At 43.5% G+C, this 72,089-nt stretch overlaps 1 pseudogene across 1 annotated transcript; it reads right to left on the reverse strand.

The window, feature by feature from the left end:
- Positions 1–22,870: 22,870 nt before the first annotated feature.
- LOC144768046 (epidermal differentiation-specific protein pseudogene) lies at positions 22,871–53,339 on the reverse strand (annotated as a pseudogene). The gene is made up of 3 exons (XR_013598431.1): positions 53,319–53,339; positions 50,091–50,137; positions 22,871–25,934 (listed from the first exon to the last, which is right to left on the reverse strand). The product of XR_013598431.1 is annotated as an epidermal differentiation-specific protein pseudogene (transcript).
- Positions 53,340–72,089: the final 18,750 nt, after the last annotated feature.

Consider the following 72,089-nt stretch of genomic DNA (forward strand, 5'->3'; position numbering starts at 1 on the left):
CCTTGAATTGTGGGTTAAACCAGAATACTTTCTTGTTCTACTATGGATCATGGCCTTTTTTTTGTAGCTGTACATTGGGACTTAGAACATTTTCTGATTTTTACTTACTCTATATAACTCTGGCTTTGGGAGTTTTTATAGCATTGAATATGTATTGCTTGTTTTCAAATGTTGTGATTAAAACCCATTAACTTTTAATTTGTCTGGAACTAAGTTATTGAGTGAGAACAATGGTAGATTATCCGCAGGTAGGCAGACGTGGTCTGCCTGTTTTATTATATGCAGACGACGCAGTACTTTAATCTAGGACTGCAAGGGGGTTACAAGCATTGCTCGACTCCCTTTCCTCCTTTATGGCAAATTTGGAATTGACAATAAATTATTCTAAATCAAATGTGATGCAGGTGGGACTTTGCTCTAAAAAGTATTTTCAATTCATGGTTGGATCTGCTGAAGTTCCTCAAACTGACATTTTGTCATACTTGGGAGTCCTAATGGATGATCAAATGAACTGGGGCCCATTAAAACAGAGGAAAAGGGGAGACATAGTGTGTGCAAATACGGATGTTTTAAATTTTGCTCCAAATTTGGCAGGAGACCAATTGCTACACTTTTAAAGATATTCCAGGCCAAGAGGGTCGCTAAAGCCACTTACGGTAGTGAAATATGGGGTTATGTTTCCACAAAATGAGTTACAAGTAGTTGAGAACTCATTCCTGAAGCATTTACTAGGTGTGCCTCACGAAATGTCGAAGGTGGTGGCTCAAGAAAAACTGTGATTTACTGGCCTTATGCCCTTTAACATTTTGGCTAAAGATTAGGCTGAATGAGGGTACAACTTTGAGTTGTTTAATCCTGAAAGAATGTATGTCCCTTGATTATGCCCATTACATTGCCTGGCTCAGATTCATCAAAAGTAGCTTGGAAGTTTGGGAAGAGTGGAACTTTTCACAAACCGAGAATCGGTGATTAAGAGCGATCTGGGTTGGGTCAGGGAGTCCTTTTGCACCCTAAGGAAAATATGGAGGGAAGAGCTGGAACTGTGGAAACCCAGTGTCCATAAATTTTTAATTCTAAGAACAACACACACGATCGAGCCATACCTTCTGGGAGCCTTTATCACTCATGAACATTTTCTATTGGCTAGGTTCCGATTGGACTTATTTCACCTCCTGTTGGGCCTACCAAGGGGGAGTAGTGGAGGCCAGATTTAGGAATCCTGGGGCTGCGACTGTGAATCTACACATATTCTGTAATTATTATATAGCTCCCCGGAAAACTTTTATTATTCCGGTCCTAATGAGGTTGAAATTTAAGCAGGTGCGCCCAGCTTTTATTCATTTACAATTATTGCATAAAGATTCTATTTTTTGTGTTCTTAATTTCTTAAAATCTGCAGTGAAGCTCAGAGCTGGCCTTGATTAAATGTTTGTAGCTATAAGGGCATATGTTTACTATTTGAGCCACTCTGCCAATATATATAGTCTAGAGGAGGCTTCTAGAATCATCCTTTTGACAGTCTTTTTATCTTTCATGATTTATGATATATGCATTATAACAGATTGTATGCATGGTATAAGAATTTCTAGGGTAGTATTGTCTTCAATGTGACGTCTGTAAAAATATTTTATCTTTTTTATCATTTATGGCATTTTGGAATACGTTTATGGTTTGATATGTGAAAACCGAATAAAGTGTGTTTGAGCGATTGATTGAGTGAGCACAAATTATTTTTACATTGAAAGTATTTAATCCAATAGATTTTATTGACTCTGATGCTTTAGCAGCGGTCTTAATGCATGGACATATTGCTTCGTGGATTTGAGTTTTAACAACCTTTATGATCCAGGTGAATGTGGGCGATCGACTTAAGGTACATTTTGGGTTGTTTTGGCTTAGGGGTATAGTGGTTTGCTCTCTCTGCTCTCTCAACTCCCCAATGTTATACTACAGCTTTGCCAGAGTTCAAATGAACATCCATATCGCTAACAATCTGTGTTTATGACAAAAGTGTATCACACAAGAACCCATCTAGAACAAGGCTGTAAAATCTAAAGCATTTCCATTAGGAAAGACCAGTAGTCTGAGGGGGTTATTGTTGTCATGGAAATTCTGGTTAGTCCTCCCACAAGCTACAAATATGACATATTGTTTATGTGTTCTCAAAAATGTTCCTCCTCCTTTTAAGTAAAATATTGTCACATGCATAGTAAAACACCAGCAGCAGTCTTTCAAATAACTCCCTAGTAATGAACTACAGTTTCCCACAGTGTTATCTTGAATAAATAGGGCAGTAACATTCTGTATTTATGACAAAAGTGTGGCATGAACAAGGCTGTGAATAAAGAGTTTAAAAAAAAGTGTGGCATGCCATAAGCCATCTTGTTTGGTTGGCTGATTGGGTGGCTGCATCTGGTGGGTGCTGGCCGTGGGCTGGAAGAAAGTCTCTGAGCAGAGCCCACTGCCCAGTTACAGAAAGAGCATTCTAAATATAAAGAACATACTTTCCTTCAAGAATTGGATCAAGACATGGAGGACCTGAATCTCTGTTGAGGCTGGTGATACCCGCACAAGCCTTCCAATTGCAATGGTGGTGTGCACCTATTATTCTGATTTGATTTGAAATGGAAGCACAATGTGCAATTTATCACCTAAATTAAACTTTATCCCTAAACATGATAACCATAAAACTCATGTTACCCTTGATGATTGTGCCCTTGCCCAATCAAAAAACACTGCCCCTGCAATCTAGCCATAGCTGTCAATGGAGTGGTTTATGAAGAAGGATGTGGCAGGATATTCATGGGTAACACAGTAACTTGTTACCATGACGAAACAAAGTGCCCTCATTTTTCCAGTCTTTTTCCAAGTTGAGTTACCAAAAAAGTATTTTTCCAAGTTGAGTTTCCACTTTACCCAAAGGTTGCACAATAGATTTGTGGTTGCACACTAGATTTGTGGTACTCAGATTTTTGTGCAGCTAGCTAAAGATCCTGCTACCCTGGATAAAATGCACCTACTATCAGAATATTTGATTCTTTCCCTCCTCACAATTCTATGCTATCCTTATCTGAATTTGTGGAATACATTTATCCATCACAAGAAATGTTGTGGTACTCGATGAAGTGGCCAATTTGACTGCACTTGAGCTAATATCTGATTGCTTGATGAATCAATAAACTGTTATCTCCCAGAATGACTCTGTGTTATATTTAAGTTACACAGATCCTGATTATGAGTATAGCTTTGATTTATATCCCCTGATACACAACAATACCTCAGTGTACTGTATTTATTGGGTGCAATACATAAAACCCATACAGAGTTTATGGGGAATAACATGCTGATTTTGGTGTTTAATGCACCAAAATCTGCATGCTACAGTAATTACTGTATGTTTTCCCCTGTAAAATTTCAGCACATTTGGCCTGCTGTATTTAATGTATCTGATAAATATTGGATGTGTTAAATATCTTCAAACTCATAATTCCGGCCAATGTGTAAGCAGGGTTTAATTCATGGTTCGGAAAATTATGAGCAACTCGTAATCAGGCCTTAAGAGTGGAATTTGAGCAACAATTGGGAAAAGTGTTGTACCTGTAATCACCGCTATATCTATAGGGATCCACAAATGGAAGGAAACTATACAGGACTTGCACAAGTTATGCAGGTTTTGAAAGGTGCGACCTCTAGTCATTGGTGAAAAGTGCAACCGTTAGGGTCCAGCCTTTGAGCCAACTACTGCATCAGTTGTTTGGGTAAGCTCCTTTTCCTTTGGCACCTCTAGATGTATTCCTTGTTGTTTTTTTCCTGGGTATTATATTAAATATGTTTCATTATTTTTAGACTTTTCCCACAAACTGGGCTTTGATAGTGGTAAGTGCCTCCTCCTGCGTCACCATTTTTTCAACCTGTGTGTCGTATTTTTCCCTTGTAACATTGGCACTTGTTTTGGTAATTAAAACACATCTATCATGCTCTTGTTTGACATTTTTTCAAGTGAATCTATAAGACGCTTTAGGTCACATGCCCATGTGTTAGGTTGATACCTACTTTTAATGTTGACTACCCGACTACACTCTATGTAAGTGTATCTTGCTGTTCTGATTCCTAGGTTTTTCTCTTCAGCCATTGGCCCTCCTTTCTCTCCATTTATTGATTTATTTAGGTGTTCCATGTACCTCTGACTCCTTCCATATTTTAGTGTTGATGATGATTCCTCATTTCTAGTGGTATTGAAGTGCTGTTGACTATAGGTGCCAATGTCAAAAATAATGATGATTAGCGAACAACCCTGCTCTTTGTGTGTGCCATGCTTACCCTTCTTTCCTAACACACTTTTTTTTCACTGTCACCCCACTGTGTGACCATTAAGGACTGAGCACCTATACCTTATTATATCTTGCTGCCCAATATGGTTTCCGAGCTGGAAGAGGCACGGAGGATCAGTGCCTCAATTTACATCTAATTATAAACAAATACACGTGGCAGCCAAAGGACAATCTTCCTGGGTTTCATGGATTTGTCCACGGCCTTTGACCTAGTTACTAGGTCGAGGCTGTGGACCATACTCCTGGACTTAGGGTTGGACTGTTCACTGGTGTATTTTTTGGCTGAGCTACACAGGGACTTGTATGCCACAATAAGAATGACACATGAGGGGAAATGCACTGCCGGGTTTAAGTCAGGCAGAGGGGTGCGCTAAGGGTGCATCCTGGCCCCTATGCTATTTACCTTATATATTAACTCCCTGGAAGACTCACTGGGAAAGGCATCCCTGATATTCCGCGTATGGGAGGAACTCCCATCCCAGTACTCCTATACGCGGATTATGCCCTTTTATTGGCACGGACACCTCTTGGGCTACAAAGACTATTAAATTCCTTTGGCCAATTTATGAAATCCCTGGATCTAGTTATTAATAACAGAAAATCACATGTTATGTCACTAGGCTCTAGTAAATACAGCACCAAAACCTTCTATTGTAATGATTGTGCGATCTCCAGAGTGAAAGTTTTTACATACCTGGGAGTTGTGTTCGACGACAGAGGTACTTGGATCCCACAACTTACCACCAAAGTTAATGCGGTGAGAAGGTCTTCTGCTGCAATCTTAGGTTTTGCAAAGCGGTTAGGGGGGAAACCGTGTGAAGCAATTTTATCCATCTACAAAGCAAAGTCCATCTTAATTGCAAGATATGGATCGGGCATATGGGGGTACAAACAACCTGAGCCTATCCAGAAGGAGGAAAATAAATTCCTCCGTGCCCTCTTAGCTCTCCCCCAATCAACAGCTACTTTTGCGGTCCATCAAGAGCTAGGGATGGGCTATATTTCAGACATTATAAGCATAGCCCCAATTTTATTATGGATGAAAACATGGTTGAACCCTAAACTCACCCTGAACCATGAGATTATAAGGGACTGCATGAAACTAGAGAAAGCAAAGAAAATCCAATGGCTGTCTTTTATTAAAACAACTACCAGGGATTTGGGACCCCCGGAGATCTTTACAAACCCAGAGGGTCTGTTAAAAGCTGATATAAACTAGGTTAAAACTAATTTTACTAAGCTTAGAGAGCAGGAGCGGGAATATGTTCAACTAAATAAACCTACGGTCAGGGCACATTTCCTACTAATCTCATCCCTATCTATTCAACCATATCTTAGTATCATAATGGTCCCATTTCATCGATGGTTGATAATGAAATTTCGATTTAACCAATTTCATTTGTTTTTATCTGATCCTAAAGGGTGGTGTAAGCTTGAGGACGCGGTCCCCTGTAAATGTGAAGGCCATTCACCCCAAGACACAATGTACTTTATATTCTTGGAGAGAGTTGGGGGAAAACATGGCGGCCGCAGGCTAGCGCGGTACGCACATCTCACCCGGAGCTCCTGCTTCACTGCCCTGCTGCTCTACCGCAGGTGTGAAGGGCCGGTGAAAAGCTCGTTCTGAATTCGGCCGAGTACGGCTGTCTTTGATTACACGACCTAAACTCTTGGATCCCCGGCGCTTTAGGGGAAAAAAAAAAACCAACAAAACTAAATATTAAGACAATCAGGAAGATCAGCGTTTAACGCTTTTACGTCCTCACCGGATCATGATACCTTGTAACAACGAAGCAGCAGTCTCCAGCAGTGCGGAATCGGGATTCGGATTTCAGCGGATTCGGACCCAGGGCTGTGTGGCGGTCATTTCGTGGGTCTCAGGAGTGAGCCGATGTGCTGGGATACGACGGAGAGACTCCACCCCCCTGCTTGCTTGCCGAAGTGGAGACAAGCAGCCGTGGAGCTAAGGAGAGGACGCACTGCGGTGGCTTGCGGGCTCCTGCTGAAAGGTTTAACGGAGGGTGCGGTAGGGGCAAGGAAGGTAACAACGGACTCCCAAGGTAAAGCAGTCCCCACAGTAAGCCCCATGGTACCTGCTATTAACAAAGCGCTGAGCGATACAGGGGGGAGCAGTGAGGTTGAGGGAGAGCTGGAGGAAGGGAGAGAAGGCGCTAAATCCATAAAAAAGCAGCAATTGGGGACACATTTGTAAAAAGTAAAGGCAAAAGACAGGGAAGAAGAAGAGGAAAGGGCGTACAAGCGTAAAAGCAGGTCAAAGTAATATCGAGGTGCTGAATCCCTCTAAGATATCCAGTTCAGCTAAAGATAAGGCTAAGGGTGGGTGCGATTCAGATAACCCTATTGATAAGGGTAAAGGAGCTCAGGTAAATAAGGAGATTGGTAAAAGGAGAAGGGGCAAGGATAAGAGTACATTAAACAGTGCAGTCTGAGTCACCCCATCACGTCGCTCCTTTTGCAAAGTGCTACCTCAGGTCTTGGCTATTAACTCCGAGAAGTCCGGTAGCCCAATCAATCGGGCAGGTATGGCTGAACCCAGTCAGCCTGATCTTTCTGTAGGATCAAAGTCCCTTACCCCAGTACTGCCCTTGCCCTTGTCTTCACAGGCTCTTGTTTTAGGGGCGCCAGTCCCCCAGCTCCCCTCTGCCCTCCCCTCTCACTCTGCTTCTCTTATTTCTACCTCCACCTCTATCCCAGCCTCAAATTATACCTCCACTTTTGCCCCCTCCGGCGCCATTAACGATAACATCGAAGTAACCCATGCCCAGGATAAGGAGGGAATAATCTCTATGCAAGATATTTGTGTGGGGGACGGGGCGTGGGGAGTCTAACAGTTCTATTGAAACTATCCTGACTGCCATGTCTGCTATGAGGGAGGAGATTAGGAGTGATTTTGCAGTCTCAGAGGCAAACCAAACAAAAATAGGAGCTGCCTGTGAAATATTGGAAAGAAAAGTGGATGGACTGTTCGAGAGAACAGAGAGCTTGGAGGGAGAGGTTGGATCTATAAAAGCAAATCTGGAGGCAGCTCAGGATAAGATTCAAATACTGCGGAGGGAAGGAGAAGCTATGAAGGAGAAGGTCAAGTCGCTGGAGAATTTTTCCAGAAGGAACAACTTACGGATATTGAAAATTTCCGAAGGAAAAGAGGGGAGAGACTTAAAAGCGTTTGTGATCTCGCTATTGAAAGACTCTTTAAAATTAGATGAGACAGTTGAGTTTTTGGAAAGAGATATCCAACGGGTCCATAGAGATTCTTTTCGTCTCAATCCTGGGAGAACAAAATCACGTAAGATTTTGGTTAACTTTCAAACTTATACTTTGAAAGAAAAAATCTTGAATCTTGCGCTAAAGGCAAAGACTCTCAAGGGACCCGACTTTCTGTGCGAAATCAGGCCAGATCTCTCCAAAGTCTCATTAGACCGGCAATGGGAGCTGGGTCTGAGGATGGAAAAGCTCAAGCCAGCCGGGGCCACGGTCCAGATACGGTTTCCCGCTTTTCTGCGGGTAATGTACAATAATAAGATGCACAATATTCGATCCCCCTTTGAAGCGGACGAGTTTCTAGGGAAAATGGGGGAGAGTTCAAAGGGGGGGAGCGAATAACCTGGGCCAGTGGAATATTTCTGCATCTTTCCCTTTCTAATATAACTGGTAAAACACCGGGTGGGTCAAGGGGGTTTTGAGTTTATACATCACTAATAAAAATATATATATATATATATATATATATATATATAAAACATTAAAAAAAAAGAGAGGAGAAAAGAGGAGGGGTGGGGGATGGGGGAAGAGAAGGAAAACAAAAAATAATAAATATAACAAACAATGGGGAAAAAATATATATATATAAATAACGGGAAAATAAAAGGAAAAAAAAAATATATATATATACATATTTATATATGTTTTCAGACCCCTCTTTTCTTGAGAATACTCCGATTCACGGAGGTATCAAACATATTCCAAGATGGCGCCTATTATGGTGTCAGAAGGGATAGTCCCTTGTTGGTGTTGTTTACCATTGCTAGCACACTCGCATTTAAACAGGAACTGCACGGGACCGGTAAGAAACACCGAGGAAGGCCATTGCCGAAACGTTTGTTTGCTGAATAAAAACACTGTATTCTGCTATCTGCCGGAGTGCTGTCTTCCCTTACCTAGCGGGTGAGGATTGTGAGCGAGAAATATTGCGGGATCCACGGCCCGCTTACAGCACCCGCTCCAGAGTGCCCGGGATTTTCTGTGGGAAAACGGAGCGACTTTGAAAAAAGCTTCCCGAGCACCGCCGCAACTGTAACAAGGGCTGACGAGAGGACCGCGGCGAGACAACGCGGTGATATCTCTCCTGACCGCCGACTGAGGGCACGTTTTTCGTATCTCACCGGTGAGTCTTTTGACCCTCCCCCCACATGTCAAATTGCCGAAGGGGACACGTATTGCGGCAGAGCGTCTAGGCAGACGGCAGTTACAGGAGTAAGCTCAGCAAAAGTGAAAAACGAGCACAGCAACCGGTAATAATTTACCCACATGCGATTAGCATGGATGTGTTCGGCGAAGAAGAGCGTCGTGCTCTTGCGCAAGATATGTTTAAAAGGCGCGATAGACCATCAACAGCGGTGGCCCCATCCACTGACACCGGAGCGGGGAGCAATAGGCTGAATGAGATGATGTCGAAATTGGAGAAATTACATGAGCGTGAAATCAGGAAGTGGTGGGAGGCCACTAGTCTGAGCAGCTACATAGAGGTGAGACGGGTGCCAAGGGGACTGAGGGTGTATACTGTACCATCTTACGAACACCCAGACCCCCAACTGCTAACGGATTGGCATGAACAAACGCAAAGTTACTGCGAGGGGATACTCAAATTATTGGTCAAATACGCATGGAGTGACAGGGACAGGGCCCTGGCAGAAATCAAGACCTTGGAAGATGATATCGATAAGGAGGAAGATACTGCCAAGGTACAAGAACTCAAGGAGGCGATGAAAAAACGGCTAATTAGATACCAACAGAAAATCATGACGCGGAAACAAGAAAAATTTGAACGCGACGAAAATGATTATAGCCAAGGCCGTGTCCTAACTTTCGCGAAGAAATATGATGCACCGCGAAAGGCCATGAACCAGGGAACCTTGGCAACCCCTACATCAAGTGTAGCGACCTCAGAATCAGATGCCACAGCCGAGTAATCAGGTGATGAACAGCGAGATCGAGGAAACGAACGAGGGAGAGGGGCTGTTCCTTTTCACATAGAGTTCCAACTGATCAGACAGAATTGGCTGAGGGGAGGGAAGAACAAACCCCCAGAGCATCGAGAAGAAGAAGAACCCGGAGATCAGGGGGCGGCGGCAAAAGGAAGAGGAAGAGGGCGAGCGAAACCTCAGACCCGATCCTACCGCAGCAACAAGAAGAAGTAATGGGCAAAACACAGACTGAGGTGACCAATCTAACGGTGGTCAATCTCATGGACCAACCCCTTACAGCGGAACAACACGAATTACTGATTCTAGGTCTCACCTTTTGTCCTAACACCAACCTGGAGTACACGCAAACCAAAATCGATCTTTTTTGGTTCACCAGGAGATTAAAACTGTATAAACACTTCAAATTGAGGCCACACATTAAGTCAACATCAAAACAAGGAACAAGACTAACAGCCACAGATGCTCTGACTGGCAAGGATATGTCCTGTATGGAAGCTATGGAAGCCTTAAGAACTGAGATGGATGATGATGACGTCATGGGAATGGATATGGTACAAAGGGCAGAACGGCAGGGGATTGAACAGGAACGAGATGAGAGCAATTTTAAACCCCGTTCCACATTTGTTCCCCAGTCACCATGGGACGCTATTGATGCTTTCTCAGAGGCCATCACCATGGAACTGGTTAAGCAGAGAAAGGATACCACTGTAAAATCATGTAACATCACAGAGCCACAAGAAAGAGCGTTGAAAGATCGTATGAACAATAAGAAAATCATCATAAAACCCTCAGATAAAGGGGGTAATGTTGTATTGATGACAAGAGATTTTTATCGGGATGAAGCAATGAGACAACTCTCCGATATAAAGTACTACTCCATCACCACCAGGATTGTATATGAAACGAGCATCAGAGAATATGATGATTTGGTTCTAAAATGGTATAACCTCTCTATGCTGGGTAAGGATGAATACATCTTCCTGCGCAGCAACAAACCCATGATACCAACTTTCTATCACCTGCCCAAGCTACATAAAAACAATACCCTTCCCCCGGGTCGTCCTATCGTAGCTTCCATAGATGGACTAACTGAAAACATATCTAAATTTGTGGACAATTACATCTTTCCACTAGTGTTGGAATTGAAGTCCTACATCAAAGATACCAAAGACTTTTTGAGTAAGGTGGACATGATGAAGTGGGAATCGGACTATCTATTTCTGGTGATGGATATCACCAGCCTCTATACCATCATTGAACATACTCATGGACTGGCCGCTATGGAACACTATCTAGGCAAAAGGCAAATACGCTTTGCACATCACAACATCATGTTAATAGAATTTGCGCAATTTTGCCTGATACATAACATTTTTCTGTTTGAGGATAGGTTCTATAGACAGACCTCTGGTACGGCGATGGGCACCTGCTTCGCTCCCAGCTATGCAAACTTATTTGTTGGCTGGTGGGAGGAGCAGGTGCCCAGGAGCTGGAAGGACGGCCAGGAGAGCGGCAGAGTGGTACATTGGTACCGCTACATTGATGACTTATTCATCGTGTGGCAGGGTACCAAAGACATGGCAGAGAATTACATCAGATCTCTTAATGATAACATCTACAACATACACCTATCTGGTACAATTAGCGGGGTGGCAGCCAACTATTTTGATCTACGGGTGTATGTTGAAAATGGCCATGTCCATACCTCTCTGTACCACAAGGAAACAGCGGGTAACTCTATCCTCTGCGCTAAAAGTGGACATCCACCAAAACTCATCAAGAGTATCCCTTATGGGGAACACTTGAGGATCAAGAGGAATAGTACCCAGGACCGGGAATTTGAGGCGGCCGCCTCGGACTGCCTGGCACGTTTCCGCCTAAGGGGATATGATGAGCCACTCCTACTTAACACTCTCAAAAAAGTCAGGAAGATCTCTAGGCAGGATTTGCTCAAAGATAAACCCAAGGAATCGAAAATCTCTAAAAAATATACTTTTAGAATGATAACACCTTATTCTACGGGTGCTGACAAACTTCGAGCAATGATGCAGAAAAACTGGCATATCTTATTAACCGATGAGGTATTGAAGGAAGATCTCCCACCACACCCATTAGTGACCTTTAGCAAGGCTAGGTCCTTGGGGGACATGTTGGTACATAGCCATTTGGAAATGCCAACTGCTGAAACTAATACTCTGAGGGCAATGAGTGGGTTTTTTCCATGTGGCAAATGTAAAGCTTGCGCCAACAGCCGCAGGGTGCTCTATTATGATATACCTGATGCAGGCAGGACCAATAAAATTCATAAATTTATCACGTGTAGCACTACCTATGCCGTGTACTGCCTAGTCTGCCCTTGTGGTTTACGTTATATCAGGAGCACAATTAACCAACTGAAATTGAGAGTGCTAGAACATCTAAGGGCAATTGATAAGGTAGACCCCTCGTATCCGGTGGCCCGACATTTTGCCGTGTGTCACAAGAAGGATAGAACCAAATTGAGATTCTTTGGGATAGACCATGTTCCACACTGCCCACGGGGTGGGGACAGACTTAGAAGGCTGCGATGCCTTGAATCAAGGTATATCATCGATCTGTCCACCAAGCATCCGAAAGGCATGAATAGCGGGGAGGAACTGGCAATACACTTAGATAAATAATGACTAACAGCTATAACATCTCCAAAAATCGAGTGTTTTGTTCTACTCTGCCTATACCCCGGCTGTATTATGTGGGATATTGATACACTACTATTTACAACCTATATCATTGCCCTTAACTGAGATATGACCGTTTTCTTTGCATTTCTACTGTATATATATGTATATATATTTCTTTGCCTTACATATGATCTTCCCATTATTAAGTATCACTACAGTTCACCTGATGATTCGATGTTTTTATCTGGTATTGATTAAGTACTATCACTATTTCCCTAGCTCTATGATGAAATTTGAACATGAGTACGAAATGTTTCTTCTATTCGTTTATTGTCTTTCAGTTTCGTGTTTCTCCTTTTATAGTGTCAGGAGCATGGTAACCTCCGCTTTATGATGGACATCTCATTATTTGTAGTTATGTATAATTTATCAAATCTGATGAATGATTCTGTACAAATCATGTTATGATATGTGCTGAACACCCATATGCAGTTCATAATGCTATATTTATCATTTTTTGTGTTTGCTGGCTGGTGGTCAACTCCATCATTAGGGACATTAGCCGATCCACGGCTTCATTGTTTTCAGACCCCTCTTTTCTTGAGAATACTCCGATTCACGGAGGTATCAAACATATTCCAAGATGGCGCCTATTATGGTGTCAGAAGGGATAGTCACTTGTTGGTGTTGTTTACCATTGCTAGCACACTCGCATTTAAACCGGAACTGCACAGGACCGGTAAGAAACACCGAGGAAGGCCATTGCCGAAACGTTTGCTTGCTGAATAAAAACACTGTATTCTGCTATCTGCCCGAGTGCTGTCCTCCTTTCCCTAGCGCGTGAGGATTGTGAGCGAGAGATATTTATATATATATATATATAATTATATATATATATATATATATATATATCTAGATCTGTATCGGAATTTTTGGTTTCAGTTTTATAGAAAGTTTATATTTATAACATATAAACACATAATAAAGAGAGATGAGACATTATGAGAAACCGTATTTATCTATATGATATTAGTTCAATGCTTTGTGTTCCCTTTTCACTTTTTCCGCAAGAGTAGTTCTCCCTGTCTCCTGCCTCTTTTTTCTCTTTCCTTTTCCTAATGTAGTGTATATAGCAAGTCCAATTGGTCGCACACTGCTTGTCCTGTCAGCGTGTTGCCCAAGAGCATTGTGGTCCATGAAGTAAGCATCAGCAGGTGCGCCTCTGCCAGGGTCTTGAGCAAAAAAATCATTGTCGCGTTGGCCATCCCTGGACACGTGTTTCGAGGTTGTTACCTCTTGTCAGCAGGGAATAGTCATATATGTAGGGGTGCTGCGTAGGCTGCCAAGAAATATCCTCAGGTCCGGTACCACTCGTGGCACGCAGGTGCGTAACCCGGGCTCGTCAGCCCCACCAGCTCAAGGGAGCTTGAATACAAAAGAGAGTCCAATTGGTCGCACACTGCTTGTCCTATCAGCGTGTTGCCCCAAAGCATTGTGGTCCATGAAGTAAGCATCAGCGGGTGTGCCTCTGCCAGGGTCTTGAGCAAAAAAATCATTCTCGCGTTGGCCATCCCTGGACACGTGTTTCGAGGTTGTTACCTCTCGTCAGCAGGGAATAGGCATATATGTAGGGGTGCTGCATAGGCTGCCAAAAAATATCCTCAGGTCCGGTACCACTCGTGGCACGCAGTTGCGTAACCCGGGCTCGTCAGCCCCATCAGCTCAAGGGAGCTTGAATACAAAAAAAAGTCCAATTGGTCGCACACTGCTTGTCCTATCAGCGTGTTGCCCCAAAGCATTGTGGTCCATGAAGTAAGCATCAGCGGGTGCGCCTCTGCCAGGGTCTTGAGCAAAAAAATAATTGTCGCGTTGGCCATCCCTGGACACGTGTTTCGAGGTTGTTACCTCTCGTCAGCAGGTAATAGGCATATATGTAGGGGTGCTGCGTAGGCTGCCAAAAAATATCCTCAGGTCCGGTACCACTCGTGGCACGCAGGTGCGTAACCCGGGCTCGTCAGCCCCACCAGCTCAAGGGAACTTGAATACAAAAGAAAGTCCAATTGGTCGCACACTGCTTGTCCTATCAGCGTGTTGCCCCAAAGCATTGTGGTCCATGAAGTAAGCATCAGCGGGTGCGCCTCTGCCGGGGTCTTGACCAAAAAAATCATTGTCGCGTTGGCCATCCCTGGACAGGTGTTTCGAGGTTGTTACCTCTCGTCAGCAGGGAATAGGCATATAGGTAGGGGTGCTGCGTAGGATACCAAACAATATCCTCAGGTCCGGTACCACTCGTGGCACGCAGGTGCGTAACCCGGGCTCGCCAGCCCCACCAGCTCACGGGAACTTGAATACAAAAGAAAGTCCAATTGGTCGCACACTGCTTGTCCTATCAGCGTGTTGCCCCAAAGCATTGTGGTCCATGAAGTAAGCATCAGCGGGTGCGCCTCTGCCAGGGTCTTGAGCAAAAAAATCATTGTCGCGTTGGCCATCCCTGGACACGTGTTTCGAGGTTGTTACCTCTCGTCAGCAGGGAATAGGCATATATGTAGGGGTGCTGCGTAGGCTACCAAAAAATATCATCAGGTCCGGTACCACTCGTGGAACGCAGGTGCGTAACCCGGGCTCGCCAGCCCCACCAGCTCAAGGGAGCTTGAATACAAAAGAAAGTCCAATTGGTCGCATACTGCTTGTCCTATCAGCGTGTTGCCCCAAAGCATTGTGGTCCATGAAGTAAGCATCAGCGGGTGTGCCTATGCCAGGGTCGTGAGCAAAAAAATCATTGTCGCGTTGGCCATCCCATGACACGTGTTTCGAGGTTGTATTCAAGCTCCCTTGAGATGGTGGGGCTGACGAGCCCGGGTTACGCACCTGCATGCCACGAGTGGTACCGGACCTGAGGATATTTTTGGGCAGCCTACGCAGCACCCCTACATATATGCCTATTCCCTGCTGACGAGAGGTAACAACCTCGAAACACGTGTCCAGGGATGGCCAACGCGACAGTGATTTTTTTGCTCAAGACCCTGGCAGAGGCGCACATGCTGATGCTTACTTCATGGACCACAATGCTTTGGGGCAACACGCTGATAGGACAAGCAGTGTGCAACCAATTGGACTTTCTTTTTTATTCAAGCTAACTTGAGCTGGAGGGGCTGACGAGCCCGGGTTACGCACCTGCGTGCCACGGGTGGTACCGGACCTGAGGATATTTTTTGGCAGCCTACGCAGCACCCCTACATATATGCCTATTCCCTGCTGATGAGAGGTAACAACCTCGAAACACGTGTCCAGGGATGGCCAACGCGACAGTGATTTTTTTGCTCAAGACCCTGGCAGAGGCGCACCCGCTGATGCTTACTTCATGGACCGCAATGCTTTGGGGCAACACGCTGATAGGACAAGCAGTGTGCGACCAATTGGACTTTCTTTTGTATTCAAGCTCCCTTGAGCTGGTGGGGCTGACGAGCCCGGGTTACGCACCTGCATGCCACGAGTGGTCCCGGACCTGAGGATATTTTTTGGCAGCCTACGCAGCACCCCTACATATATGCCTATTCCCTGCTGACGAGAGGTAACAACCTCGAAACACGTGTCCAGGGATGGCCAACGCGACAGTGATTTTTTTGCTCAAGACCCTGGCAGAGGCGCACCCGCTGATGCTTACTTCATGGACCACAATGCTTTGGGGCAACACGCTGATAGGACAAGCAGTGTGCGACCAATTGGACTTTCTTTTGTATTCAAGCTCCCTTGAGCTGGTGGGGCTGACGAGCCCGGGTTACGCACCTACGTGCCACGAGTGGTACCGGACCTGAGGATATTTTTTGGCAGCCTACGCAGCACCCCTACATATATGCCTATTCCCTGCTGACGGGAGGTAACAACCTCGAAACACGTGCCCAGGGATGGCCAACGGGACAGTGAATTTTTTTGCTCAAGACCCTGGCAGAGGCGCACATGCTGATGCTTACTTCATGGACCACAATGCTTTGGGGCAACACGCTGATAGGACAAGCAGTGTGCAACCAATTGGACTTTCTTTTGTATTCAAGCTCCCTTGAGCTGGTGGGGCTGACGAGCCCAGGTTACGCACCTGCGTGCCACGAGTGGTACCGGACCTGAGGATATTTTTTGGCAGCCTACGCAGCACCCCTACATATATGCCTATTCCCTGCTGATGAGAGGTAACAACCTCGAAACACGTGTCCAGGGATGGCCAACACGACAGTGATTTTTTTGCTCAAGACCCTGGCAGAGGCGCTCCCGCTGATGCTTACTTCATGGAACACAATGCTTTGGGGCAACACGCTGATAGGACAAGCAGTGTGCGACCAATTGGACTTTCTTTTGTATTCAAGCTCCCTTGAGCTGGTGGGGCTGACGAGCCCGGGTTACGCACCTGCGTGCCATGAGTGGTACCGGACCTGAGGATATTTTTTGGCAGCCTACGCAGCACCCCAACATATATGCCTATTCCCTGCTGACGAGAGGTAACAACCTCGAAACACGTGTCCAGGGATGGCCAACACGACAGTGATTTTTTTTGCTCAAGACCCTGGCAGAGGCGCATCCGCTGATGCTTAATTCATGGACCACAATGCTTTGGGGCAACACTCTGATAGGGCAAGCAGTGTGCGACCAATTGGACTTTCTAGTGTATATTGCAGTAAGAGGGTCCAAGTGAGAAGATTTTGAACCGGCATACTTTCCTGAACATAATGTACTATACTAAACACTTTAAACCTTGAGGAAAATAGGGTGCTGCAGGGTAGGAGGGAGCAGGATGGGGGCGAGACATTAACCTTGCCATACACCCGGCAAGAGTAAGGAAGGAGGGGTTTTCCAGGGGTGGGGGGAAGTAGGCGGGGCACAGGGGGGGGAGGGGGAAAGCAATAAAATTCCTCAGGAGTCAGACCTCATAAAAGCTAGAAAATCAGTCTGTTTTATAAGTTTTCCATCATTAGATATGCGGTATAGCCAAGTTCTTGGCAGTGCAGTTCCTATGTTAGAAAAAAAGAATATAAAAAAAAATGTAGGGAGATGGCCAAAATGGAGAGGGAAAGAAGGGAAGAAAAAAGATGATCTCCATTAACTTTCTATCCTGGAATGTTAACGGCCTGCGTGTAAGGAGTCGAAGGCATAAAATTCTACAACACTTGAGAGACTCCCCTGCGCAGGTCATTGTCATTCAGGAGACACATTTACTTAAAGCAGAGATCGGCGAGATTCTAAGGAAACAAAGATGAATAGAAAAGTTTCTATGCACGGACCAAACAGCCAATATCAGAGGGATACTAATAATTTTCAAAAAACCGATAAAAGTCCACATTCTGGATTATAAGGAAGCTCATAGCGGGAGATGGCTGATTTCGAGAATAGTAGTGGAGAGTACATTTTTGACGCTGGTAGGTTACTATGGGCCGAATCAAGACTACCCCTCCCATTTGAAAGCAATACAGAACCATCTTATACTCTCTCAGGATCCAGTTATCTGGGTCGGCGATTTCAATATTGTGCTTAACCCTCTTTTAAATAAGTCCTCTAAGTCAAGAGCTGCTGTTTCATCTAAAGCAAGGGTGGCGCTGTTGGATATAATGGAAAACCTGGGTCTAGCCGACGTATGGAGGGAAAGGGCAGGAAATAAACTGGGGGTTTCTTTTCAAAACTTGAAGTACAAACATAAATCAAGAATTGACTATGCTTTTTTTAGTTATAGTTTAAAAGATTCCCTTACGAGGTTGGATTACCTCCCTTTGCACATGTCTGATCATATGGCTATAACATTCAACCTCCAAAGGGTCAAGTATAAGAAAGAATCACCCTGGTCTTTCGACCGAACGATCCTACTAGAAGAGGAGGAAACAAACTTTTTAATATCGGAGGCAAAGATTTTTTTGGAACTAAATTTGTACTCGGCAGACATCAACATAGTCTGGGATGCCATGAAGGCTTATATGAGGGGTTGTATAACCAATAGAGCCACTCATAGAAGGAAATTGTACCGGGAAAAAATCCTAAATATCGAGCAGGAGCTCGCCAAAGTAGATCAGCAGTAGGGTTCCGCCATGGCATCTCCGGGTGTGGTAGAAAAACAGGCCAACTTAAGAGGTCAGCTAGAAATTATATTACAATAACGTTTAACTAAGAGATGGGAGGCCAGCAAAATCTCGCATTTTGAATTCGGGGAAGCAGCGGGAAAGGTCCTTGCATGGAAAGTTAAAGCAGAACAGGCAAGAAAGTACATTAAAGAGATAAAATGTGAAGGAGAGACCATCACTAGGAGCTCGGATCGAGAGATAGGGTCTGCTTTTCAAGAATTTTTCCAAGAGATTTATACGGAGGAGTTCAGAGACGACCCGGTGGCCAGGGGTAGGTGGCTAGATAGCATTGCCTTGCCCTACTTGCAAACATCACAAAGGGTCTATTTGGAGAGAGAGATCTCAGAGGAAGAGGTGGGAAAAGCGATCAGTCACTTGAAGAAGGGGAAAGCGGCGGGTCCTGATGGGCTACCCGGGGAACTTTATCGGGGGTTAGGCTCTGCCAGAGTTCTAGCATTGACAACTCTTTTTAATGGCATTCTTCTGAGAGGGAAAAACCCACCTGACTCCTGGAATGAAGCCATAATCGTTCTTATTCCATAGCTGGGTAAAAATCTCTTGGAGTGTGGATCCTATAGACCAATTTCCCCCCTAAACAACGATTACAAGATTTTTACATCTATCTTGGCAACTAGATTGGGGGAGGTAATTGGTTCAATAATCCACTCAGATCAAAGGGGCTTCATAAGGGGGCGCCAGCTGGCTGATCACACTCGAGATTTAGTGGGGGCGATCGATATTGCAACTACATTTTCTCTTCCACTGGCCACCCTGACTTTAGACGCCACCAAAGCCTTTGATAGGGTCAACTGGCCCTATCTGGCGGAGGTGATGAAAAGGTTTGGGTTGGGGGAGACCTACTGTCGGACCATCGTAAAACTGAATAGGGCTCCCACGGCCCGACTGCTGGTCAACGGCGTTCTAACAGATCCGATAAAAATTACCAGAGGCACCAGGCAGGTTTGCCCGCTCTCACCCCTTTTATTTAATCTTTATATTGAGACGTTTGCCCAAGTTCTGAGAGAGGAAGTCGATATTCACCCTTTCGCATTCGGCGAATGGGAGAAACGGATAGCTCTTTATGGGGATGATATTTTGGTTTATACTTCAGATCCACAGAGAGCTTTCCCGATTGTAATCAAAAAGGCAGAGGAGTTTGGACAAATCTATGGCTATGACATCAATGCTAGTAAAACTGAGATTATGTGCTGGAACGTCCCTAATGTACAACTACCAGTTGTAACATCTATGAGATACTTGGGAATACGTATTACTCAAGAAATAGGTAATCTGGCACAGACCAATTTAGATCGGGTTGCTATAGAGTGCAGGAAACTTTTAAAATCTTGGTCATTTCTGCCACTCTCCATTTGGCAGAACAAACCTAGTTAAAATGCCCATCCTTCCAAAGTTTACCTTTATTTTTAATTCTATTCCTTTGACGTTTGACCGAAAAACATTGGAAAAATGTCAACGAGAGATAAATTCATTTATTTGGAATTATAAAACAGTTAGGTTGTCTTGGAAGAAGTTGAGGAGGAGGAGGAGGATGGAAAAGGGAGGGTTAGCATTGCCAGATTTGCTGTACTCTGCATGGGCCTTTCAGTTGACATATTCCAGGATGCTCCTTAAAACTCTAGTAACATCATCTATGGGGGCTATGTTTACGGCCATGTTGAGAGGAGTGGATATCCCACTGGATGGATTTCTATTTAAATTTGGAGAAATGAAATACTTCAAGAAAGTCAGATTAAAGACTTTGCAGTCCGTTATAACAAACTGGGTGCAGATCAAAAAGAACATCGGGTTACACTACTACTCCAACTTCGCCCCGGTGTGGGATTCTCCAGGGCTGCCTCCATGTATGCAGGAAAGTCTGGCCATCCCGTTAAAAGAGGCAGGGATAATTAGATGGGGCGAGCTACTGGTGGATGGGAGGATACATGACTGGGAGTCATTGAGGGATAAGGTGGGCTCAGCCCTTTCTAGGTTCAAGTATATACAGCTAGACAGTTGGGCTCGAGCAGTAAATAGGAGGGGCCCTCAACTGGGGAAACATAGTCAGCTCGAACAACAACTGGTGGAAAAGCGAGAAGGGGCTAAAGAGGTGGCAATCTGGTACTGGAATATGGTGGAGGAGGCGGATGGGGATTTCACTTTACCGGATAAGTTATGGGGAAATGAGATGGCCCTTCAGTGCGAGGATTTATGGATGAGATCATTTTCCTTTCTCTATAAACTAGTGAAGTCAGCTTGGTTAAGACGTAATCATTTGTTCACTTTGCACCGGGCTTACTTTTCACCCTTAAGGTTATCAAAATTCCTGCCAGGGAATAAATGTAATAAATTTAATTTTGCGGCAGCCTCAGATATACATATGTTTATGGAGTGTCCCGACATTAAACTGTTTTGGGAAGAAGTAAAGGTTACAATGGAATCGATCTTATGTATATCTTTGAATATAACTCTTCCACTAATAATTTTTGGACTGGTGGAAAATGTAACCGGGCAGGCAAAGTGCATTCTTTTTTATTCTATAATCCTGGCTAGGCGACAAATATGTAAATTCTGGGTCGAGGCTAAAGCTCCATCGCATGCAGCCTGGTTAACATCGTTGTATGAAACCTCAAACAATGACCTGGGAAGTTCGTGTAGTAATTGAAATCTGTCTTTCTGGGATTTGCTAACTAACTGGAGATAGGATTGCCGGGGGTTTTTTTTCCCGGGTCCTATGAATATGCCAATAAGTCTCCAGAGGCCTTGGGAACTGGTCCCTCTCGAAATGCAAATCCCGGGTCTGGCAGGTGGGAACAACACTGTTGACTGGAGTCTTTCCGTTTTTCTGCTTAAGAGGCAAGTCTCCCGCCCACTAGTGAATCGTGCCTGGTAAAGGTATTGAAGTTGAAAAGATCTTTCAAAGTACCTTAAGGCAGACACGCGTGGTGGTTGGCGCGTCCTTGTGGATGGAGGTTCTGGCAAATGAGGAAAAAAAAAATGCACTTTATATTCTTTTGTCCCTTTTACAATGTAGGTAGGACAAAGTTTATTCTCCCACTTTTAAAAAATAAGGGATACTTACAAACTAAGCCAGCTCTACTTTACCTGCAATTAATGGAACTTCCAGTGATCATGTTTGGTGTTGCAAATTTCCTTGTGGTATCAATTCGCTGCTGGAAAGCTAGATTGGCGAATATGATGATACAATAGTGCCATAATCTGTGATTTTTAAGTAATAATGAATTGATGTTTTTAATGTGGTATCCATTTTTAACTTATTTTTTAAACTGATGTAAATTTGGCATTATTTATTATTGTATAGTATACTTTTATGATGTTTATATATCGAATAAAGTGCTTTTGACTTGACTGACTATATCTTGTTGCAATTTTTAATGCATTGAATCCCATGATAGATATCTTGATAAATAATGAATTTGATCTGTAATATTTCTGGCAGAGTGTTATATATTTTTTGTTCTGTTATACTGCATGATGGCAATTTAGTCCTCTAATACATTGTATTTGTTTCTATATAATTATCTGTGAGTAGTTTTGTTATGTTTTCTCAATATATTTTGGTAGCTCAATGTTTCTGTAAGCAATATTTTCATCTACAACTGTACAAAGTTTTAATTCATACAAATGAACAATGCTTCTATTCATAGTAGCAGTTTCTAGAGTGAAGGCGCATCGTCTCAATCATATGGGCCAACGTGATTAAACAATTCACTGGAAGCAGTTCAGATTGTGGAGGGTGCACTGTACATTCCAAACAGATGTTGTGACTGTAGATCCAAACTATTATAAACACCTGGATACCTTGGGTTTGTATTAACGCATAACAATTCAGTCACTAAATTAAGCCTGCTGTTACAAGACTAGACACTGTGGTATCCTGTCATCCACTGGTAGTTACAAAAAGATGCAGATGATCTGGCACCTGGTGTGAGCGGGGCAGCTGCACCTTGTGGCAGATACATTTATACCCAGGAGCTGCACCCATGCAGTCAGTGTCCAGACTGGATCAGAGAGAGGGCAGATCCAACAAAAATACTCTTCTGGAGCAATAACTGGGCAGTTGAGGCAATGTCTTGGAATATAAGGATTGAAGTGAGATGGAGCATTTGAGTCTGTACTTGGGAATATGAGGACCACATTTTAGAAGAAAATGACTGTTCTGCTACGATTTGCTTGCCCTTAGTCTATTATATTTGCAGCTTTTACTTACCATGGCAGGACCATAGTTAATTTATAACCTTTTATCTGTTTTAGTATAATTATTGTTACCATGTTATTATTGTACGTTTTGTTGATGTTGAGTGATGTCACTTCCTGTATTATCATCAGGCCCAAAGGTTGAGTAGAGCAACTTCTTGTGATGCCATCAGAGTCAAAGTTCATGTGTGGTAATTTCCTCTGCTATCATGAGGAGAGAGGTGAAAGTAACTGAAGTCATTTTTGCTACCCAGGCACTTTGGTAAACAACCAGTATTTCAGTGCTGTGATGGTGACAATGAAGTTTTCCAATTTAAAATAGTGATCGCACAACTGCACTCTTGAACTGTTGAAAATTGTGATTTATTCGTTCTCAACCAGAAACAGATATAATCATACAGGAAATGAATACATTGATCATTGACTAGATTCCCATATAGGAGAAAAATCCACAACAGAAAGTAACCCTTATTTCACACAAATGTACAAAAATGTACTTTGTCTATTTCATTTCATGGGGTGTTATTTGTTTAGATTTAAAAGAAGTACACATATATTCTACTTAAACCAGCTAAAATATAATATAATGAGAAAAAAAGTGGCAAACAATCTAAAGTCGAGTAATCCAGTACGGCTGCACTTAAATATTCCTCCATTCAGGGATGCAGCTACCAACGGAGCAGCAGGTGCAATTGCACCTGGAGCTAGGATCCAGCAGGGCATTCTGCACCAGAAATATCACCGTTTTTTTTTCCACAAAAGGGGTCATTTTTGATGCTTGCGTTTGAGCCCTACGGTGACCTTGTTATGCCACTGTCTCATTGATTGGATGAATATTGACATATATTAATGTACTTCAGTGGCACCTGCCGGGAACTCATAAAATCATTCCAGGAAGGCATTAGCCTATTGGCGTGCTCTGCAGCTACACATTCCAATCAAGGGTAGGAAGTGGGCATTCCAGGCAGGGTTAGTGATGTTTATGGGCATTCACAAGTTCTTCTTCTTCCTCTTTCTTGTCTGGACAGAGTTGTAGATCAGCCATGTGAGAAGAGGAATTATCATCTGGAAATGTGCTGGGATTGTAGGTTTCCAAGGATGAAAACAAAATCAAAAATATGTATTTGCACAGGGACTTCTATTCTCTCTGTGTAGAGTGCGCTGCTATGGGTAACACTGCAGAGGAGTGGGATATATCTGTGAATGTCACATGACCATCCAATGATTGGAAATTCTATACCGGGACCATGCATATTCCTGGAAAAAATGTAAGCTTTCAAGAAAGCTGTAAATCTACAATTTAATGTATGTGTAAATCTACGAGTACAGCTTTAGGTCCTTCTTTGTGAATTGGTCTAAAATTCTTCAAGTGTGCTTTTCTGATATTGAAAACCATAGAGATGGTCCTACTCACCCAGGGACTTATGCTCTTGCTTCCAGTATTTGGCTGATACAAAAACATTGAGCAGGGCACCAGTAATCTAATATATAGTACATCAACTAAAGCCTTTGGGACAGATGTTCGACTACAGAGAACAGTAACACACAGTCAGAGTATGGATTTAACTCCTGTTATGTGGACAGCAGATGATTACATGTGCAGCTCTGACAATTGGGTTCTAGGGTATGAATTAGTCTGAATTGCACAAGTTTTCAGCAAGAGATTTTTCAAGCAGAGATGCTTAGGGGATATATATATAAATATATATATAGCATGGAGTAATGCTATGTGCTGTACAACATATCCATTGTTGCTGCAATGAAACAAAATGGGCAGACAATTGTCCTAGCAGAGTTTCTGCTGAGAGCAGACAGACATTGATGCAGCAGTAGACATCAGTAGCAAGGTATGGCACACCTGCAGGCACAAGCGAATCACTGCCGCAAAGCACCTCAAGTGTGCAGTCAGCTTGAAGTGCATCATAAATGCACACTGGCCAATCACAGCACAGCCTTAAGGTATAAAACATCCAGCCATACATCAGTACCCCAGTGACTGCCGTTGAGAGGTTAGAGTATAGCCTTGTCTTTCTGCTTCGGGGATACAGTCTTACTGCTATGCAGCAATGACAACCAATGACCCAGTTCATATATGCCATTGGTTGATATTCTTGTAAGGGGTCAGCATTCATTGTGAACCTACCAGAAAAAAAACAAATTTTATGTCATTGAGCATTAGTTGGGTCCTAGGACGACTGCCTGCGATCTAATGATGTTTTGTGAAATATGGTGTGTGAAAATGAAAGCCCTAAAAGAATCCTTTAAATATTTCTCAGTTTAAAAAAAAGCACAAATAGCAAATCAATGTTGAGGTAAAGCCCCTAACAAGAAGAAGGTGTGGCAGGTACTACTTTTTACTAATGGTTTCAGATTCCACATCTATGTAGATATCTGTGCCAGAATCACAGCGGTATGTGCCATATTCAGTCACCGTCTTACTCCCCTGGAAAATTTTCAGCTCCACTGGAACTGAGATGGTAACCTCCTTGCTCATGAAACTGACTGTTATTTTTGTGCGTGGCGGTACCTTCATCGGCACACTTAACTCTGCCTTCTTCCTCGTGGTGACTGCCTCAACCTCATCTTTCTTTACTGAGAAGGTGTTGGACGCCTCTGCTGAAATATTGGCCACTCCTCCCAGGCTAAATTCAGCACCCACCCTGATTGAAGACTCATTGCTGAATTCAAAGCTATGGGAGACATATTTCTCATACTCTTTGCAAGAAGCAGCAGTGAACTCCTGCTCACTGTCTGTGTTGTTGACGTAAAAATACTGATCTGCCTGAATGTTCTTTTCACTCTCTATCTTTTTCTTGCCCCACAGAAGTGTGGCGGTCACAGAGGCTTTCCCACGGCGCAAAGGATACACATGGGATACTTGATCGTTGAAACCAATATCACAGTAGTTTGCCAGATATTCACCAGTCCTGGCTACAAAATACCTCCCCCCTCTATTTGGATGCTCGTACAGAAGCCAAGCTCCACTCTGGACTCTGTGGGAGGATATCTTATCATTCATGTTTCCAAACATTAGATTGGTCTCTTGAGTCAGAACTGTTTGACTACCAGCGGCATTGGGATGCTCATAGACTGTGATCTTTGGATTGGTCAGGTCATCAGTGATCAGCCTCAGAGAAGATGCCTTGTCATTCATGTCAAGCGAAGGATGTTCTCCCTCCTCTAGGAGAATGAACCCTCCTTGGTAGTTTGGATGCTCGTACATTAGCCATGGCTGCCCCACCACCTTCACAGATGAGATGCAGTCTCCGAAGTTCTCCAATACCAGATTCACAACATCTGCTGTAAATGTTCTACTGAGCCCCTTGAACTGGCCATTTTCATAGACAGTGATGGTGTTCATGGCGATCAGCTATGAAGTTTCCAATGTGTTTTCTGTAGCTGACCCTGTGATACAAAACAACAGCTGGTCAGTGGAGAAACATCATACGTGATTGTGTGAAAACTCACAGCACTGTCTCCTCTTTTTAAAAAGGAAATAAGGTATATTTTGATGCCAATGTTCAATCTATTGTATGATTACTTAGTTAACTTATAAGTTACATAAAACACAAATACCACAGTGTGAGAGAACACGACAATAAACACTCCTAAAATAACATAACTTTCTTATATGAGAACATATTTTACAGCACTATATGATTAAAACAAAACTTTAATGCAGTGCATTAGAAAATTCTGATCACAACTGCTTCCCCTTTTTCCTTAAAATCATTACATTTTGATAGTGCATGCTAATGATATATATGCAGCGGGTCATGATGGTGCGGAAGGAAGTAATAATGAAATTCCACAGGACTCGGGACGTTAATGTGTAAAGTGTACTGACTGGTAGTGTACAGCTAAAGTATAGAGCTAAGGTGCAAAATAACAAGCCTAAATGTGAAGTGCAGATAACATAATGAAGAATCATATGCAGGAACTGCACAAGGTCTGTGCTTTATAAGGCACAGATTTCTCGGTATTTTACTAGGCATAATGACACAACCCCTAAAGCTAAAGTCCAAAGAACACTGCCTGAAGGAATTTGTGTATTTTTATGTGCAGAAAACAAATTATAAAGTCATATATGGAAATGATACAGTGTCAACAATTTTCAAGACTTCATAAATAAGGTGCTTATGTGCCTAGGAGAGTACGACTCAAGGTCATACTGAGCTTGATGACACAAACCATAAATGCAAAGTGTGGTGTCTTTTAAAGTTCATTTTGTAAAGTGTGGATGGCTTTATGAAGTGTCGTATACAGAGGCTACAAGTGCCTAGGAGATTATGGCTCATGATCCTACTGGGCATGGTGACACAACCCATAGAGCCAAAGTGCAGTGCATTAAAATGTATGTTTGATAAAATGGCAATTATGTGGTGACAGGTCCATACAGAATGTACCAACGGTCTCCAATTTGTTGTCCGAGGCAGCAGAATTGATCAAGATTTGTTGCAACAACGGGCCTTACAGTTAAGATGTCATGTGCCTAGGATAGTGTGACTTCCAAAGTGCAGCCAGCCTCATAAGTATTCTTGTGGGGGCGACATCTCAAGATCAAGCCGGTCATGATGGCTGATAGGGGACCACAGCAGATTAGGTTCTAGTTGTATGTACAAATTGAGGTCTATGTTATTCAGATACAAAGTTCCGTAGTTTGTAAAGACCCAGCAACAGGGTCACTCAATGCTTGTTACTTCAATACAAAGCCCATTTAATGTAATGTTACCAACAGTGGGAGATGAACCCCAAAGTGTGAAGGCTGTAGACTATTCATGTTCTTTAACAAGTTTCGGTCTTGGATTACGAATTTCCCAAACTTGGCCTTGTCTGCCACTGACTCCATGCTGTACAAAAGAGGGACGACCTCTTTGGCCGACTGAATCCCACACTGTAAGTAGGCCTCAGTAGGAGTCAGCGGGGATGTTGCAATTCCGGACTGCAGGGGATTATGTGTGTCAAGGATTCTCTTCTGGAGTTACATTGTCTACAACTGTTGATATTATCAATGGATTTCCAAGTTGGGTTCAAATCTCTGATTGGAAGCAGGACTAATGTAGCAAAAAGTATAAGTTTTAAAATGTGCTTTTATACTGCTTGATGGAGATGGGACTTGGCTGAGCTGTGCAGTTGTGGCGCCATGAAAAGCCCGGGTAGGGAGGTCTTCTATGTCCACTTCTAATAAACAATGTCACATTTGTTTTTTATTGCGGTTTTAATGCAAGAATAAATAATCAAATTGTTGTCCCAGTCCTCCCCTGCAAGTTGTAGATATTCTTTAGCTACCACCAGATTATTGGCCCTGGGCTAGTTTGTAGATGTAAAAATTATTTTTATTATGGCCTTCATGGTGTTGTTGGGGGCAGCTGTTGCCTGAAAATAGTATTTAGCAAGAATTGCCTAGCTTTCCTGGTTTTGTTGCACCAGCCAAAGGTATTCCTTGTGTGAGATGGAAAGTGGAATATCTTCTTGTAGACTTTGCACTGGATCTTTTCTATGGCAGTGCCCATCATGCCGGGAAATGTTTGCTGAGCATAGTTGAGGGCAGGGAGAAGTTTGGCACAAACCATCCTCCGAATGGCAGTAGTTGTGGGGCTGTCAAATATTGAGTTTAATATGCACAAGGCTTATGTTGCCAATATTGCTTTGCTTTTTATTTTGTTTAGCTGCAAAGTCAGTCAGCCAGTTTCACATAGTCGTGCTTCCAGATAGACATAATGTTGAACACAGTCCAACCTCAGTGGCCCCAACTGGTAAGCCTCTTCTTAGGATATCTCCAGAAAATTTCTACTTTTATTTAACTCCCATTAGCCACAAGCTCATTCCTGAGATTGTATATGTTCAGGGTATTGAGGGCTTTTTGCAGACCAGATTTTGCATGGTTGAACAGTACTAGATCGTCTGCATATTATATGAGTGGAAGTCTCCAGTCTCCAATTTTAGGGATGACTAGGTTGGCTTCTGCTAAGGCTGGGCCTAGATTTGCGGTGTAAAGATTGAATAGCAGTGGTTCCAGCACAAAGCTCTTTTTCAGACCTCGGTTAGTGTCAATCTTCGCCATGGCCAACTCCCTCATGAGCTTAACTCATACCCAGGTCCTGGGGTAAAAGGACATGATTGCTAGTAACAATTTGGATGCATCTTCCAATCCACTAACTCATGCCATAAGATGTTTGGGGCAACTCTGTTGAATGCTACTGAGTTGTTGATTAAACAAACAAACAGCAGCAGGGAATTGTGGGTCGTGGCTTCATGGGCAAGGTATGAGAGGACAACTATACTGTCCACCATGGACCCTCCTTCACGAAAGCCTGTTTGATAGAAGGGTAGTAGGCCTTTTGCATAGGCCCATTGCATTAACTCCGGGAGCATTAAAACATGTATTTTCAGACTAAGAGATTAATTTCCTAATGATGTAAAGCCCTCACATATAAAGTTGTTTCAGGTAAACCAGTTGGCTCGGGGTTTGTTAAAAGTGTAGGTTACAAAGTGCCCTTAAGAAATAGTATAAGAAAGTGACAGGATTGGACAAGATCACTGGGAAATTTCCAAAAGCTCATTCTTGAAATTTAACCGCAGTTAAACCCAAATCATTGAATGTAGATCTGCAACAGCAGAAAGTATTCCTTTATTAACATTTAATATATCCAAAAATAGCTTCCACTTTTGGATTTTTGGGAGAAGACCCACTGTGCACTATCAACTAAGGTGTCCAAGCTTTCAAGTGAGTGGTAGCTCACGTATAACTGAATGTTCCTACAGTGTTTTTATCCACAGACTTTATTATTTACCCCAATAGACCTAGGGCCAGAAGTACGATGCACCAATTTGTGACTCGCAAATTGGGATGTACAAAACTGTCTTCAAATTGCATGCCTCATTAATATGACTGAGGCATGCGTAATTTGTGACCCCATTAGGGATGGCTAGCACTCACAGGGATGGCGGCTTGCTGGGATCAGCAGACCACCATGTCTGTGACTGCTTTTAAATAAAGCAGTAGTTGTTTATATGCAGCCCATTTTCCTTAAAGGAAAACAGGATGCATTTAAAAAAAAAAGAAAAGGTAAACTTTTCAGTTTCATGTTTTAAGGGCAGTCGGTGGTCCCTGGGACCACTACCTGCCCTTCAAAAATATTTTTTCGACCCATTTACTAAGGGGAAGGGGTTTCCTGGGGACCCCTTCCCGTTTGCAAATGGATTGCCACCTACTTGAAGTGAGTGGTATTATTGCGAGTGTTTTGAGCCCGTAATTGCGGTCACAAAACATCCATACATACAAATGCGATTTGCTATTAGTAAGGGATGCCCTTGGCATGACCCTTCCTAATAGCAAGTCTCAAACCTCATTTTGTAAATCAATAAAATGTACTGATTCACAAAATGAGGTTTGTACATGGCCATGCCCTAAATAGTGGTCGTATATTTGGCCCATAGTCTACTGAATTGCTAAACTTACTTTAAACATGTGATAATTGTCAAAGATGGTAGCCCAGGTTTTTTTTACCATTCACAGATTTAATGCTCTAGTAATTTGCGCATAAAACCAATGTCGGTCTTATACTGTGATCGAGAACTATTTCACATTGCCAATATCTATGTGTAATTTAGGTTTGAGGGTTCTCAGCCAGGGTGAGTGCTGATTCTCAGCCTATTAGATTAATCCTGCACTGAGGCCAGATGACTAAGCTACACTTTGGAGCCTTGCAGCTCATCTTCCCAAACTCACACTTGCATAATCTCCACTGTTCGCTATGGAGATGGAAGCAAACAGATACATTATTTGGCACTCGACCAGGGTCTCTGACCCTGAAGAACACTCACCTGATGATAACCCATAATCCACTCCTTGGCTATTGATACTTTCCATTTGTACTTTCCTATGTACTACCTTGTCTGGGTGTCTGATTGTGTCTATAACACTCAATTATCTGTTGCAGGGAGATGCTCTGTTCCTAGATGGACCTAGTAGACCCTTATTAACTGGTGGGTCTAGAAACCTGTTCCTCTTAGGGGGTTGTGCTTTTGCATCTTACTGGTTGGACCCTTATAAACCTCATTAAAGACACTACTTTCTGTTGGATACGCCTATGATGCACCTCAATATACCCAATAGACAATCATTAATTGTTTCAGGGAAGCTGCACCTTTCAATTTTTCGCAACTAAGCCACTCCTGGTTAAACTCCATAGACAATTGATAACTGGTGGCTTTGGGAATCTGTATCTTCCAAGTGGTAGGGATGTCTCCCTTTACCTTACAGCCACAGTATCTACAATATCACTCTAAAATCTGAAAAAGACTATGGCCCAATTCACTAAGGTAAACTTAGACTTGAAGTTTAAGTTTAGCCCTGAAGTCTAAGATTAGAGTTGAAGTATAAGGGTCCATTCACAAAGGCAAATTTAAACCTAAGTTTAAGTTTTGTGAATATGGCCCTTATAATTCAGGCCTAAATTTAGACTTCAGGTCTAAGTTTTACTTTGTGAATTGGTCCCTCTATGTTGCCAGTGTTCCGCATGCAATCTCACATCTCACAGAGGTCTTTTCACATCAACCCTATTTCTTCACACAACATTCCCTTCTCTTCTGTGCCTATTTTTCTTCTCCTGTCATGATTTTGAATCTCTCTCAACTTAACTCTTTCACTACCTTCCTAACCTAACTAGTCACCATTCTGTTCCCTATTTTGCCTTGGTTATTGTCCCCCTTTCATTCTATCCTGTATTCTCATCCATACACCCCCCCCGTGATTGTTTTCTTAGGGTGAGTAAATATGAGTATGAAGACACAGATTCAACAAAAACATTCAAAGTACTTGCACTAACACCCAGCTTGTTGGTGTGTGATACTATTGTAGCACATGCATTTTGTGTATGAGTGAACTAGAGTAGTGGAGATCAGTGGAAGCCTTTTAAATATCCCTGACATGTCCTTGCACAAAATGGAAGGTGGCAACTGTGCTCCCAGACAGTCAAAGTATATATCTTATATACCAGCAGCTGGAGTTGGAAGACCCGGACAGTGAAGTGAGGGGTGTGGAGACAGTGGTCCTTTATATATTCCATGAGACTTTTTGGATAGCAAGATGCTGCTGCTGATTTGCCTTCTGAGTACTGCCAATTGATGGATTGCAGGTGTGAAGGGTGCAACTGAAGACTGGTGAAAGGTAAGGTAGTCTCTATATTAAGCCCACCCCGTTGTCTTTCCCTGGTTAATGCTTTAGCTTGGCCGATGACATTGAGGTCCAGAAATGGTACACCTCTTTGTGCATCTGTTGTAGGCGCCCCAGGATGGAGACAACGCTGCTGTTAGATATCAATCTGCAAAAAGTCTGGTCTGGAGTACAGCCTGGAAAGAACACTTGTTTATCAAAGTGGGATCTGAACCACCCACTTTGTTGCATGGTAAACATGGGTGCAGATCCAGAAAATTAAGTATAGAATGTGTGATCAAGATATCTAGGACCAAAATATCAATATTTTAGTTCTCGATATTTATAAATAAATCTAAAGTTAGCTATATGCCCTTATCTTCTCAATATTTTGGGCTTTGATATTTTGGTCATGATATTGCAGCCTCTTGATATTATATACTCATTAATTACATTTTCATTATTTTCTTATTATATTGAGGCCATTTGATATTCTATGCTATATATTCTGGACTACAACTGTAGGCTTAAAGATATCTCTGCATTCCTTGATTTCTCCTACCAACATATAAATACAAGGATGGCTAAAGTTTATGCTTGTTTTGTTCATCGATCTCCCAAAAATTTGAAGATTTGTCAATGCAGATGTCTTTTTTCCCCTTTTTCTAATTATCTCCACATCTCATCTGCAGTTTTTTGATTTTCTTTTTACATACATATTACAAACTTGACCCAAAGGTATTGGAGAACTTTCAATCAGCAGCAGTTACATTACACATTCATTTGTTTTGCTTTTTTGATTTCGAGTGCATGTGACCCTCCAATGACATGATCACAAAATAAAGAAGATTGCAGCTCTTTACTCTAGGGTAACAATCATCCACTCTCAGGTTTCTGACTTTCCCAAGCTTCTTTGCTAAAATATCTATTCCATTGAGACTGCTGTAAGTTGCCATATGTGATTGAGAATTCACTATTTTTCCAAAAATGTAGATTCAACATTGTACCAGGATAGAAGCTCCATGAGTAAATTTGACTGGGTCTCAGAAGGATTCTGAATATGGGCATATTGCTGGCCCCCCTAGTTCAAGTGTTAGCCTTCCACTGTCAAAGTTTGAATCCTGTTATGCCCTGTGTGGCGTGTGAATTTGTTAGCCTGTTTGCTGTATGAGTCTGTTTTTTTTCTGTGTAGTGCTTGTGTATGTGGATCTTTACCTGTGTGCATGTGTAAGTGAAAGTATGTGTGCTTACACAGAGTCTGCCTATAATGCAGCGACAAAATTGCAGGTTTCCTTTTAATGCAACTTTTCATAGACTCCATTTTACTCTCCATGGCAATCACAGACATACAACATGCATCAAGGCATTGTCTCAATTCATCAGAATTAGAAAATCTGCATCAGTAATCGTACTCATAAGAACAGGTACAGATGCACTGCTTTTTGGAATCCAGAAACATCGGTAACAGAAAACTGAATTTGTAGAATTAGTAATTATGGCACTCGTGAGAAGAGATACACGCGCAGTCACACTCTCTGTGTGTATGTATTCTTACACGTCCTCTCCTCTCTCTCCCTACTCCTCATTTTGTGCATTTGAACACAGGATGTGTTCCTTGGAGCTCCTCCGTCCTTACGCCATTGCGAGCTTAGTCTTCCAATAAACCTGGTGAGTTGTTTTTGATGCTAGGCGATGCATGACCTAGGCATTAGTTCAGGATTTGTATTGATATTATGAATATCTTGTAATACTGATGCCATCTATGCCAGCTTAAGTTGTGCTCTAACAGTAGTGAGAACTTAAACACATCTAATGTTATATATTGGAAAATAGGGGGCATACTGATTTATTAATTGGATGCTTTTGGGGATATTACTATGTGTTTCTATGGAAGGATACAACATGTGACTGTAAGGTACGTTGATTCAATATTGTAATACTGCTATGATATTGGTTGGAATCACGTTTCTAGAAATATGTTTATTTTTCCGCAATATATATACATTCTGTGTTGGCGGAATTCCCTCCACATGGGCGAGATCGATTTGATCACCTATGACCTATCTTAATGCCTGATTAAGGTAAGGGGGTTTTTAGGGACTGGGGCGGTAAAACATCCTGAAGAAGACTGACGTGACCTGTTGAATGTGGCTACTATTAGGTCGAAACATGTTGACTCCAGCAGTTCAAGGAGGGGTGTTATAGGATCCTAACTTCCTCCCTTAACACCACCATCATTCATTTTTAATCCTGACCTTGGAGCCTACTAATAAAGGTATGATAGGTATCCATGAGCCAGTTTTAACTTCACTACTTTGACTGCACTTTGTTCTACCATTGTACCCAGTCCTGGGCTAACACTTTCTGTTGTGAACACTGTCTGTCACTTCCAAATTTGTTTTTTTCTTTGTGTTTTATGTTCTCCCTCCCTATGCTCTGCCCTGTGTGTGGCTACGCCAGGGCGTATTGTAAGCAGACCCGATGATGAAGCATGTCACACACATTTGTGTGTGAGTGAGGGCAGTTTTTCTAAACATATCAGTGTGTTACTGCTTGTGTTTATCTTTATCGTGGTCGCTTCCTCTCCACCCCTCGTGTGCATCCAGTTATGTCCAATGCCATAGCTCTTGTTTGCTTATTAGGAAACTTTGTAACATAGGCAGTTGGTCTAGCTTTTGTGAAAAGCATGTGTTAAAATCAATCAGCCTTTAACAGTTGGTTTTTAGCGCGTAGTGGCACAGCCTATAAACAAGTATTTTGGTATATGTTATCTCACAGATTACCGTAGTAGGCAATGGTATTGGTTTTAGCCACCAACTCTGATTCTTGTTAGACCCTGTTGTTTTTACATGCTGTATTAGTCTACATATTTATAGTTGTATATCTGTATGCATGATGATTGCTAGTTTATGTGCACCGATGTTGGGCATAGTGTAAAGCTAATGTTAAAGGGAAAAGCCTTCATCAGGTAATGGGGAATTTCATGCCAGATTTCATAGGTTTGATCTGTTTATGATGACACTTTATGACACAGCAATAGGCCTGACCCATTTATTTTGAAAACCATGACTGAAGACAATAGGCTTTTGAGGATGGAATATTATCACTCTGTGCTAAAGCCTGCAGGCAGGTATTTTGATACACATAATTTCACAGATTACCCTAGTGTGGATAGAATATATACACTAAAATGATCCTTGCTAGTCCTTGCTTTCTTAGGTGAGAGGATATTTTGCTTTGCCAACTCTATTTTTGTATACATTTCGATTTTTAAGATTGTATGCCAGAGGGTAGCCTTTTTAGAAAGCTTATACTCAGTACAAAGGGCTTGAGCTAGTTATGGTGAAAAGTCAATGAAAAAGGCTAAATGTCTGATTGTTTATTAAAAGAGTTAGTGAGCCTAACAGGCTGAGTGTGAAAAACATGCGCTAACCTCCATAGCATTTAAAGGTGGATTGCTATTACTCTGAATTAAAACCTACAGATAGGCATTTTGTTACATGGATTCTCACAGATTACCACAGTAGGAAAGAGTGTTGGTGCACACCGTGGGTATAGTAGATTTGTACTGTCAGAATCCTTGCTAGGCCCTCATAGGAGTGATTATATTTTGCTTTGCCAACTGTCATTTTATCTACTATATAACTGTATGACTGTATGCCTGGAAATTTGCCTTCTGGGAAAGCCTACGCACAGCACAGGAGGATTCAGTTGGTGATAGTGACAAGCCAATGATAACAGCTACAAACCTGATTGATTCACTTTTTCAAAGCATCCTATTTGCCTTTAAGGGAAAACAGGCTGCACTTCAACAGAAAAACAAAGATTAGTTTATTTAAAAGCATTCAAAGACATGTTGGTCTGCTGAACCCAACATGCCACCATCCCTGGGATGGCTAACATTCCTAATGGGTTTGATACCTTCCTCAGTAATATCCATAGGGGAGATTGATTTGGGATCCACTAGGAATATCTATTTTAAAAATAAAAGATTCATACATTAGGAATTGAAATTTCCTCTTTGCGATTAGCAGAAAATTGCAGTTAGGGTATAACTATTACCAATGTTAACACATCTGGTGCTTAATTCCTTAATCAGTTTTGAATCTATACTATCAATAGCAGATAGTTTGCGTCAGGGACTTCTAAAATATCTAATAGCTACTCATTGAGATTTGAGGGTGGCTAAACCTAATTTATTCTCAAAGCCATCCTGCTAAGACTGCAGTATCTTAGGAGCTGGGGCAACGATTGGCGAGACATTTCTAGAAGTACACTAAGAATTAAAGAAGAACATTAGTGATTAAAGGCTTGGGTGTTGGTACCCTCATAGAGACTTGCAAAGATTTCGAAAGTATGATGGACAGACCCCTACTCAGTGATCCCTTTCTCTCAATTTCGGAGCAGCAGTCTAAGTGGGGTCAGTGTCTCCATGGGAAAAGGAAGATAGCTAGCTCCTGGGTGAGAAAGATAGCAGGGGGATCCACCTCTTCTCCACCACAAGGTGAACAATTAATGGGAACCATTGTTTACTCTTCCAGTATGTGAGGACAATCACCCCCTCTGCCAACTTCCTCTGTAATCTTGTCTGGATCCTGGGCATCAAAGAAATTGAGGGAAACCATAAATAAAGCTGTTGGACCATGGGCTGAAAATAGCATCCACCCCCACTGCCTGAGGATCCTGAAATCACAAGAGAAACTCCTGGAGTTGACTATAATGCTAATTTGCAAAGTTACCAACATGAGGAACCTCCAAACTGTGACAGATTTCTTGAAAAACTGGCTCAATACAAAGTCCTGGGAACACAGAAATACCCTGCTCAGGTAATCTACCTGTGACTTCACATCTCCTCTGATGTAGACTGTCCTTAGATGTATTCAATTGTTTTCTCTCCTAAGGCAAATGTTGTGGAAAAGTAAATTTTGCCATGTTCTGTGTCCCTACGTGTCCTCCATCTTATGTTATGTGTGCATGATTAAATATGCATATGTATCCCCCATGTTTGATTAAAGACGCAATTACAGTTGTGTCCATCACTAGTATGCCAGTTTCCAGTTCTCGTGAAAGCTACGAGTATCAGGCCTATGTAAAGTTACGTTGCCACGTTTCTCAGTGTGCACGTTATTTTATTGTAAAGTCCCCGTTTCTAGGCCTCAAAAGGGCCCGGACACCAGATTCAGCTCCTGTCTCCTGAACCTTCGCTGAGGAGCGATACAGCCCCCACCTGTATCCCTGACCCTTCACTTACTTCCTGCCTCACAGTGCCCGGCTCAGCCTGGCTCTGCCTCTGAGTCTGCCAAGAGTATGTTATGATTCTAGTTATCAGTCCAGCCCTCCTTCTTTGCATTCCTAAGCTACTGAATCGCATCAATAGTTTCCGTCATTGTCTAGCCTTTACGTCTCCATGTAAGAGAAATACTGCATTTAATGGTCGTTTAATATTCTTCATCACGCACTACATGTAGAATAATGCATGCTCCAGTCTTAGAGTCTGTTAGCCTTTACCCCGATAACTTTTGGATTCTATCAACATGTTCTCTAAACATTAGATACTAGATACTGTTTAGGTACATGTCGCCCTGACTCTCCAGACTTCAGTCTCTGCTCCTAGCACAGAGTTCATAGCCCCCAGCTTCTCCTAGTAACACGTCATTGTCAGTTTGCGCGCACCATTAGGTTAGAGGTCCCGGCTCCTTAGGCAGCCCCCTCCATGTTTCCGCCCCATTTATGACATATTCTGTTACGTTTACATCACATGTCTATGTATACGCCCCTGTTACACCCATTTTCACCCTTATCTTTCGCGACTGCTATTGACCACACCCACTGCTCCGCCTACTGTAATTCATTGTAATGTAACTGTTTTAGTATATATATTTGTGCACTGTTATTAAGTGTTACGCCGATTCTGATCCTGCCCCCGGCAGCGCTGCCATCCTGTTCCCGTGCAGGTTGTCCTATTCCTGTCCTTATGCTGTATTAAACCTGCAAACTCCTACTACCTCGAATCTTGACTCTTATTTATTGAGCTATCTGTTATTGCTATGTCCAGTAAAACCTAGATCCGGTATTATTTATTTATATACCACATAATGGCGCCCGAATAGGGACTTGCCCTTTCCCCACGCGCCGGTGAAGCCACGCCGGCCCCCTGACCCTCTGCAGCCGTGACGGAACCATACCGTGCACGTGCAGATATTTCTGCTTCAAGTATCCCTCAGGTCCACGGAGGAGACGGAGGTGGCGGTCCAGCATCCAGACGAGGCGGTGGAGGAACGCGTCGAGTCCCGACCAGAGCCCAAGTCGAGAGTCCAAGGTCCGAGGTATCCGGAGGCCCACCCGTAACAGAAGTCCGAAGTTCGTCCGTCCGGCGTCGAAGCAGTCCAGTCCAGTCCGAGGCCTTCCGTTCTTGCTGCCCGGTGAGTACCATTGCTGGGGTAGTATCTAGACAGGGTCAATCTAATTGACTCTGGTCCGTGGGTTGGTGGTACACAGACCCAAAACGAAGTGTCCACTTCGGTGGATGCGGGTCCTGACGTGTCTCTTTATGAGACCGGTAAGTTTCGTACTGTTTCAGCAGTGCATCTAGTTTCTGTTCTAATCAGTTCTGTTCTCGAGAAATTCATGTATTCTGTTTTCAGTATTCCAGGTAGTATTCTGTTCGAACTGTTATTTTAAATGTTCTTCATGTATTTTAATGTCGTGGTATGAATGTGGAGTAATTATCGTGTTCATTGTGTATTGTATTGTGTCCAGATTACAGTTTAGTCATGCCGTTATTTTCCAGACTACGTCAGTTAAGAACTAGAAAAGGTCTGTTAGAAGAAGCAGTTCCTGTCCCGCCTAGGGACAGTCCAGGTCATTTTATGTATCAGAAGCATGGCATAAGTGCCATATTATATCTAGATTTATGGGTAGAATATACCAAACAGTTAGAAGAAAAGTATAGATGGCCCGTATCGGGTACATGGGATGCCGAGTGCATCATGCGAGTAGAAGAAGCATTATGGAAAAAGAAAGCCAGACAGTCACAGAAAGATGCCATCGAGCTATGGCGCAAAGAATCTCATAAAAGAACCGAAAAGGAAATCAGAAAGTCAGAACTAAGTAGAGAATCCTTAGAACGAGCCCAAGAAAGGGAACTAATCGAGATAGGTGAACGAGTTAAAACAGAACAGTCAGACAGACAGAGGCATGCCCTTATTAAGGGTATGTATCCTCTTCTTGCCGAGGGCTTGCCAAAAGCGACCCCGGAGGCATCCAGTAATTTTCCGCTACCACTAGTTCCGACTAAGCTACGTCACAAACCGACCGCAGCTGATATTTTCATCTCGTCCTATTTGGACGACACAGTCCCAGAATATGCGAATCCTGTTCCGCCAGTCCCTGTAAATAATGTAAATCTAGCTCCTCCAGACACCGGGGCACCTCTTGCAGTACCTGCTACGGTACCCCCGGTCCAGCCTACATTACAATTTCCCGCCGCGCTAGTACGAAGAGTATCAGTCGACGATTCCAGTTTAGGGGCCGCAGGAGGAGGTCCTCCTGGTACCCCGCCACCGCACCAACGTAGAACGTTGGCCGAGTTACATGAATGTGCGTTACAGCGTACGCCCAAATTTAAGTCCGTTGCAGAAATCCGACGAGCTCTTACTGAATGCCGCTATGATCCAGTTGCAGGTGATGATAGTACAGTAATATATTCCATCCGTGTAAGACGGGTGACCGGGTATTTAGACACCCTACCAGATATGAAAGGAGATCTAGACAGAATATATCGTTTCATCCGTACAGGGGATGATCCAGAAAGTATTGGCGAAGCCATGTCTCAAAGGAAAGCTGAGATCCAGCTCATGTTATTAAAGTTTCTGATTAATTGTCTAATAAGAGAACAAGACTACCCGACTAAAGATCCGGCCGAAATGAAAATCCTGACAAGGTGGAGTGATAATATAGCCGAGGGTAAACACAAGACTATCAGTAGTATAGAGAGTATGTACAAGAAAATCCGTAAGGAAATACTAAAGTTACACGAACAACGTAAAGCAGCACAAGTAAGCGAGAAAGAAAATGACTCTACCGAAGAGGTAGAGGACGAGAATCCCGCCAGAATAGCGTATGTAGGAAAATCTAGATTTCCAGACCGACATTCACGTCTAGACTACAAGAAAACTGTTCCTCATCCGGCACCAGAACAAGGTTCTCTAGAACAAGTATTTCAAGCTACCGATCACATTCTGAAGTCACGAATCGGTTATAGCGAGTTAAGTACTATACTTGAACAAGAACTAGTCTGATCAGCGGTCCGATGGATTACTGATTCTACCACTTTTCCAGACGAAATAGTGGCACAAATGTTTCTGAAACTGCCCCCAGCCGAGCAACGACTGGTGGGTATGTATATGATCCAGCACCTCATTACTCTGTATGAGGGTCAACATTCTGATCCAGGTCCGTTACACGATGTCCTGAACGAGTTACTCCAGTATAGATGGAAAGGTTTAGGTACCGATTTAATTAGTGTCATTCTAGAACAGCGCCACAAATATAGAACGTTTCTGAACCCGCATTTTGTTCATGTCTCACCTCCAGAAAGTAAACCGTTTTACATAGACAGACAGAATCCGTTACGAGAAGTACACCCAGTTAGGACAACAGATGGTGAAATGCAACGAGTGTTTGTTTACACTCCGATTACAAAGATGGAACTCTTAGAGATGAAGAAATTAATTCCCTGTCATGACAAAGATCCAGCAGGGTTCCACCGAGAATTAAAGGACATGCTCCGTATGGGAGAATACACGTATCCAGATATAATTAAAATGCTAAAAGTCCTGTTGCCCGCAGGGGTATATGAAAAACTCAAGGAAAAAGATTGGGAGGTGGGAGAGAAAAAGATCGATTGGGCAGTCCTAGAAGCTGAAGATAAGATACGAGTACCAGGTACCGGTCTAGGAGAGAAATGTAAAGAATTACCAGAACTGTTAATACAAGTTTTGCCAAGATTATTAGCCACTAAAAAGGAAGACTGGGATGCAATCTCAGCCTGTAAACAGAAACAAGACGAAGACACTAGTGATTTTTATTCTAGATTCGAAAAATGTTTTAGTATAAACAGTGGCCTCAAGACGAGTAGCGAGTCATACCCTCATCTTTTTGTTACTAAATTAGTCGAGAATTCAAGTCCACAAGTTAAGAATCGAGTTTTGAAAGTCGAAAGTACCTGGCAAGCTAATACCCCGTCCCAAATGTTACAGATGCTTCAATACCACCAGAATAGAATCAGAGAAGAGCAAGAACACGAGAGAAAACGTATGAAAGACACGAAAATGAAAGTACTAGTTGCACAATCCGTTCCACAAGACAGTCAGAAGAGGGGTCCGAATCAAGCCAGTCATCCTGCAGCTCCCGTTAAAGGGAACTGCAATTATTGTAAACAGCCAGGTCATTTTATAAACGAGTGTGCAGTTCTGAAACACAACATAGCTACTGGTAAGACTAAAGAAAGACCACGTCCGCCTAGACAAGAACAAGTTTCACAGACCTCTCAGCCACAGAATGCACAACAGACAGTTCCAGCACCGCAGCCTATTGCTGCAACACAGCATGTTACACAGCAGATGTACCAGTATGCGCAGTCCGAGTATCCAGAGTATCAGCCATATTCATGAAACAGCCTAGAGAGGGAGGTAGGCTTGCCTCTCATCGAGATACCTGTAGATCAAGAGGGTCCCTATGTTCATAGTCAAGTATTAGGGAAAGACAGAAAGTTTTTGATTGATACAGGGGCAAGTAGGACCACCATCAGTCACGCCGAAGTTCCAGGGGCTCCGCTCTCAGGCTCTAGAAATGTTTCCCTTGGATTTTCAGGAAAGCCTATTGTAAACGAGATATCAAAGCCAGTTACTCTAGAAGTAGGTCCATTGTCCCGCACTACTGATCTGTTACTTACGAAGTCATGTCCAGAAAATCTGTTAGGCATTAAGACACTGAAAGAATTAGGTGCAGTCATATGCTGTTCCCCAGAGGGAATACGACTGTTCCTACGTGACTTCAAGGGTCACTATGTATTACGAGATTTTGATCCGAGATTGTCTAATTTTCCGCAGCATCTATGGGCGCAAGGTCCAACTGATGTTGGTTATATGCAAATCACACCCCATCGTGTGACTCTCAAACCAGGTGTAGTGTTACCACGAATCAGACAGTACAGATTGCCACCTGAGGCTGTAGCAGCCTTATCCAAAATTATTGACGAGCTCATCGCTCAAGGAGTAGTTGTAGAAACTGACTCCAATGTATGTAATTCTCCGATCATTCCAGTCATGAAATGTACTGATCCAAATGCACCCCCAGTATATCGATTAGTGATTGACCTTCAAGAACTCAACAAATGTATTATTCCCCAGTACCCAGTTGTCCCAGATATCTCTTCCCTATTGACAGCCATTGATTCTGAAGCCTCATTTTTTTCAGTCATAGACCTCAAGAACGCATTTTTTAGTGTCCTCATTCATCCAGACAGCCAGTTCCTTTTCGGATTTTGTTTAAATGGAAGGAGCTATATGTTCACACGAGCTCCTCAAGGTTTCACAGAAAGTCCTAGTATTTACAGTCAAGCACTTAAGAGACAACTAGACAATATTCACATGCCAACTGACACTGCCCTGCTCCAGTATGTCGATGATCTACTGATCACAGCCCGTTCTAAACGTGCTTGCGAGCGAGCATCACTTACAGTCTTGTATTTCCTTGCCGAGATGGGGCACAAGGTGTCCCCTTCCAAGCTTCAATTCTGTGTCCAGCAAGTGATCTACTTAGGCCACTTACTGTCCAAGAGGGGTAGGCAGTTGACACCAGACCGTATCCAGTTAATAGTGAGTCTTCCTCAGCCCAAGACACAGAAGGAGGTACGTGCTTTTATCGGCCTCACTTCTTACTGCAGACAATGGATTCCTCAGTATGCATTTCTAGCTAAGCCACTGATACAGTTAACGACACAGGAGGCAGCCGTATCGACTGTCCTCCCTTGGACATCTGAACATACACTTAGTTTTAATGAGTTAAAGAAAGCTCTATGCCAAGCTCCAGTTCTAGCAACACCGAACTACAGTAAGCCTTTTACACTTTTTGTCACTGAACGCGAAGGTACAGCATTATCTGTTCTCACACAAGATCAAGCAGGACAGTACAAGCCCTGTGCTTATTTTTCGAGCACATTAGATCCAGTAGCCCAGGCTCTGCCTGCGTGCCTCAAGTCAGTTGCAGCCACAGCACTAGCTATCAGACAAAGTGATTCCATAGTATTAGGACATTCCTTGACAGTACAAGTTCCACACTCCGTGGAAGTTCTTTTAAACCGAACACAGACTCAGCACTTGACAATTGCACGTTTAACAGGTTATGAATTGACACTGTTCCAGCCACACATAGAAATCAGACGCTGCAACGTTCTAAATCCTGCAACACTGTTACCGTCAGTTAATTCAAATCCTGCCACACACGACTGTGTGGAAGTAGTTAACATTATGACTAAGCCAAGACAAGACTTGACAGATATTCCATTACCAGATCCCGACCTGACACTTTATGTGGATGGTTCATGTATGAGAACAAGTACAGGAGAACTAGTAGCCGCGTATGCAGTGACTACTGACACTGAAGTTATTGAAACACACCGTATTGACATCCTGTCTGCTCAAGCAGCAGAGCTAGTTGCTCTGACACAAGCCTGCATACACGCTAAGAACCTGAAAGTTAATGTTTACACAGATTCACGCTACGCATTCGGAGTTGTACACGACTTCGGAGTGCTCTGGCAGGAGAGAGGTTTCATGACTTCTCATGGAACCAAGATTCAGCATGGTCTCCTTATTCAGGCTCTGTTAGATGCCATACATTTACCGACATCTATTGCTATCATGAAGTGCAAAGCACATACGAAAGTTACTGACACTATTTCTCAAGGTAATGATATAGCAGATCGCACAGCCAAGCTTACAGCACAGACACCAGACATTCCAGTTAATAAGACACCGACATCCACTCTAGAACAGACTACATGCATGACAGTTAAGGACCCCACTCAAGATGTCATAGATATCCAGTTACATGCTACTCCCGAGGAAATCAAGAAATGGTCTGAACAAGGAGGGGTCCAGACAGATCAGGGATGGGTAACGAAGGGAAAAGCCACATGGTTTCTCCCCGATTCTATGGTTCAAGTCATTATCAATACCGCACATAGTCCAGCACATTTAGGAGAAAAAGCTATGTTAGACAGTATCCAGAACATTTGGTTCAACAAGCATTTACGAGCTGCAGCCAAGCAGAAAGTCCGTACCTGTATGATATGTTGCCAGTTTAATCCAGGAAAAAGTGTCCCGGTGGAACAAGGTGGTTTCCAGCCCCCTGACCACCCTTTTGAAGTCCTCCAGATGGATTATATTCAGATGGAGCGATGTCGAGGTTTCAAGTATGTTCTCGTAGTTGTATGCGCTTTGTCCAGGTGGACAGAGGCATATCCAGTCCCAGATTACACAGCCGCGACCACTGCCAAGCAGTTGGTTCGTGAATTCTTCCCCCGTTATGGACTCCCTAGAATCGTATATTCTGATAACGGCCAGCCATTCTCATCTGAGCTCATGAAACATATTTCCCTGTTGTTAGGGTACCAGTGGAAGTTCCATTGTGTACGCCACCCTGAAGCAGCCGGTCTCGTAGAGAGACATAATCAGACCCTGAAAATCCGAATTGCAAAAGTATGTAAAGAGAAAGGTGTGGACTGGCTAGTAGCTCTGCCAGTTGCCTTGTTTTATATGCGCATGGTCGCACATTCCAGATCAGGTCTGTCCCCGTATGAAGTCGTATTCGGCCGCCCCCCTAACATGTGGGGTACACCTAGACCTCGAAGTATTACCGATGTTTCAAGTAATATGCTGACAGATTACCTAGCTTCCTTGATGTCTGCCCTCAACTCTTGTCGTTCACAGGTTGCTGCCGCATTTCCAGACAATACCGAGGTGGCACCGCATGAAATCGTTCCCGGATGTATGGTTTTGGTCAGGAACTTTGATCGTTCAAGTCCGCTGGAGCCTCGCTGGAAGGAACCCCGACAGGTCCTCCTGGCCACCCGTACTGCCGTCAAGCTGGAAGGCAGGAAGGGCTGGGTCCATTTGTCACATGTGAAAAGATTTTTTGGATTGAAACCTGTTTCAAAGAACATTTCCGAGGATCTTAAAGACTGCCAAAGTACTATTCTTAAGGACTGTCCCGCAAAAGACATTGCTACGAACCCTTCCCTGTTAGAGAAAACTCCGCAACAGGAGTATAAGCTTAAACTAAGGTCTAGTAAAATAAGTCAGCCAGTTTGATTGTCTAAGTCCTCCCCTAGGTGAAACGGTTAGACCGGTTTCTGACATGTATATAATAGACCCCCACAGAGAGAGAGTTAGTGAGAACTCTAGAAGTTGCACTATTATTTTATGTTTTCTGCTATATTTTAGCATTATGATTTCCTGCACCAGTTATGCATTTTATTTGTATTTTTCAGTTTCTCATGTAAATAAGTCTGCTAATGTTACAGTAGAGCACACGTTTAGTGATCTGCCTCCTCATGAATTCTCATATCGTCTTGCTATGCGTAATAACTCCTTTATCCGCATGTTACATTATTCACACCAGACCAGCAATGCCACAAATTGTTGGGTGTGTGGTCGACTCCCCCCTTTCCAGACACCGAAGGGAGTTCTGCCACTCTTTCCTTATCCATTTTCACATAATGGTTTGTGTGGAGCATGGTCCACGTTAACGTCATCCTCAACAGATATGTCTTTTCTGAACAGTACATGTTTCCCAGACAAGCAAGGTCTTCCCCACAGAACAGGGTTAGATCTAGAAAATGAAGTTTATAATTTGGGTAATTATTCTTCGAATTTTATGGTCCTGAATGTTCAGTCTGATTCTACTCCAGACTTACCTGCTATTTCAGTACTACCAGTCAAAGGTGAATTATGTGTCCGAAATAATGGTTCCGTACATGTAGGCCATAGTGATTGTACTACTATTGTCAAGTATAGTGACAGTAGGAAATCTATTTTCAAAGCTTCACGTCATTCTTATTTTGTTTGTTGTCAGACCGCATATGTTCGTCTGCCCCTTGATTGGGATGGTACATGTTACATTGCCTTCCTACTGCCACCAGTTTTCCTAGCCCCACCTGACTATCATAGGAATTCCCACCTAGTACATACTAGACACAAGAGAAATCTCCCGATTGTCGATTATACTGAAACTGCTCTAGAACAATACATAGATATCAATAAAGGTGTCTTCCCCTACTTAGGTACTGTCGTGAATAGTAAACTGATACGTAGATTAACCAGAACCCTTGAAGCAGTAGTGATCGAGACTACTTCTGCTCTAAGTAACTTAACCGAAGAGCAATCCTTTATGAGAATTGTCGTGCTCCAGAATCGTCTCGTCCTTGACGTCATACTGGCCGATAGGGGCGGGGCATGTAGAGTCATCGGATCTAGTTGCTGCATTTTCATTCCTAATAACGCGCCGTCTGTTTATTCAGCTATAACCAGACTCCATAAAATTGCCCATATGTTACACCAAGATCCAGGCACCTGGACATGGTCCGGTTGGTTCTGGAATATAATTTCCGCCTGGGGATGGAAAGTATTGTCATTTCTGGGTATTGCAGTAGCGATCATATTCAGTTGCTGCCTCTGTTTACAATGTGGCCCTGCGATTTGCGGCATTTGTGCTACATCTTGTATTCCTAGTCCCAAGTCCCGTCCTAAATCCCGTTCCAAGAAAATTCGAGACAAGCAAATGATACTGTATGAAATGATAGATGGTATCATGAATATTGATGTTTCCTGATGGAAACGTAGTGACAAGGAGGGAATGTGGAAAAGTAAATTTTGCCATGTTCTGTGTCCCTACGTGTCCTCCATCTTATGTTATGTGTGCATGATTAAATATGCATATGTATCCCCCATGTTTGATTAAAGACGCAATTACAGTTGTGTCCATCACTAGTATGCCAGTTTCCAGTTCTCGTGAAAGCTACGAGTATCAGGCCTATGTAAAGTTACGTTGCCACGTTTCTCAGTGTGCACGTTATTTTATTGTAAAGTCCCCGTTTCTAGGCCTCAAAAGGGCCCGGACACCAGATTCAGCTCCTGTCTCCTGAACCTTCGCTGAGGAGCGATACAGCCCCCACCTGTATCCCTGACCCTTCACTTACTTCCTGCCTCACAGTGCCCGGCTCAGCCTGGCTCTGCCTCTGAGTCTGCCAAGAGTATGTTATGATTCTAGTTATCAGTCCAGCCCTCCTTCTTTGCATTCCTAAGCTACTGAATCGCATCAATAGTTTCCGTCATTGTCTAGCCTTTACGTCTCCATGTAAGAGAAATACTGCATTTAATGGTCGTTTAATATTCTTCATCACGCACTACATGTAGAATAATGCATGCTCCAGTCTTAGAGTCTGTTAGCCTTTACCCCGATAACTTTTGGATTCTATCAACATGTTCTCTAAACATTAGATACTAGATACTGTTTAGGTACATGTCGCCCTGACTCTCCAGACTTCAGTCTCTGCTCCTAGCACAGAGTTCATAGCCCCCAGCTTCTCCTAGTAACACGTCATTGTCAGTTTGCGCGCACCATTAGGTTAGAGGTCCCGGCTCCTTAGGCAGCCCCCTCCATGTTTCCGCCCCATTTATGACATATTCTGTTACGTTTACATCACATGTCTATGTATACGCCCCTGTTACACCCATTTTCACCCTTATCTTTCGCGACTGCTATTGACCACACCCACTGCTCCGCCTACTGTAATTCATTGTAATGTAACTGTTTTAGTATATATATTTGTGCACTGTTATTAAGTGTTACGCCGATTCTGATCCTGCCCCCGGCAGCGCTGCCATCCTGTTCCCGTGCAGGTTGTCCTATTCCTGTCCTTATGCTGTATTAAACCTGCAAACTCCTACTACCTCGAATCTTGACTCTTATTTATTGAGCTATCTGTTATTGCTATGTCCAGTAAAACCTAGATCCGGTATTATTTATTTATATACCACTATACCACTATACCACCATATACCATATCAATTAATATAGAGAGGGGAAGCCTGTCCCAAACAATGGCTGCTTTGTACGCATGTCATTTTATAGTATATTTCGTCTTAGCCTGAGCAGAGTACTGTTTTCGCCACTTTCGTTCGGCTTGGTGTAAATGGAGTTTTAGGGTTTTCAGCTCCTTTGTGAACCATTTTGATGCTTCATGTTGCCTAAGGCGGGAGTTTTTAATCTGAAGAGGGGCGTGAATATTAAATGCCTTCCTTTGCCAATCAATGATCTCTCTTTTCCAGTTATCCAAATCTCCTTTGGGGGCAGGCTGCTTATGGGAAAGAGTATCTAGGACCGCTTTCAGGTCAACTCGGTACCAATTTCTAAAGGTACTTCTTAAGTGCTGTGTGTGTTGCAACAGTGACACATTTTTCAGTTTAAAACTAATAATGCAATGATCTGACCATATGCATGGTTGAATACCCAAGTCATTCAAAATAACATTGGTGGACCATACTTGGTCAAGGGTATGGCCTCTGATATGCGTAGGGGAATAAATATGTTGAGTAAGGATGAGGCTAGTGAGGGACTCGCTGAGTTCCTTAGACAGTTTTCCCTCATCAGTTTCTTTAGCCCAATAGTTCAGATCTCCTACAACCAGAATTTTATTGTAATCTGTAGTCAGGGATGCAATATTGCTAGCTAAAACTTTGGGAAAGTCAGGCATCGTTGTGGGGGGTATATACAGTATCACACATAGTAGTGTGCTATTGTGTAGATCCAGTTTAACTACTAATGAATCAACTAATGACCTGACCATGATTGTAGCTTCCACTCACAGAAAAAAGGGGACCTACATCGTCTATGTACAACTCCATGAAGCCACACTGCCGGCTGATGTACTCAAGCAGGGAAAAAAGAAGCCAAGATCCAATCCCCGTTATATAATGCAGAGGTCCTAAACCATGAGCGAGTAGTAACATGCCCACAAGGGCCATGTAACCTTTTCAACAAACTCCCGTCTTTTTTTCATTTTAAAGGGAGCTCCAAGGAAGTCAACATAAGGTCTAATTAATTTTATACAAAAAAAACATAAAATGTAAAGTGTGACCCAGACATCCTGCTCCTATAAATCAAACGCCCCTCCCAGCCTGTATACCTCAAGGTCGAGACTGGAAGTAGGTGAGAGCAGCTGCATGAGGGTAAAGAGAGCGGGTCTACGCCCCAGGTTCAGCCCCTGCTGCCCAAATCTAATAGAACAAGAGGGGGCAACCGCCTGTGGCTAATACAAGAGCAGACTGGTGCATTGAACGAGGCTATAGAACAAAGGGCCATATTATCAAGCCTGGGCGATAAAATTGGCGCTGCTTTATCGGTAGAAAACTGCCGCTAAAGTGGCGATAATGGGCCTGATAATATGCTCTATGGAATTCCAATCAAAGCTCATGTTATATGTGAAGGACATCTAACATGAGCTTCGATTGGAATTCCATAGAGCCTATTATCAAGCCCATTATCCTCACTTTAGCGGCAGTTTTCCACCGATAAAGCGGCGATAATTTTATCGCCCAAGCTTGATAATATGGCCCAAAGGCCGGTGCACCACACGCATATTAACATACAGAGCAAGTGGGCCAGTGCATCAAGGGCAGAGAAATGAGCCCCTGCAGCACACTGATCCTTTTGGGTTCCAGAGTAGAGTGCGACTCGTCGAAAGGCGCTTCAACGCCTTGCCAGGGGCAGTAGGCACTATATAAATACAATTACAATTACATCGGATAGAAATAAAATGGAACCGAGCACCTTTCAGGGCCACATCCCCAAAGTTAGAGTGAAGAGACACTAATAGCCAGCTCCAGCTGATATGATGACTAAAGTCCCTTACCTTAAGAGAACGAGTTGTCGCTCACTCTGTCTACTGTAAAAGGAGGCTCCAGCATCCCCAGTGAAAGTTCATGGAATGGCACAAAAAGACACTGGAAGTGCAGCAGAGAGGGCATTATAGGAGGGGTTATGGGAAGTGTAACAAGCCTTAGGATTGGGTGAACAAGTGGCAGTAAAAGCTGTAATATTACTCATGTAAGTAAGGAATGTGACAGGGAAGAGGAGGTAATGAGGGTTCCTTTTAAATGTATGAAAAGTGGTATTTTAATACTTATTGTTGTTTCTGTCTTCGAGAAAAAACAATGTATGCCCTGGGCTTGCAAATGAACAGGAAAAGCAATAAATGTTTCAATTTTTTTATTTAATGGAATAGCACCAAAAATCAGGCATTACGTCTCTAAATGTGAGCATGTGTAAAATATATTTACCTTCAGTGTAGCTCTCTTTCTCGGCGTTTCCTGCTTGTCGGTCTGTCCTATAACACAAAATGATGCAAAAGGTCAGCACGCCTTTAGTCTGTGTGAATCCTGCTGAAACATGGGAGGTGTTGCACTAATTTGTTCATCTTCACCATCTACCCACCTCTAGGCAGGGGTGTACAAGCAGAGGTGCAGCAGGTGCAGTGGCACTAGGTCCCAATTCAACTCACCCCAACTAATAGCTGTATTACAACACTCAGAGATTGGGGCACTGAGATTGCCCATTGCGTTGCGGCCCATGGGATCCTTGCAATGCCAGTGCCACTGAGCATCTTGCTGGAAGTCGTACTCCTGAACTTCAGCGCTTCACTTAATCCACTTCACACCGGGGTATCATTTTGATGGGCGACAGCAAAGGGTTTTCCCAGTTAGGTAAACAGGTGATCCAGAGCTTCCATTGTGCCCAAATATGACCAACTGACTCACTTTCACAGGCGCACAATTGGATGCAATGAAGTATCCATTACTCAATCACATTTTGTATTCGAATTTACAGATAAAACCATAAAAGACATAAGATATCATTAAAATTAACACTGTCACTCACTCACCCGCAGAAGGGTTTGCTTACACCTTCTCGAAGGCATTCACGAATCCCACAGTCACTCGCTCAGTGCACACTCATCTATACATTTACTGACACACTCAGTGCCCTATTCAGTTACTTATGCACACCTCACGATTCACAAACATAATCCACAAATCAAACAATCACCCAATTCCCACATATGAACTCTCAGCACTGCATTACACACTAACACTTGAAAGACTCTCACACTTGTCGCACCCACACTTTTCCGCACTCAGTCACAGTCTTTACAGTCACCTGCAGTCAACCACAAACACACATCCATTGACACTGGTTTGACCCTTCACTGTCACAAAACTGGGCATGCACCGACTTCCATGTTCACTTGTATGCACACACACACAATGAAAGCTCCCACCCTCCCAGTCACCTGTCCCCCATATGCATTGTTCTGTCCTTCTCTCTATCTGCACCAAGCGTGAGATGTGGAGATCCCTGGTCCCTCTCACACTTGTTCTTTTGTCCCAACTTTGTATCCATCAGCAGCATCATTATTATCATTATTAACATCATTTATTGGTGTTGCAGTGTATTTTAGTGTCCCTCTGTGTCACGCGTGAGGATGCCACTTAGTGCTTAACAATTACAGTGTATTGTGTTGTTACTTTGTATCATCAAGTGGTTGTTAGTTTGAGAAAGTGTATTACAACATGCACTAATGTCAATGTGAACAACAAAGTAAATGTCATAATATCTGTTGCTCACTGTCTACCTGGCTTTAATGCACCAACACATGCAAACACTGGCATGACAAATTCTGTTCGCAGCTGTTAGCACTTTAAATCTAGATCTATTGGGTTTTCCAAAGCTTGTTAAAAGTTTCCTTTATATTCACTGGGAAAGCATGTTCTCCTTGGATAAATCCCTTTCCCTACGTCCCTAACAGGGGTTTGATGACACTCTATTGCCTTTGCAAGCCTTGATAAGAATTTCCTCCAACCCTTTGCTGGAGCAATTCTCTGACCCCTTCCAGGATGAGAATGGGTGTAATTTGTGAATGACCGGTTACTCACCGGTAATATTCATTACTCCGAGTCGTAGCCCTCCCCGTCCCAGTCCTTACCCATGAGCATAGCTCCTCCCACCAGAAACTCCCAAGCAACTAAAAACCCATCCCTTCCCTCCAGGCCACACCCACACCCTAAGGCATATAATCATGTGACCCGCCCATCCACATCCTGTACCACCAAGCACAAGAAGCCGAACAGGGAGGGAGGGATGGGAACCAGGACTGGGACGGGGAGGGCTACGACTCGGAGTAATGAATATTACCGGTGAGTAACCGGTCATTACCTCCTCGTCAGCCCTCCCCGTCCCAGTCCTTACCCATGAGCAGATACCAAAGCAAGAATCGACTTCACACAGTAGTAAAACAGACTCAAGCCGCACAGGCAGGAAGGCACACAACCCGAGCAGAACGCAACCCAGCGTCCCCAAACCCAGGAGACACAGTCCCACACATCAACCAACGACTAGAGGGCAAAAAAGCTCGAGGAGAACACCCAGCAGCATACACGCAGAACACAGCCAGGGAGGCCCCCCGGAAGCAAGCGCAAGAAGCAGCCACCCCCGAGGCTAGGAACCTCGAACCATCCCAGGCGCCAACACACCACAAGCCCAACAGCAGGTCGCACAGCCAACACAGCCACCGACGGAGAGCAGCCACAAAAGGCCCCAAAACAGGACCAGCCAGCCCAAAGGCAACAAAAAGGGAAAACCACCCCATAAAAAAAGGCACCGCAGGAAGGAGGAACACCTCCAGAGCCCGCACAACCGTCAAACAGAGTAGCTGCACCTAAAACCAAGAAAGAGGAACAGGACAGAAGACAGGCAGAACCAGAAATTCCGCAGAAAAAACAAACAGGATGTGGATGGGCGGGTCACATGATTATATGCCTTAGGGTGTGGGTGTGGCCTGGAGGGAAGGGATGGGTTTTTAGTTGCTTGGGAGTTTCTGGTGGGAGGAGCTATGCTCATGGGTAAGGACTGGGACGGGAGGGCTGACGAGGAGGTAATGTGCACAACCTCACCAGTTTGTGAGTGTTCACAAGATCTTAAGACAAGCAATGTATTGATTGGCTCAGACTTATCAGTGCTCAGTGATTACTACCATAGAATATACACAGTTGTGCAGACACTCACTCGTTAGTAAATGCATTGCCACATGCTACAAATCGTTTTGTGCCTTCCTGACAGGAGTGAAAACGAGGGTTTAATCATTCTCCCAATATCTTTGCTTGTGTGTATGTGTGGGTGTGTATGAGTGTGTGCACGTGTGTGCGCTCACTCTTGTATCTCTGTAATTCGGTTTATATTTGACATGTCTGTGTGGGGGTTTTCAGATGTGTATTTGCATGTGTATCTGCATGAGTGTTATGTATGTCTGCATGTATGCGAGTTAGGCTTATGTGAATGTGTGTGAAATGCATCTATGTGATATGCCTGATTTGTTTGTGCCCCAGTATAGGCAGAGTGACAAGAATTCACCAACACAATGACGATAGGAGCAGCACCTATTCTATACACTCCTTCTCTGAGACTATGTTAGTTCACAAAAACGAGTGCTAGCATCCATGCACAGTACTCACCCGCAGATGTCCCCTCTTCAGTCTCTCCTTGCACTTGCCTACCAGACACCCTCTATATAAGGCCTGGCTTCTGCCCCTCCCAGGCCTCCGGGGAACTATTTTCCATATGTAAACAGCCCCCAGTTAAGTTTTAAGCAACTGTCTAATCGAATCAGTTTCTAAGCATGCATTGAAATGTCTAACAATGCAAATATAAGCACATCTCTTCAGGCACACAGAATACATTCTCAAAGTCACAAGTGTAAATAAACCAACCCTGTCCAATGTGCTGAGATGATGTGACACAGAAGTGGCTCGGTTTAGACAGACGTGGATCAGCAGGAACTGGTGACGTGTAAGAGCCCTCTCATGACTAGCAGCACAGATTGAGATTCTGACCTTGGTCAGCGATTAATAGTTAATAAAAGATTAAATCTTTAAGTTAGAAGACCACATGGTTTGATTGATGGGCAACTTTCCAACACCATAAATCGGACTTTTTGTCTCCATAGAGTCACTGTACGTCCATGGTGACACTTTGTGCACACAGAGTCATAAGAGCACCTTTGTGGGGTGACATGAGACTCTAAGTGCATTTAGGTGTTTCATCCAATAACACCTTTATCTAAATCCTGCACCTATTTTGGTTAAAAGATATCTGTCCTACCCTTACAGTGTCAAGGGAGTCATTTAGTTATTGAATTGAAATGAAATAGCATCTTGATTCCTGGGACTCGAATGGTAAATGACCACATCAGCTGCGAATACTGGCCACTAACCTCCTGCTGATCCAGACCACAGAAAAGGAGTTACAACCATCTGCCTTTATTTCCTTCAGCCTTTGAGTTCACCAAAAGGCTCTATCCAGGCAGTAAGAGCTATAGAAATAACGATGACACCGCCACATACAGGTATACAGAGCAAGCACAGCAATACACCGGTTGCACAAAGATTCAGCACAAAAAGCCTGAGTTCCTTTGTGCACACCTGTGTTTGCATACATTAGCAGCTTAATGCCAGTGCTTCTGGGGGTCTATGGTTAGATATGATAGCAGCAGTCACCACTGGAACAGAAGGGATGAAGGGGCAGATGTAGGAAGGCGTTTGCGAATCGCAAATGGCCTTTTGGTATGGAGGTGACACATATCAAAATAAGGAATCGCAAAAATTACGATTCCTTATTTTGCTGAAGCATTTAGGAATCGCAATTTTGCGATTACTTAAATGCTAAGTAAGAGTGCCTTTGACATTGCGATTTTGTCTTAAGGAATCACAAAATACCACCTACTCTTGAGCCATCTGCAGGTGCTTCTGGACTCCTGGATGGTGGGATGAACCAGCTTGCTTTCGTGATGTATTGTTTTCTGGGGAGTTTCTTGTGTTTATCCAGTGTGTCAGAAAAGTTGGTGGTCCAGTGATGGAGGTTGCATGCTGCGATGTTGGTATCCATGGAAGCCAGTGTCAGGTTCTGCTGAGGAAGGTGGTTAGATGTTCTTCAGTGACTTTGTTTGAGCTTGTGTGGGGGAAGCGGTGGTTTGGTGAAGGAGAAAAGTGAATGCTGTCATGGTCGGTTCAGAAGAGTTTGGTGGTGTGGCTGAAAATTATGCTGTCGCTGGCAGTGTGTCGTGGAGGTATTTAGCTGCTTAAGTTATATGTTTGCAAGGTCCTCTAGGAGGGATGAGGTATTCTGGTCATTGGGGTTTTCCAGGTGGAATTTGAAGTCACTTAGTAGGATGTAATCGGTGGATGCAAGGGCATGGGGTGGAATGAAGTCAATGATGGCATTGGCGAAGTGAGCCTGAGGACAGGTGGTCTGTGGATGAGGGTGCCGCAGAGCATGGTGTTTGGGTTAGTCTGGATCCGGTGTTTTTGTGGGCAATGACTCCTCCTGGTAGGTTGGTGTGGTCCTTTCAGATGATCTTGTAGCCATCGGGGATGGCGGAGGTGATGCAAGGCACTGAGCTGGGGTTTGTCCAGGTTTCCATAAAGAAGGTCACGTTGGTGAGGCGGAGTCAAGGAGGTCCCAGATCTCGATGGCGTTTCTGTGCAGGGATCGAATGTTAAGGAGTATGCAGTTGGGTGTGGTGAGGCTCAGGTGGAAGAGCGGGGGTGTGGAGGTGGGTGGAGGTGTAGCGACAGCGGTGGCAGGTGATGGAAGGGGCAGTGGTTGTCATTCGGCAATAAGAGCTGGCAGGCAGTGTTGCATCCGAGGTTGAGTGTATAGAGAGGGCAGAAGTCAAAGCAGAGGCAGGTCTGAGGTCAAGGGTCTTTGGCATTGGGCGCGTTCCAGGCATGGACAGGTGCAGACAGGCATACCTTTGGTCTCCCAGCGGTGCTCCCACTGGGCACTGCCACCCAGCTACTGCCATAAAGTAGTGTGAGGCAGAGGGCTGGACAGCTGGGAAGCAGGAAGTGGGGTGCGGGGAGCACTGCACTAGAAGAGGGCTGGTGCACAATGTCCACAGCAGCATCAAAAAGGGTGAAGTGAAAGTGGGATAAGTGAAGAATTTAAGGAGAGAAAAGTGTCGAAAAGAAAATGACAGCAGAATAAAGGCAGAAGGAGAAGGGAACGATGTCTAAAAAAGAGGGAGGGAGGGCAGAACAGCAGCAGAGCAGAGACGCTCTACCACTTACCCACCAGGGATGAGGCACAGGCGGATGCCTGTGGTTGGAGGAGGGCCTTGAACTCACTATCCAGCAAGGGTCAGTGGGACTGCAGGGCAGCCACTTTTAGGTGGAGCAGCGCTGGAGGGAAGCAGGTCACTGACCAGGTCAGTGGGATTGCTTCTATCTCCGCGCAGTGGCCGCCATTAAGTAGTGTAGGGGTGCTGGTCAGCTGGGAGGCGGGAAGCGGGGAGCTGAAAATGCTGCGCTAGAAGGGGGCGGGGCTGTGGGGGTCTGCAACAGCACAAAAAAGGGTGAAGTGAAAGTGGGAAAAGTGAAGAAGAGTAAAGATAGAAAAGTGGCAAACAGAAAAGAACAGAAGAACAAAGGTGGAAGAAGATGGGAAAGGAGTCCGAAAAAGACGGTGAGAGGGCAGAGCAAAGATGCTCTACCACTGGACCACCAGGGATGAGGCACAGGCGGGAGCCTGAGGGTGAAGGAGGGTCTCAAACTCACTGCAAGGCAGCAACTACTTGGGGAGCAGGCCACTTACCAGGTCAATGGGATTGCAAAGTCAATGTTACTCAAAGGCAAACATTCTATATAGGCGAATGGCCCGAGGACATATCAGAAAAACAAATATGACTTTGGCGTGGCAGAGGTAAATCAGTACATGATGAATAATGGATAATAGGTTACACCTATGAACACTTGGGGCCTTGTGTACTAAGTTATTTTACAGTCACAAACCTGAAATTTGAATATTAGCAGGGTTTGCAGAGCTATAATACCATTGTCCTATTTACAAAAGCCCTATTATGATTTTGAAAACTCTTTCAAACTTGTAAACAGATTTTTGTGTCCCTTTGAAAATTGCCAATAGGACATGGTGAGGGTCAGGGTGTCAAAGAAGCATCTCCCTTCATTTTGCTATTCCAGAAGGGAGTTATCTGTGTTTGGCGACCACAATGGCAGTCTCAAACATTGACCGGGGTGGTATCTAATTTTAAAAATTGAAGTTGTCTGCAGAAGTCTGCATCTCCTATAGAATTTGTATTAGTTGCCTCTTGGGTAGCAGTCAATTATCCAAACAACTACTGCTTGCTGCTCATTATGTGTTCCCAATTGGAAAACACTTTTCTTTGAATGCAGTGATGGCTCCTTTAATAGAAAACTGTTAATTTAAAACAAAATGTTTCCAAATGGGGAGTACAAATACAGGGACTAAGATCTGCTGCCCCAGGTAGGCCTCCATCTCTGCTTTTACATATAATGACAGGGAGTCAAGATGTGACCTGACTAAATCATATGTATCATTCAGGTCATTCTGAGACCATATGTGAATGAACAATATGGTGGATGTTTGTCTCATTTAGCTAGTAGTTTTTCAAGATGTAAACCATAATTATTGTCCCCCCCCCTCTATCCCAAACTCCACATGCTCAATCTAGTGGCTTTTTACGCATAGGGCATTTATTTTTATCAAATCACTTTGACAAGGTTAGGAGTGTAGAGAATTTCCATGCCAGAACTATAGCCAATATCAGAAATTGGATTTCATCTTTTTAATTTTTTGTAATGTATACCACATCTAAAAACCACTGCAATTACTCATGGGGAAGCAGACTAATTCTACCACACTCCTAAGCACTTCTCTACAAAACTGGGATATTGCCAGACACAGCCACACTCAAAGTGGTAAAAGTCTGCTACCTTTTTAGTGCCCCCAGCACCTGTGGTAGAGGTATCTGAATATACTTGTCCTATGTTCTTTGGAGTTAAGTACACCTGACGAATAAAGTAAATTTTCAACACCGTAATCTGACATTAGAGAAGATTGTGTTCACAGTGCATAAGCATCTACCCCATATGGTAGTTTTTTGTGGAAAATGTATTCATTGGTATTTCAAAGCCACAACACATTCCATATGGTTACATAGTCATTTTTACAGTGTGTCATAAACAACTAAAACAGGCATAACAATTGGGTACAAGAATTGTGAACATCCATTGTATCCGGTCCCAGCCACCACTGCATTTTCAAAGTTTTAGGGTGCATGGTAAATCGCATTAACATGGGCATGCAGCTATCTTGGGGGCTACATATTTCACCCATTTCTACAGCACTGAATGATTGCAAATTACGCAGTAGGCAGCACTACCGGATTGCTTGGGCTTAGGGTTCGTTGGGCAAATGAACCTCCAGGGGGTGTTGGTGGGGTAGGAGTAGTTGACTCTTTCTGTCGGTGCCATTCTAGGAATAGAGCTCAGGTATCTTTGGGTCTAGAGGCAAGGGACATGAGTTCCCAAAATGAAGACAGTTGTTACTGATAGAATGCAACATCTTTGATCCAGGAGTCAATGGATGGGCACTTGTGTCTCCCCCAGGGCATTGCTAATTTACTCTTGGCCCGCAACAACAGCATTGCGACTAGCCAGCAGTCAGCGCTATACTGAGGAGGCCTACTAGTGATGTGCGGTCAATGTCTACCCCTGTAATATCTAGCACTTTCTTAAACACTTTGCCCCGGTATCTTGCTATCAGCGGGCAGTACCATGCCAAGTGAAGAAATGTGGCGTCTGGCAACTTACCTTTCCACCATTTGCTGTCTGTCCTTAGGCTCATGACCAAGAGCTGCAGAGGTGTTCTATGCAGTTCGGGTAGAACTTGAAATGGATTAGCCTTACTCTGTATCTGAGGGACAGTAACTCCAATTGGCCACATTAGTGGAGCCATTGTTCAGCTGTGACTGGGAATCTGAGATCGAAGTTCCAGGCCTCCAATGCCCATAGGTAAATTATTGGGTGTGGCAGTGTATAGTCGAGTGATTAGTTTGCTTGGTGAAGCTTCAGGCAATACATTTTCCAGTGCAGCAAGAGAGGGGGGTGGGGCCAGAAATGTTTTATGCAATTTTTTGCAAGTGGCCTGCAATTGGTAGTAGTGTAAAGTGACAGATAAATCCAGGGGATGTCCATCATCTGACTGGGGGGGCATAAATTCATCTTCTGGGTGGAGATCCGCAAATTTTCTGATGTGTAGGTTACTTGCCCGCCTTATTGCACCACAAGACTGTGGCATGGGGAAGTGGAGATTTCTTCCTTAGTCCATTCCATGGCCACCTCGAACTCTGCACTGTATTTACCTCCTTGTTCGGATGTTTTTCTTTCTGGTACAGTGCAGTGAAAAGCGGTAGTGGGACAGCACTGTCTTATTCTATCGCTACGTGGGATTGGAATGGAATTGGGTATAGCCAATGGTGTAGAAATTTTTGCTTGTGTACAATACTCGCAAAGGTTGTAGTGTGGTACTCTCAGCCTTCCCTAGCAAAGTGGTAGTGTCAAGAATTCCTAGGCTATTCTAGGATGCTTTTCCGCCCAAACCAAGGCAATCATGTTGGATCTGAGTCACGTAAAGAAGGCCGAGGTTAAGGGTATGGGCAGATTTACAAACAGATATAATAGTTTGGGCAGGACAACCATTTTTGCAATTGCTATATGACCCGCCATGGAGATAGGCAGTGTTTTCCAGGTAGGTATTCTCTCCTCAGTCCATGTTATCACACAGCCATAGTTTTCCTCCCATATTTCTTTCATGTCTCTGCTAACCCAGACACCTAGGTATTTAACTGGTCTGTCAGCCCACTCTAGTGGGTAGTCTAACATGAATGACTGTATAATGTCAGTAAGGGGAAGCAATGCGGACTTGCACCAGTTGATTAGGATCCCTGAGAGTTCACCACATTTTAACAGTTCTTGTATCATTGGGTTTAAATTGTCTATTTGGATTGCTAACATGAAGTGTAATGTCGTCTGCATATACGGATGCTATTAGTCCCCTGGTCACCAATCTCAGGCCTCTGTGCTCATGAGGTTGGCAAAGTCTGGCAGTAAGAGGTCCCATTGCTGTGGCAAACAACAGGGTGAACAACGGGCACCCCTGTTGTGTGCCACGGGAATTTATGAATGTTTAGGGCACTACATTCTTAAATCTTATCTGTGCTGTGGGGCCTGTGTACAGCAGTTGTATCTGCAGTACAAATTGTGTGCTGAGCCCAGAACAGGCCAGTAGTGCAAACACACACCACCACTCCAAGTTGTCAAATGCCTTGGTGGTATCCAGCAGGGCAACGATTGCGGGCACCTGCAGGTGCAAGAAGTGAAGTACTGCACAAAGTGTGCACAGGTTGTGGAAGGTTGATCTACCCAGGATAAAGCTGGTATGGTCGGGTTGGACTTTTAGAGGTAAGAGCAGCTGTAGTTGGGAGGCCAGTATTTTTGCGTCTATTTTATTATCCACATTTATCAGGGATAATGTGCGATATGACTTTCAGTTATTTACAGGATTGCCAGGCTTAATTATTGTAAATCATTAATGCCTCCCGCATGGATGGTGGGAGAGTACCCTTCTCAAGATTCTCTTGGTAGACTTCCAAATTTTGGAGTATACGCCTTATAAAAGCAGTTTTAAGGGTGTCTCACCCTGGGGCCTTATCACCTGGCATACCTTGGATCGCTTGTATAATATCATCCTTGTTAATTGGGACATCCATATAATCTCTATGTGCCCTATGTAGCCTTACCAGCTCTATTGTGTCTGGGTGGTAATTTAGTGTTTATGTTTCATGGGAGGATCAGGAAGTGTACTGTTTTGCCTAGAAATTTGTGATAACCTCTGGAAAGGTGGCTGGTTCATGTATCCGTCCTCGTCCAGTCGTTCCACACTATAAGTGGACGACTGTGATTTTTTCTGCTTTGTAGCAACCTTTTTACTCAATTTGTACCCTTCCCCGTATCTGTGGGCCTACGTGAACAAACACGGGAAGCTTGTTTCTCTATCTACTTCTTCGTTGAAGGCCATTATCTTTTCTCTAAGGATGGCTAGAAGGCTGGGTGTGTTAGTCTGATAGTATGCATTTTCCGTGTCTTGTATAACTTTCTCAATATTACTTAGTGTGCATCTCATGTCTTTTAGTACCCCCGCCTGCTTGGCTATTCAGTTCCCTCCTGATCACCACCTTGAATGCCTCCCAGAGGGTTGCCAGGGATTGTACTAAGTGTTCATTAGTTATGAAGTAGTTGAGTGTTTCTTTGTGGATTTCTTCTTTAAAGGCCATATCTACTTGCGCCTTTGGGGCTCGAGGGGATGCCTGATAGAGCAATAATCTGAGCAATGCTGGCGCATGATCTGACAGTGTGTATGGCGTGTGTTTGATTTCCATAGTCCAGGAGGCAGCGTTTCTGGTCACCAGCCATAAGTCTACGCTAAACAATGCCTTGTGGTGCGAGGAGAGGCGGGTCCCGTCTAGTATGTCTGTGTGTGTTTGCATCCAGATGTCAATGAGTCAGCTCTCCTCCATAATTGCCTGCAGTTGGGTCATGACTTTGGGATACAAGAAGCAGGTGGCACCCAATCTGCCTTTCTTACCATCTAGAATCGCATTGTATTCACCCCCAGATCACTGTACCACCACCTATGTTTGTGACCTTGGCCCATACCCTGCAATAATCTGTGTTGGGGCCGTCTGAAACCACCAGTGTGATGCCCTTCCCTCCTATGTGTCCACCCACTATGACATATCTTCCTTATTGATCTGACAGTGATTGTATTGTGGTCCAACCCAGATCTCGGTTGAGGAGCACCAACACTCCTGTGGAGTAGTTCGAGTATGTTGCTGTATTTATATGACCCCAGCATCTGGAATGCATCCTAGACAGTGATTCAGGTGTAAGATCGGTTTCATGTAGGAAGCACACATCAATTTTGTGCCAGAGTTAGTAGGACTGTACCAGACATGATTTCCTGTGGTCATTCAGACTACGAATATTCCAGGTAAGGAGCTGGATGTGTGCTTGGACCTGTATTTCCCCTTAATTAATACAACAAAACCATAGCCCAATAAAAGCCTTCAAACACTACCCCCTACTCATCCACCCACACCAACCCTCAATCAGGTTATTTCCCTGTACCCACCCCCCACCCCAACAACATAACCGCATGCAAACACATGCGAAAACGGGATATCTCCCTTGGGGGACTTGGTGTCACTGGCGAACTGCCCCAACACTACCGGCAAAGTGGTCAATCATATAGAGTGCCCGTTGGGTCCTTTGCTGTGTCCACTGTCAGTATAGTAACATTCTAGAGAGAGAGATAACAACTATGTGTTGCATATTTGAACCATCAGGGTCAGGCAAAGAGTGTTGATCGATGACATTTTTATCTAGAAGTTTCTAAACCTCCATGACTTCCCTTATGTTAATACTATATTCGTTGGTCACTTTTCATTCTGCATTACGATCTCAATATAAATTGTAACTCTTTTTATACACACCGATCTATTTTCATATCGCTGTTATTTTTTTCTTTATGCTATGCTAAACTGACTTATACATTTAATTATCTTATTTCTCAGTTTTAGTTTGCTTTATACTATGTATTTTTGTTGTTGCATTTTCCTTTGTATTACTACTTTAATTTCACTTAATAAACTCACTTTTTGGAATTAGAAAAAGAAGAGTCAACACCACAAATTATTTTGTCAACATACATTGCTCATAGGCCATTGCAGCTCCTCCGCTACGGCAAAGGAGTGTCACCCCACTGCTAATTCAGCAGTGCACAAAAGAAAAAGAAAATGATAATAAGATAAAGTTATTATAATTATATTTTTCTATGCTGAGCTCTGACCCAGGTGGAGGTGGCGCTACGCTCTGTGATACCAAGCAGAGCGAGGAGTGGTTTGCACCCCTCTTGGACCACCCAAACAGTTGTGCACACTTCTCCATGGTGCTGTATTGTACAGCCCCGTGGAGAACATGTCCAGCATCCCCAGGCACTGCCTGAGTGTCCAAACAGGACTGGGAGAGTCTGGAAGCCTGAGTGCTTTCGGTGTTTCTTGCAGATCGTGAAGATGAGGACAGAGGACAGATGTGAGGAGGCATGGTGGCGAAGGAAAACGTAAGTTAATTTTTCTCATATTGTTTCTTTTGTGATTCATTCCACCCCGCCTCACCATCCTCGTTCCGAAGCAGCTGTCTCTGCTCATAGGAAACTGGAAACACATAATTTTGCCCATATAGTTGCTTTATGTAAAGACTAGCAGCCCGTCCCGACGTTGTTCGGGGGAGAAAAGTAATGTGTGAAATGTTAGGAATAGTAAAATTATAAAGCTTTGAATATTTCCCGGTACACAACATTTTTGTTTCCTTTGATTGTGGACGTAGAATAAATTGGTTTTGCACATTTCCAGACTTAGAGAGAGCAACATATAACTGCCCATGAGTGAAGCAGTTTTCACGTAAGTCAATGCCTATAACTTTGTATGTTAGGCCTTGAAATTTGTTAATAGTAGAAGCAAAAGCAATGTTAATAGGGAACTGTAAGCGTTTAAATTGAAATGGTAGATCATTTGGGATCATGGGTATGCGTGGAATGTGAGCTAAGCGTCCTGCTGCAGGGCCAGAGAGTATTGTTGCTTTAATGACATATGGTAAAAGACTTATAACTTGTAGTTGTGTCCCATTGCATAGATCAGGCGGACGTAGGTTCCGTAATAAAATGATTGGAATTCCAACTTTAATTTGTTGTAAATGCGGTGGAAGTCCGGATGGGTTAAGTGAGTTTAGAAACTCTTGAGGATAATGCACGGTGTCTTGAGTTTCTAATACTGTGTCAATGGATTTATAGACTTTTGTGTCTCCTGGTATTTGTAGTAGTATGTGTTCATTGATATGGTTGACACTTGAGTTTCTGGGTGCAACTATAGCTCTTTCGCAAATCCACCGGAAGTCTTTTGTAAGAATATGCTCAATGTCCGGGTATACATGTTGTATAAGTTCCTGTATAGTAGAGACTGGCGTACCTAAGTTGTCAATATTAATATTACCATTATTGTAAGGTACCTCACCATTACCAAGTTGGAGTAGAAGATCAGCAAAGTGACTATCTCCACCTCCCAAATGTGTCCTCATGTTAGTGCATAATGTGAAAGTTTCGACACAGTCCCAGAGTTGTGATGCTTTTAAGCATGCTTTTAGTATGTCGGCACGTGTTCGTCTTGGAACAACAGGAAGAGTTTGTCTGAAGTCTCCAGCAAAGACAAAAGTTACACCACCCATTATGGAATTGACATTGCGAATGTCTTGGAGAGTTCTGTTGACGGCGTTTATATATGCGCATTGTGTCATAGTACATTCGTCCCACATGATAAGAGAGACCCTTTGAAGCAGTGTTCCTAACGGGCCGATTTTGCATACAAAGCATGTTGATTCTTTGTCAACAGAAACATTTAAAGGCAGTTTAAAAGTTGAACATGCAGTTTTTCCACCAGTTAGCAAAGTAGCAGCTATTCCCGAAGATGCAACAGCAAGAGCCAATAGTCCTAAAGAGCATATTTTAGCTAGTATGAGGTTTATTAAGTACGTTTTGCCTGTTCCTCCAGGCGCGTCTAAGAAGAATGTTTTACCTTGTTTACTTTCCACACTAAGAACAATAGTGTTGTATGCAACCGTTTAATCCGGAACTAAGTTTGGTAAATGTCGATCAACATATTCACGGATGTTATAATTTGAATGTAGTATTTCAGTTTCTTTGTTTGTGGTATGTATAGTTCTATAAGTTTCAGGCAGTTTGGAATCTTTAAAAGATTTTTCACTTAGTTCATAGAGCGAGTCCTCTATTGCTATGAGTCCTTGGTTAAAGATGTCATTAGTGAATGGTATTGAGTCATAATGTGTTTTTTGTCACTTACTGTGTAGTATATCTTCACATAAATGTTCTTTGTATTCCTCCCATAAAGACATAGGATCAGAAGGGTTACAAAACAACAGAATAGTAACAAACAATTGACGTAGTTGATTTGGGCAATCTGAAAGGGCAGCATCACCTAAAGTATGTTTCCAATGTTGGTCGTCTTCAATGAGTCCAAGTGCTTTACATGCAGCTTGGTAGGTAGGCATTAATTGTCCATGAACGGTTAAAAGACTTTCAAAGCATGTAGGTCCACGAACGTGTTGTAAAAGAATGCGTAAATGGAAGCACTCTGATTGGTTTGGGTGAATAGATTATATTCTCCCAAGAGCAGAGTCATTTTTTACACCAGGGTGGCCTAATACGTCAATACCACGTTTCCTCCGTGTAAATGTAGATTTACCCCAGGTATAGTATTGTGGAACCTCTTGGTATAGCAATGTTTTTGCAAAAGTGTCTGTGGCACACAATTTGAAGAAGGCAGTAAGTGTTGTGGGTGGTGGATTTTGCGCTACGCGTGGCATGGTATTTTGATTAAAATATACTCTTTGTCCATTTGGCAGATGTACAGCTAGATGTGTGACCGTCGGATGTCTTTCATGAATGTGAAACTCAGGAATGCGCCAAACAGCCTCAGAAGTACTAATATACCTGCCATTGAGATACGTTTCAATCTAATTTTGTTTGTTTTCGATAGTAGCAGTTGCTTGATCAGAGCCTTTGTTTATATATTTGCAAATATACTTGATAGCTTTCACTGATTGGCAGTATTTAATATTAATGTGAGCATTAAAAGTGCGACACAGTACAGGTGAATATGGAACCACTCACTGATTATCGACAGTAATTTCCTGTCCTCTAACAGTCATTGTGATTGTATGTCCGCCATGTTGTGGGCTCCTTCGACGGTAAATGGGATAACCATTAACACCTGTTTCCGTTTCATTAGTGAGAGGGCGTGGGTATTTTTTAGTACAAATACCATTTTTCATACATGCTGAAAAAACGTGTTCACCACATGGGCCATGCAACATGTTTTTTTTAACTATCATAAATAGTTGTTGATCGTTGACAGGATCTGGCAGCTCAGCGGATATAATGAGATCCACTTCGTTTGGTTGTATTTTATGTTCAAGCCACAATAGGATGTGCACGTGTGGCAGTCCCCTCTTTTGCCGTTCAATGGTAAATATGTAAGCTTTGGCATATCGATATGTTTCTGTGTTAGTATTTTCATGAGTGCTTTAACTTTTAAATTGAATACACATGCAATGATGTCATGTCTATCGCATGATCTTTGTTTTGGAAATAATTCTTTTTTAATTTCTGGCCACTCTGGATTGCATGTGAAAGTGATGAACAAATCAGGTCTCCCATACTGCTTAACGTATGTCATTGCATCTTGTGTCTTTTCGTGCATGTACCTTGGTGAGCCAGTTAAAGTAGCAGGTAAAATTACATGTTGTCCAATATCCGAAGCTTGAAGGTGCTGATCTTGATTGAGTGCATCTTTTAAATTGATGTAGTTTTCTGCACGTAGTTGTGTTTGATTGTGGCGTATGAAGTCGAGCCTTTTGGTGATCATTTTTGCCATCATATCCACAATATATTGGTTAAAAAGATTTCTGAACCAATGTAAAGTATTGAAAGTTGTGGATCTAACCATTAGAGTATAGGCATAGTACTGCATGCATGTCACAGTTTTGTTGTTAGCGCTGTTTGTTTGTGGTATGTTTAGACAATAACCATCTTCCCCTCTAGGGAATAGAATGGGGTATTGTAACGGGTCATATGATCTATGCAATTCAGAGTTTACGTAATATTCCTTCTCGGGTATGTAAGACAATGTTGCCTGACCCTTTGTTTTCATTTAGTAAAAGAACAGCAACTTCATCCGTTGTTGGTGCATTATATCTCCCCGGATGTGTATTTGGAGGGCGTTGATCAGCGTGGATGATAATTTTGAAATATTCATTATGTGAATGTATTTCATAGTTGTATTTAAGTGACTGAATGTAGGTGTTATGAGTGTGCAATGTGTTTTGTAGTTGTTCAATAAGGTGTCTGTTTAATTTTGGGATCATGTGTGAGTGTGCATCTACCTGTTGCATTTCAGAAAGGAAATATATTTGTAGAAACTGTGGCGACTTTCCTTGTTGTGGAAGCATGCTGCCAAGTAAGTGGTATAACTGTCCATGTATTTTAAAAGTAGGCATGAAATTGCCTTCTTTGACTTCATTTGCACCGAAGGATGTCATTCGGAATAGAGTATTATAACGGCGTGTGTTTGTTAAGAAATGATTTGAAAGTGGGTGAGTGCCATCAAGTAGTTGTTTAATGATTAGAGGAGGTTCTTGTATGTTTTTGATACTGATCTTTCCTGATGAGCAAAAAAGGCCTTTAGGTTCCGCCTTCCATTTCAGTGCGTAGCACTTGCTACAGAGACTGTCCATGTTGCCAATGATAACATGTGCATTGTTGATGTAGTCAATAAGTGAGTTGTAGTTGCATGCTGATCTGAGGCTATGTACTGTTTCTGGAAGCTGTAGTAAAAGGTGTTGTGTAACTTGTGTTAGAGATGTTATTGTTGTCATTAGTAAACTTGAAGTGTGAGGTATGTCATCCTTGTTTAGTTGTGGTGGTTGATGGTAAATGTGAGGTATTCGTGTTTGAAATGTGTTATTGTGTGTAGTAGTGGATGTTGAGGGGTGTTCACTGTTGTGATGAATAGGCTGTGAAACGTCGGAAGTAGATGGATCAGCGATGTTTGTTAACTCTTCTTGATCATGTAGCTGTGTTTGTCGTATGCGCTTATTCTTTTGTGCCCGGGTTTTATATGTTGCCCTTGAAAGTTGTGTCTTCCTTTTGACCATTTTCCCAAAATGAGTGTAAATGTTGACAAATGTGTAATGAAAGTTGATGTAACTTGATTTGTGTGTTGCAATAGTGTAGTAGTGATTGAATGTCGATGTTCTGCACCTTTATTTGAATAGGCTATGTTTGATTTGGATCTGGTATGAAAGTGTAATGAAACAGTAGAATGTAGCAAATGTAGTCCAGTGCCAGTTAGCAGTAGAGTACAGTATGTTAAAGGTGTGTCCTTTACAAAAGCATTATCTATACTACTATAAAGAGAGAACTGTGAAACGTTGTCCTCCGAACAACGTTTGTACGGGCTGCTAGTGTTTTAACGAAATAATGCCCCTGAATTATTTATAGTTATATTTGTGAGCATGGGGAAGTGTGATTTTGTGACTGCAGTTAATGGTGCTTTACATTGTTAATGCTTAACTGTCTTGCAGAAGGCAGTATTGTCTTGTGAGTGTGAAAGTGGAAGAGAATGCCAAAGATTGTTGTATTAGAAAATGTGCAAGAGAGCTTGAATTTGTGTTGCTATTATTTGTAGTGTGTGCCCCTATGTATGCCTTTAAAAATAGGAAGTGTAATGAATGTTCTTGAACTTGTTTAATTTTGTATTGTGAAGTTTATGTATTGTGTGAATAGTATTTTGCTTCAGAGCAAAGCACCATGAAGATAGCATACAGCAGCTGTTATTGTGAAATGGTATTTTTAATTTGTGAAATTGCGATGTGTGTTTTGATGTGACAACCTGTGATGTAGGGCTAAGTGTGAAAGGGTGTTTGTGTTTGTGCTGCAATTACACAGATGAGTGCGAGAAGTGTTTATAGTTGAGTGTTGAAGTAATGTGCGCACGCAGTAACCAAAACATTGTGTTTAGAGAAGCAAGTTTTATAGAGGTTTTGACAGAGCAGTGCGAATAGGGAAAGGTGGCTGAATTATCTATCATCCTGTACGTCTGTTTCCTGAAGTGCAATGAGGCTTATTTAATTCGGCATGTTTTTCTTTCAATGTCAGCCCCCTTCTTTGAACCTTTGATGTAGTGGAAATGCTGAAAGTGTGTCCGCCTTTGCTTAGCAATTAGAGCGATTCCTCCGAGAACGCCTTTGTCCAGCCCCCTGCAAGAACCTTTGATGTATGTTTAAATGTGAAAAGGGAAGGGGAGGAGCCAAGATGGCGCTCGGAGCGGACGTGTAGTCCCTCGGCTCCGGGGACCGTCTCCGCCTTCAAGTCTCTCCTGCCTGATATCCTGTAACGCAGTGGCTGATTTCGACGGCGGACGTACTCTACTGTCCCGCCACGAAATCCTGACACTTTTGCTCCTTGGCAAGTCGGAGAAATACTTGGACGCAGTTGGCGGCCCGCATCAGCGTACAGACCGGGGCCTCGCGCAACTATCGAGGCCGGTCAACAGACGCGCTCTCCCGGACTTGGGGACGGTGAGGTCCCGATTGGCGGCTCTCATCGGCCAGCGGACCCCGTGCTCGCATCCTGCTGCGCTTTTGGCTCTGCGGTGACTGCGCCAGTCTACAACTTTGACGCTACGGACACTCGCACTGTGATTTGTGTGCTTATTGCCTGCATTTCGCCCCGCTATTGCCGCTGTACTTTCGAGCTGGCCGAGCAATCGAAACTAAGCGGACGGCGTACTGGTCGGACTACACTACTGTCTGCGCCCAGGCTCAGGCTTCTGACATCGTAGCACGCCTGGTTGTCCTTGTATGGTGCGCGCCTGTTTCTACCTGGGGTCTCCCTGCCCGATGCTATGGTGGGCATCCTGCTGTGTGTCGTGGCTGTTTGGCCGTGATTGGTGTTTCTTGCCTCACTGAATGGAAAACATGCCTGATACATTGTGTGCTCCCTCTCACAGTTTTGGGAACGTTTTGGAAGCGGTCCTCTCCTTCCGAACTGAGGCTCTACGCTCTGGCTGTGTCCTGCTGGACAAAATGGAGGGCATCCTCGGTGCTTCGATTTGTCCTAAGATGGCCGACTCGCAGGGACTCGGCACCGCTCTTTGTTCCATCTTCGTCTGTGCTCCGGTGGCGCCCACTGGAATCGGTGGCGCCCTCGTGACCCCAATCCTGTCGTTGCCATCAGTCACGGGAGAGTGGCCCCCGAAATCGTGTATTCTGGAACCTTTGCCACAATGCGAGCCCTCCCTTCTCTCAATGTTTGCTGATCCCCGAGACTCGCTCCGAGGAGAGTTTTGCACGGCGCTTTCCCTCCCTGCCCTGGCTACCTTCGGAGATTTTGAGATGGCATACTCGGCGCTCCCTTGGGTACTCCTGGACTTCATTGCCCTGCCGGCACCGGATCCCCTACACCGCTTTTTCTTTCCTGAATTGCCGTCTGCATCCGTATCGACTGCACGGGTCTGCGGTGGTAGGGATAAAACGGGACAAGGATAGACGCTTCCGTTATTGGGCTGATGGATTTTTGGTTACTGATCATGCCGGATGGGGACATATTATTGATATTCTGTTTTATGTTCTTGCCGCTGTGCTCCTTTCTGTGCTCTGGGACCGTGCTATGGCGATTGGGCTACTGATTCCTGTACTTGTGCCATTCTGGTGGGTGGGACAGCGAGGGATCTAGCTTCTTTGAGTGACTCGGACATGTATCGTTGGGGATGGAAGATCGTATCGGGGGCCTGCGCTTGGTTTGGGTGCTATTGCCTTACATATATTGCGCGCTGCTGCTGCGCCTCCACTTTTTCTGCATATTGGACATATTATACCTGTTGAGCGTCAGACCGCTGTGGGAACTATTGGTACAGAATGGCGGAGCTGGGGGACGGGTTGTGGGCTCCTCCCCACTTTTCTTTTTCTGAGAGCGTTAGGATTCTCTCCTTTTCTTACTCTCTATCTTTCGGGACTCCTTTTCTTGGGCGACAGGCACACTGCTAGGGGGGGTCGGGCCGTAGCCAGCTGCAGGGGTGCAGGGTGGGGGGTACTTAGGGGGGGGGATGCTTTCTTTTTGTTTTTTGTTTTTGTTTTTGTTCTATGGGCCTACTATTCTTTTTCCTTTTTTCCTTCCCTGGGGTTTAGACGCTTCTTTCCTTGGTGCCTCGCAACGACTTTGGTGTTTGTTTATGCTTCAAGATTACCTATCCTGATTGTTTTATACCGATGTTGTCCTGTTAGCACCGCGCTCTCCTGTTCATGTCTATTCTACAAGGAACACTTTTAAAACTAGACCTCCTTCCTTCTGTAATGGATCCTTCGTGCTTCAGTAAATTGCAATGTATCGTATGTGTGAGCTCCTGGGCTCCTGTTGATTTGTATTTGCCTTTTCTATCAATAAAGGTCTTTAAAAAAAAATAAAAAAAAAATATGTGAAAAGGGTTTGATTAGTTTGTGCTGCAATTACATTGATGAGTGGGAGAAGGTGTTAGCATTGCGTCTTTAAATGAGGTGCGCATTTAGAAAAGCAATAATTGTTGTTTTGCAAGCAGCTTTTATGGTTGTTGCAACGTTAGTGTGCGACAACGGTACTCGCAGTCAATTACCATACATCATGGATGTTTCGGCATAGTAAATGCGGCTTTTTCAATTCGGCATGTTTTTCTTTTCATGTCCGCCCCCTGTGCGAACGTTTTATGTAGAGGAAATTGTGCATTTCTCTCCGCTTTGGTGCCTAAATTTCAGTGGGCCCTCCGTCAACGTTTTTTTCCTTTTGACGGTGATAATGTTTTCCCTGCGCAAACGTTTGATGTTGTGCAAAGCCTGAAAGTGTGTCCGCTATGGCGCTGCCAATCTAGTGCTCCTTTCCTCGAACGCTTTTGTGAGTACGACCGCAATAATGAGCAGACTGCGTGAAGCAATGATTGTGGTATTTGTTTTTTGTAACGTGCGTGTCGGACCAATGTTTAAAAGCTTAGCATACTTTTCGGTGCAAGTACTGTGATATTTTTAGTTAATGGAGCGTGATTGGTTGATTGGGTAAGGCGTGCCCCTTTTGCGAGCTCTGACTTGACTGAGAATGATCGCGTCATGAAGTGGGCTGTGATGTATGTTACCGCACCCCTCTATCCGCGCCCCTTTTGTTTACGAAGCCGCGCCCCTTTGTTTATGTTTGCTCCGAACCCTGCTTTCCGAATCTGCTTTCCGAAAGTCATGAATGCATCGCGTAATGTGTTTGCGAGGTTGTGACTGAAGTGAGTACCCAGCCCATGGCACAGATTGAACTTGTAATGTTATTATTTTTATGCATGCCCCTATGACAATGTTACCGGTGACATGTTTACTTACACATAACGACGCTCCTCAGTAACACGCTGTTTATGACACCACTGAAGGTTTGTTCATGAAGTCGCCGTGTACAAAACGCTGTTTATGTGTCCACTGGCACCTGTATAAAGGCTTGAAGGTTTCTGTGTGCTTAAAGGTCGCAGCCCCTGTTTGATGCATGGGACATGCCCCTCTGCCAATGTTGCCGCCCACAGGTTTAGTTTGACACGCCCATCTACTCCCTAACAGCAGAACAATGCCCACAAGGAACTACTTTAGCCGTAATGTTGTTTGCCCTTTGCAATGTATATGTTGGAGAAATGTATAGCCTATGTCCATCTCCTGGAACTC

The sequence above is a fragment of the Lissotriton helveticus genome, chromosome 7 (genome assembly GCF_964261635.1).
Source record: "Lissotriton helveticus chromosome 7, aLisHel1.1, whole genome shotgun sequence".
Taxonomy (NCBI): Eukaryota; Metazoa; Chordata; class Amphibia; order Caudata; family Salamandridae; genus Lissotriton; species Lissotriton helveticus.